Source organism: Oncorhynchus masou, chromosome 26 (assembly GCF_036934945.1).
Source record: "Oncorhynchus masou masou isolate Uvic2021 chromosome 26, UVic_Omas_1.1, whole genome shotgun sequence".
Classification (NCBI taxonomy): Eukaryota; Metazoa; Chordata; class Actinopteri; order Salmoniformes; family Salmonidae; genus Oncorhynchus; species Oncorhynchus masou.
In genome coordinates, this window is record NC_088237.1 from 6,507,879 (window position 1) to 6,579,967 (window position 72,089).

The 72,089-nt window shown below is 44.0% G+C and overlaps 3 protein-coding genes and 1 long non-coding RNA gene across 5 annotated transcripts; 2 read left to right on the forward strand and 2 right to left on the reverse strand.

The window, feature by feature from the left end:
- Positions 1-32,484: 32,484 nt before the first annotated feature.
- LOC135514699 (cysteine-rich with EGF-like domain protein 2) lies at positions 32,485-38,554 on the reverse strand. Of its 2 annotated transcripts, XM_064938223.1 has the most exons (11): positions 38,177-38,554; positions 37,686-37,768; positions 37,364-37,474; positions 37,048-37,139; positions 36,787-36,963; positions 36,527-36,625; positions 36,333-36,416; positions 36,064-36,159; positions 33,292-33,432; positions 32,992-33,063; positions 32,485-32,787 (listed from the first exon to the last, which is right to left on the reverse strand). In XM_064938223.1, exons 1-11 carry the CDS (start codon positions 38,306-38,308, stop codon positions 32,729-32,731), a joined length of 1,146 nt encoding a protein of 381 aa, XP_064794295.1. In that variant the 5' UTR covers positions 38,309-38,554; the 3' UTR covers positions 32,485-32,728. The 2 variants fall into 2 exon arrangements, with proteins under 2 accessions (XP_064794295.1, XP_064794296.1); XM_064938224.1 differs by lacking the exon at positions 32,992-33,063 and having other exon boundaries at positions 38,177-38,552.
- Positions 38,555-38,711: 157 nt separating this feature from the next.
- Positions 38,712-46,007, forward strand: alg12 (ALG12 alpha-1,6-mannosyltransferase). The gene is made up of 9 exons (XM_064938222.1): positions 38,712-38,880; positions 39,310-39,442; positions 39,635-39,808; positions 43,433-43,627; positions 43,860-43,962; positions 44,198-44,422; positions 44,631-44,800; positions 45,070-45,145; positions 45,237-46,007. Exons 1-9 carry the CDS (start codon positions 38,722-38,724, stop codon positions 45,475-45,477), a joined length of 1,476 nt encoding a protein of 491 aa, XP_064794294.1. The 5' UTR covers positions 38,712-38,721; the 3' UTR covers positions 45,478-46,007.
- Positions 46,008-46,244: 237 nt separating this feature from the next.
- On the reverse strand, positions 46,245-52,822 carry zbed4 (zinc finger, BED-type containing 4). The gene is made up of 2 exons (XM_064938226.1): positions 52,571-52,822; positions 46,245-50,987 (listed from the first exon to the last, which is right to left on the reverse strand). Exon 2 carries the CDS (start codon positions 50,795-50,797, stop codon positions 46,982-46,984), a length of 3,816 nt encoding a protein of 1,271 aa, XP_064794298.1. The 5' UTR covers positions 50,798-50,987; positions 52,571-52,822; the 3' UTR covers positions 46,245-46,981.
- Positions 52,823-65,343: 12,521 nt separating this feature from the next.
- On the forward strand, positions 65,344-65,955 carry LOC135514528 (uncharacterized). Its single transcript, XR_010451686.1, has 3 exons — positions 65,344-65,540; positions 65,632-65,693; positions 65,789-65,955. It is a non-coding gene; the product is annotated as an uncharacterized LOC135514528 (long non-coding RNA).
- Positions 65,956-72,089: the final 6,134 nt, after the last annotated feature.

Sequence of the window (72,089 nt, forward strand, 5' to 3'; positions counted from 1 at the left end):
GAACCAGCCTGACCCGGGTAACGGTCCTAGATAATGTTCTGTTTGTTCCCGATTGTGTTCGCTCTGTTCTTCAGTGGGGCCATTCTACCCACCTCACCTGTCACCCTGGTATGAACCGGTCCCTAGCCTTCCTGAGTCAGCGCTTTGGTGGCCCACCATGGAGAGAGATCTCCGGGAGTTTGTCTCAGCTAGTTCAGTTTGTGCCTGGAACAAAACCTCCACTAAACCTACTTCCGATCTTCTCCGCCCTCTTCCTATACCCAGTCGACCCTGGTCACACATAGCTCTGGACTTCGTCACTGGCCTTCCCCCATCTAACAGTAACTCTGTCATCCTCACCATTATTGACAGGTTTTCCAAAATGGCTCACTTCATTCCCCTCTACAAGCTCCCGTCCTCCAGGGAGACTGCGGACCTGTTAGTATCCCATGTGTTTCACCTGCATGGCATCCCCACTGACATCGTTTCCGACAGAGGACCCCAGTTTACCTCCCAGGTATGGAGATACTTCTGTTCAGCTCTTGGTCTCAATGTCAGTCTTCTGGATATCACCCCTAGACCAACGGCCAGACCGAACGGGCCAACCAAGAGATGGAGACTGCCCTACACTGCGTGACTTCTGCTAACCCATCCTCCTGGTGCACTCAGCTACCCTGGGTTGAATATGGCCACACCACCCTCACCAACACCTCGTCATGTATGTCACCCTTTGAGTGTGCTCTGGGTAACCAACCCCTCTTGTTCCCTGCCCCAAGAGGTTGCGGTTCCCTCTGTCCAGGACCATCTGCGCCAATGTCACCATACCTGGAGGAAGGCCCGGGCTGCCCACCTTCGTGCCTCCGACAGGACCAAGTGCCAAGCCAACCGTCACTGAGCCTCAGCTCCAGTCTACACCCCAGGTCAAAAGGTATGGCTCTCATCGAAGGACCTGCTATTGAAGGTGGCGTCTAAGAAACTTCCCCCTCATTCATTGGTCGCTTTGAAATTGACCATGTCATTAACCCCTCTGCGGTGCGCCTGAAACTGCCAATCTCTCAGGATTCATCCTACCTTCCATGTATCCCTCATTAAACCTGTCTGCTCCGGTCCCCTGTCTCCTCCTGCAGCAGCTCCTCCACCCCCTCGGCTCATGGATGACCATCCTGCCTATACCGTCCAGCGGCTTCTGGACGTGCACCATCGTGGCTGGCAGTACCTGGTGGACTGGGAGGGATACAGGCCTGAGGAGCGCTGCTGGGTGCCCTGCCATCACATTCTGGACCCCTCCCTCTTACGGGATTTCTATACCTGCCACCCAGAACTGGTGGTCTGGTGCCAAGTGGCGCCCATCGGGGGGGGGAGGGTTTACTGTCACATCTGCTCCCGCAATGCCCTATACTGCTTATCCTGTTTCTCCTTGACATGCCACCATTCCCCCAGTACTCTCTCCTTCTCCCCCTTTCTCTCTGTGTGGGCGGAGACAGGTGTGCTGGAGTCAGAGCAGATCCCCACGAGCTGCAACCTGTTCCATAATATAGACCTCTACAAATACTCAGCCCGGCCAGATCGTAATCTCTGCTCAGTCAGTCTACGCTTCTAGCTGTTTGCTACTATCCTGTTGTGCCCGTTTTCCTTGCCTGACGCTGTTTTCCCCTCCGCTACATTTCTGCCTGCTCTGACTCTGGTCCCTGTCTCCAGGCCTCATCATCCTGCTACTGTCTTGGATTCCCCTCTGGACCTGCTTCCCTTGTCTCAACCCCTCTCACTCCAGCCTCCGCACCTGGTTTCCAGCAACACACCCGAGCATCCGAGCACTCCATCTTCCCCCTGTGCTTCAATAAATACCTTGGTTACGTCATCCCAGTCTCCTCGTCTGAGTCTGCTCTTGTATTACACTCCGCATAACATGTAGACACTCGGCCCTCTGTGGAATGAGTTTGGCCATTGTCAAAAGCCTTGTTCACACTGCAGGCCTTATTGCTCAAATCAGTTTTGTTTTTCAAACAGATTTGGGACTACTGACTTTCCAAACAGCAAGTTACAAGTGACCAAATCGGATTTGTGTCCGTTCCGAAAGCAGTCATTTGATGACAGGGTTACGCTAATTGTTATGGTAATGACGGGTATGTATGCAGTGGTGTAGGCTGATTGCTGGCGCTTCCTATCACTCAGAAGTTATGTAGCAAGCCACGGTGACTACAAAGCCTGCCATTGACATTTCCAAGTTGCTTTGAATGTTAAAAATCTTAGGGTAACAACACTTTTAAAACCTCAAAGGACAGCATGATCCAACTTTCAAAAACATTCATTTTTGGCTAGCCACAGCAGTCAACTAGCTAACTAAGTAGTTTAGCTTTCTAGCACAGTCACTAATTTGTAAACAATTAACAAGCTAGTTAACTGCCATATGTTATTGTCAAACTGTAAACACAGTAGCAAGCAACAAGAGATTCCAAATAACAGTCTAAACTACTTCAGGGTAAATAAATCAGAATTGACTGTTCAGATACCAATCTGATTCCTGACTTGTATTTGAATTCAAACCACCTACGAAGGTGGTTTTGAAATATCCAATTCCATGTGACTTTTGGGTGTTCAGACTACTGGAAAAATGACACATTTGAATTGGATATATACATAGGATTTGAGTCAAAACTGCCAATTTAAACACGGCTTTAGAGACTTGCCCAAACATCTGTAATAGCTACCACAGGTGATTCAGCGCTACCCTCCTGTGGGGTTTTACTCCAACCCCAGTTGTAACTAATCTGATTCAGTTTATCAACCAGCTAATCATGTGCACTAGATTAGGGTTGGAGTGAACACCTACAGTACTGGACAGTAGCTCTCCAGGAACAGGGTTGGAGAACCTTGTTCTAATGTCTGACTCGAGGGGGAATACTTACTCTATAATCAAGATATATTAGTGTTTTATTTTTCAGAAAAATACATTCATTTTCTTCCACTTTAACATTACAGAGTACTATGTGTTTATCGTTTACATAATACATTTTTTATCCCACTTGATAAAAAATGTGTATAAAATAAGGGGTGTGACTACTTTCTGGAGGCACTGTATCACTTAAATTGGAACAACACTCTCATTAACCGGGTGCAACAAGTATAGCCTCCTATAACGAATGCCACAAAATGTGTTAATGAGCCACAACAATAACATATACCCACAAAAATATAGGTTCTCAAAATATAGTATGGTGCTGTATTCTGTGGGGTGATACTGAATTACAGTAAATTACTGGTTGTACAGTAGCCAGTAAGTTACTGTCAATTTACTGGACAAAAATATGGTACTGTATTCTGTGGGGTACAGCGTTCTCACTAATCGGTGTAAGAAATATAGCCTCATACAAGGCATGCCTCAAAATATGTTAATGAGAGATGCTTTCCCCTCACAACTCTAATTGACAGTATGCTGCTGTAAATATACAGCAAAACCAGCAATACAGTACTTTATTGTAAAATGGTTTTCATTTTACAGCAGTGTAGCTGAACGCCATTGAGCCCCCATAATGCATTGCTCTTTACAGTACTGTAATATTTAATTAGAGTAGCTAACAGTAAAAATTTTGCTGTGAATTTACAGCAATTTGTTAGTGTGTTTTCCACCCATTCTTCTTCTTACGTTTTCATGAGTCACGAACTCCCTGAGTGTTTTTCATATGACACTATAAATAAACCCAAATGTATCTGCTCTGTTCATGTGTGCATGTGAATGCTCGCTGAAGTGTACTACTAACAAAGTGCTTAATTATTCAAGATGTGGAAAAGGTTGTGTTTTCTTAGACGGGGGAGTGCCTGCGTCATCTCTGAGTGCGTGTCACTGTGTCATTCGTTCATACGTGCCTCTGCCCGGTGACAATAATAGAAAGGATCGTGGCATTTGCCGTTGTCACACAGCGTGTGTCATCTGAAAAAAGACCAGTGTGGCTCAGAGCTAGAAATCAGGGTGGTGGTCAGGATGTGACACAAACACACACACACTGCAAAATCCGCCTCACCGCCTCAATATGACTCCATGGGGCTGAATCGTTCATACACCAAATAGTCTCTGGACCTGGTTTCCAATAGCAATAGAAATGTTCTGTAGCCTAGTATGTTTGTAGGTCTATGTGATTTCTATTAGGCTATGTTTGCCATGCGTTGTCTATTCAGTTTTCTCATGATATTTTGTATGCAATGTGTGATTATGTAAATTCTGCATTTTTTTCAGTGTGTGTAAAGTGTGAGCAAAACGGAATGAATCCAAAATCAAAGTCGCTTGATCCCTTGTTTGCTACGGAAAATATCAAGGTGACCTAAAAACAAGATATGATGACAATTGTTTTCGTAATTGCTGAACAAATCATTGTAGTCTAATGGCAGGCAGGAATTGGGCTTCAAGTAAGCCTACAATCATCCTACAATTAAATCATTAAACAATTAAAATAATAAAAAATGATTAAGGAACAGATGGCAATTTACTGGGGGGAGGGATGGTCCAAAATGGGGTAGGGCTGTCCATTTTTTTGTTGTTGCTTTGGATAGGGTTGTGTGGTGTTTTATTGGGCACAGGAGGGTAATGCATTTTTTTTCCTGGTTAACATTCGCTGTTTTGTAGGTTTCAGTATATAATTTCTTCCATCCTGGCCAAATTTCCTCATCTGATTGCATATATCAAGGTGTTTTGGTAAAAATGTTAAGCACTATGCTTTCCATGTGGTAACTCTTACTATACCACAGGTCAGTATAGTCTACCAGGCTACGGTCTATCCTGCCCGCTATTGACCATTCATAGTGACAATAGTGGCAGGTGGATTGTTTGTCCAGCTCTGGAATAGGCTAACTAGCAATCATCCCACATTTAAAACCATTCAAAGCGAGATCAATTTTCAATATGAATTGACAAGAACAAATAGGAATAGCTGATAGGCAGTGGACAGGCCAGGTACATCATTGCACATGAAAGCACAGTGAAGAGATGAAATGCACATCCCAGAAACGTAGGGACAATACAAGTATCCTACCTAGACTATAATTGCCTACAACACCACAAGTAGGCTAGTGGCTAGAGCATTGGACTAGTAACTAATAGGTTGCAAGATCAAATCCCAGAGTTGACAAGGAAAATCTGTTATTCTGCCCCTTAACAACGCAGTTAACCCTCTGTTCCTATGCTGTCATTGAAAATAAGAATCTGTTCTTATTAAGTGACTTGCCAACTTAAATATAGGTTAAAAAAATGTGCCTCTTTAATTGCATTGTTGTTTTCAAGTGAGTACAACATTTAAGTGAATAACAATGCGAAAGCCCTGTGGCTTTGTTTCATTCGATTTGGATCCGTTGTGGGTCTACTCTCGAAAGTTCACAAGGGTTAGTAAGGCACACTATAAGGTAGCAGTCTGGCTGTATTTTTTACTTGTGATACTGAAAGCCCTGTCTGTTTCAGATCATCATTCTTCCAAGTCGTTCTATTATAATGTGCCACATTATGCTATCTCCTGGCAGGCCCAGTTATTCAGGAAACACGCCTCTGCCTCCTCTCCAGTCCCAGCAACTATTCCTCATGCACCTAGACCTTAACACTTCAATATAGCCAAAAATATATATCATTCAATTTTTAAAATGTATTACCTTTTATATGTGGCATAAAAAAAACAGTGTTTTCATCTGATTAGGCTACTTCAAAGGTGTGGGCAGAGTGGGCATATTGCTATACCTACACAACATGTTTTATGACAAACAATCGGTAGGCCTAGAGTTGAAAAGGTGATGGAAACTCTTTTAACTTGTATTTTTTATTCAGTACATGGGAATTAACCTCAAAGGGTATTTTTATGTACACTACATATTAATTCACAGACTTTTATCTGCAACAATTCAATTTGATGGTAACAACTCTGATGTGTTGTTTCCATCAAATACCTTAGCCGGTAATAGTAGCTTTTGGTCAAAAATGTTACAAAAAAAAGTCAATAAATAAAGTTGGAGCAGGCCAAATTGTCCAGGACAGACTATCAAAGCCTACACCTGAATTCACGCTTCAGCACCATTCTCTCATGCCTAGTACCAAAGTGAGCCTGCTCCCCATTCTCTCACACCTACAGCGTCATTGCCAAAATGGTACACAGCATCATCTGGATAAAGCGCAATTGGAAAGTAATCAGACACATTTAATTTTTACACAATTTGTAGCGTAAAAGCCTTATTCTAAAATCTATTAAATAATTTCCCCCTCAAATCTAAACCCCATACCCCATAACGACAAAGCAAAAACTGTTTTTTAGAAATGTTAACAAATTTTATGAAAAAAATGTTTTTATAAACCTTATTTACATTTTTTTTTAACTAGGCAAGTCAGTTAAGAAGAAATTCTTATTTTCAATGACGGCCTAGGAACAGTGGGTTAACTGCCTGTTCTGGGGCAGAACAACAGATTTGTACCTTGTCAGCTCGGGGGTTTGAACTTGCAACCATCCGGTTACAAGTCCAACACTCTAACCACTAGGCTACACTGACGACTACAGTTGAAGTTGGAAGTTTACATACACCTTAGCCAAATACATTTAAACTCACAATTCCTGACATTTAATCCGAGAAAAAAATCCTTGTATTATGTCAGTTAGGATCACCACTTTAAAAAATATGAAATGTCAGAATATTAGAAGAGGATGATTTATTTCATATTTTATTTCTTTAATCACATTCCCAGAGGGTCAGAAGTTAACATGCACTCAATTAGTATTTGGTAGCATTGTCTTTAAATTGTTTAACTTGGGTCAAACGTTTCTTGTAGCCTTCCACAAGCATCCCATTATAAGTGAATTTTGGCCAATTCCTCCTGACAGAGCTGGTGTAACTGAGACAGATTTGAAGGCCTCCTTGCTCGCACAGACTTTTTTGGTTCTGCCCACAAATTTTCTATAGGATTGAGGTCAGGGCTTTGTGATGGCCACTCCAATATCTTGACTTTGTTGTCATTTAGCCATTTTGCCACAACTTTGGAAGTATGTTTGTGGTCATTGTCCCTTTGGAAGACCCATTTGCGACCAAGCTTTACCTTCCTGACTGATGTCTTGAGATGTTGCTTCAATATATCCACTATGTTGTGAAGTGCACCAGTCCCTTCTGCGGCAAAGCACCCCCACAACATGATGCTGCCACCCCTGTGCTTCACGGTTGGGATGGTGTTCTTCGGCTTGCAAGCCTCACCCTTTTTCCTCCAAACCCAATGATGGTCATCATGGCCAAACAGTTATATTTTTGTTTCATCAAACCAGAGGACATTTCTCCAAAAGTACCATCTTTATCCCCAAGTGCAGTTGAAAACCGTAGTCTGGCTTTTGTATGGCGGTTTTGGAGCAGTGGCATCTTCCTTGCTGAGCGACCTTTCAGGTTATGTCGATATAGGATTTGTTTTACTGGATATAGATACGTTTGTACCTGTTTCCTGCAGCATTTTCACAAGGTCCTTTTCTGTTTTTCTGGGAATGATTGTGCTTTTCTCACCAAAGTAGTAGACAGTACGTGTCTCCTTCCTGAGCGGTATACGTGGTCCCAGCTGCATGGTCCCATGGTGTTTATACTTGCGGACTATTGTTTGTGCAGATGAATGTGGTACCTTCAGGCATTTGGAAATTGCTCCCAAGGATGAACCAGACTTGTGGAGGTCTGCAATTTTTTATCTCTGAGGTCTTGACTGATTTCTTTTGATTTTCCCATGATGTCAAGCAAAGAGGCACTGAGTTTGAAGATAGGCCATTAAATACACCCACAGGAATTGTGACACAGTGAATTATAAGTGAATTAATCTGTCTGTAAAAATATGTTGGAGAAATTACTTGGGTCATGCACAAAGTGCATGTCCTAACCGACTTGCTAAAACTATAGTTTGTTAACAAGAAATTTGTGGATGGGTTGAAAAACTCGTTTTAATGACTCCAAGTGTATGTAAACTACTGATTTCAACTGTAAGTATTCAGTGCCTTTGCTATGACACTCGAAATTGAGCTCAGGTGCATACTGTTTCCAATGATCATCCTTGAGATGTATCTACAACTTCATTGGAGTCCATCTGTGGTAAATTCAATTGATTGTACATGATTTGGAAAGATACACACTTGTTTATATAAGGTCCCACAGTTGACAGAGCATGTCAGAGCAAAAACCAAGCTGTGAGGTTGAAGGAATTGTCCTTAGAACTCTGAGACAGGATTGTGTCGAGGCACACATCTGGGGAGGAGTTCCAATAAATGTCTGCAGCATTGAATGTCCCCAAGAACACAGTGGCTTCCATTATTCCTAAATGGAAGAAGTTTATAACCCCCAAGACTCTTCCTAGAACTGGCCGCGCAGCCATACTGAGCAATCGGGGGGAAGGCCCTTGGTCAGGGAGCGGACCAAGAACCCAATGGTCCCTCTGACAGAGCTCTAGAGTTCCTCTGCGGAGATGAGATAACCTTCCAGAAGGACAACCATCTCTGCAGCACTACACCAATCGGGCCTTTATGGTAGAGTGGCCAGACGGAAGCCAAGCCTCAGTAAAAGGCACATGACAGTCTGCTTGGAGTTTGCCAAAAGGAACCTAAAGGACTTTCAGACCTTGAGAAGCAAGATTCTCTGGTCATTTGAAACCAACATTGAACACTTTGGCCTGAATGCCAAGCGTCACATCTGGAGGAAACCTTGCACCATCCCTACGGTGAAGCATGGCAGCATCATGATGTGGGGATGTCATCGGCAGGGACCCGGGAGACTAGTCAGGTTCGAGCGAAAGATTAACGTAGCAATGTACAGAGAGATCCTTGATGAAAACCTGCTCCAGAGTGATCAGGACCTCAGACTGGGGCGAAGGTTTCCTTTTCAACAGGACAATGATCCTAAGGACACAGCCAAGACATTGCAGGAGTGGCTTCGAGACAAGTCTCTGAATGTCATTGAGTGGCCCAGCCAGAGCCCGGACTTGAATCCGATTGAACATCTCTGGAGAGACCTGATAATATCTGCGCAGCGATGTTCCCCATCCAACCTGACAGCACTTTAGAGGATCTACACAGAAGTTGTGCCAAAATTGTAGCGTTACACTCAAGGAGACTTGAGGCTGTAATCACTGCGAAAGGTGCTTCTACAATGTACTGAGTAAAGGGTCTGAATACTGTAATGGTTTTCTTGTGGGGAAAGAGAGGCGGACCAAAATGCAGCGTGGTTAGTTTTGTGCATCTTTAATAAAGATGAAAGTACGACAATCTACAAAACAAGAAACGTGCAAAAACCAAAACAGTCCTATCTGGTGCCACAAACACAAAGACAGGAACAATCACCCACAAAACCCAACACAAAACAGGCTACCTAAATATGGTTCCCAATCAGAGACAATGACTAACACCTGCCTCTGATTGAGAACCATATCAGGCCTAACATAGAAATGGACAAACCAGACACACAACATAGAATGCCCACCCAGCTCACGTCCTGACCAACACTAAAACAAGGAAAACACACACGAACGATGGTCAGAACGTGACAGAACGCACAACCTAAACCTATAGGGGAGGGTCTGGGTGGGCATCTGTCCGCAGTGGCGGCTCTGGCGCTGGACGTGGACCCCACTCCATAATTGTCTTAGTCCCCCTCCTTAGCGTCCCTTGAGTGGCGACCCTCGCCGCTAACCTTGGCCTAGGAACCCTAACAACGGGCCACACTGGACTGAGGGGCAGCTCCGGACTGAGGGGCAGCTCGGGACTGAGGAAGCTCAGGACTGAGAAGAAGCTCAGGACTGAGAGGAAGCTCAGGACTGAGAGGAAGCTCAGGCAGGTTGATGAATCGAACAAATCCTGGCTGGCTGGTGGTTCCGGCAGATCCTGGCTGGCTGGCGGTTCCGTCAGATCCTGGCTGACTGGCGGTTCCGGCAGATCCTGGCTGACTGGCGGTTCCGGAACATCCTGGCTGAATGGCGGATCCTGGCTGAATGACAGATCCTGGCTGAATGGCGGATCCTGGCTGAATGGCGGATCCTGGCTGAATGACAGATCCTGGCTGAATGGCAGATCCTGGCTGACTGGCAGTTCTGGCAGATCCTGGCTGAATGGCGGATCTGGCGGCGCTGGGCAGACTGGCGGCACTGGGCAGACTGGCGGCACTGGCGGCGCTGGGCAGACTGGCGGCGCTAGGCAGACTGGCGGCACTGGGCAGACTGGCGGTACTGGTGGCGCTGGGCAGACTGGCGGCGCTAGGCAGACTGGCGGCACTGGGCAGACTGGCGGCACTGGGCAGACTGGCGGCACTGGGTAGACTGGCGGCACTGGCGGCGCTGGGCAGACTGGCGGCGCTGGGCAGACTGGCGGCACTGGGCAGACTGGCGGCACTGGGCAGACTGGCGGCACTGGGTAGACTGGCGGCACCGGCGGCGCTGGGCAGACTGGCGGCGCTGGGCAGACTGGCGGCACTGGGTAGACTGGCGGCACTGGCGGCGCTGGGCAGACTGGCGGCACCGGCGGCGCTGGGCAGACTGGCGGCACTGTCACGCTCTGACCTTATAGATCCTTATATATTCTCTATGTTTGGTTAGGTCAGGGTGTGACTCGGGTGGGAGAATCTATGTTTTTTATTACTTTGTTGTTTTTGCCTAGTGTGGTTCCCAATCAGAGGCAGCTATCTATCGTTGTCTCTGATTGGGGATCATATATAAATTGTGATTTTCCATTTGGGTTTTGTGGGGAGTTATTTTCTGTTTAGCTGTTTTGTTGCCTGACAGAATTGTGCACTTTAGTTTTTTCTACTTTGTTATTTTGTTGCGGTGTTCAGTTTATTAAAAATCATGAACGCCTACCACGCTGCACCTTGGTCTCCTTCTTCAACCCACGAGAGTCGTTACATACATTTTCAAAGTATATCAGGTATATAAATACTTTGTGATAAAATAAAGAAAATTATATGGCCTCATTTGCATACATACACTGAGTGTATTTGCAGACATTACTAAAATATATAAAAAGGGGAGGAAAGGCTGCAACCACCAAAATCTTGCTCTGTCTAGGCCTACCTGTGCTCGCCTGTGATGTCTCGACTGCTGCCTCATTAATTATTCATTACTGTTTTTGTCACATTCTGTTGCATAATTCAACAAGTGTATCAAGAGAAGGATACCCATGTGATTTAAAATCAAAATGCTTGCCTCTAGATTACACGTATCTACACATACTTTACATCGTTTGCGAGATCAGACATAATATCACTATAATCCAAGTTGTCCTTTTCGTATGTTACTATAATTTCAGCGCGTCTAATTTGTACAAATGTTAACTGTATCAAGTCCTTACTTTTTTCAAATGCACTGTGAGAAAGCTAACTCTGTGCTTCCTCACTTGTCCTATTTTACAGTATACACGGTGATATACTGTAATTGCTTGATCACCTCAACAAATATTCATTTTGGTTGAGTGTGTTAGCTGTGTTTGATCTATTTTAAATAAAGATTGGAAATAAATGACAGAAGACACGAGAAGAAAATCAGATACAGTTTATTAGTTATGTTGCTGGTCTCAAGCAGTACTTACACATGTTTGTTTGAGATCTGTCTTGTAGCATGTGGAGGGACGTGGCCACCAAGCACACAGTTGACCATGGTCTGCTCATTAAGAAGGGACACTCCATTACTAATTGGGGGGAAAAGAGTTTCTGCTCTAGTCCAGCTCTTTAAAAGTATTCTATATATTCCTGTATCGTACAGGTTATAGTATCTAACCTGTTATTGTAGAGTTGTTTACTTTGCTAAGTGTTTAATGGCTTAGTTTAACAAACGGCCTCCAATATCAAGTGTTTCCTGTCACCTGGTCTCTGCCACATTATAAATGCTCAGGCGTAGAGCTTTATGGGGGATTAAGATGGCAGCTTGTCTCTGCAGGGGGTATGTTAGAGTTGTTTTGAGCCCTAGGGGCTAGTCAGACTGGTCTTTATAGTCATTTGACTCGTTTTTTATCTGTTTATTATTTAGTTTGAGCCTGGTTCGGTATGGTGTTGGAGGATTTGTATGTATTGTACATACCTGCACCTGCTTCTTCAAGAGCCTTAAAATAAAAACCTTGCACTGCATCTTCTGCTCCCTGCCCCTCTTTGCTCACCAACACCAGCCAGACAGCTTGAACCATCCAGGGCAAGTAAGGGGTAAAGTAAGTAAAATCAACACCCATCAAAACAAAGTTCTCTTTCTTCTCTTTCTTGTGATGTAAGTGTTGAGGCGGTGCATTTAATCCTGACCAAGCGTTGTCGTTCTTTTACATGCATCCAAAAGCCAATGTGTTCCATTGAGCCTTTTCAGCCATTACTGGAGTGTGTCTGTCAGGTCTTTACAAACGTTTCCTCAGTCATTACGTCAACGGGGCGAAACAAACGGTACAAGCAAGAAAGAGTCGCCAGAGTAAGGTTAAATAAATCAATCAGCGAGATTTAAGTGACAAGTGGATTTTGCACCCATCAATCAGAGGGAAAAGACGTCTGAAAAGTTGATATCCTCATGTGGGAACTGATAGTTTACAGTAGCTACTGCATTTATGGATGGATGCTATGCTGAAAGAAAGTATTACAATGGCATGTATTATCAAATGGTTGAAAGGCCAATGCTGCCAAAGACAAATTCATTGGTGTAACTTTAGAAAGACTCAAATGAGCCGTTGTGTTTGAAATGCCAAGGCCGATTTCTGGTTCCAGTTCGCCCCTGAGAAAGACACAATGTCATAGACCTTGAAGAGGAGACATTGACGTTATATACTGTAAAGTGTTGACAATCTCTGTCACCCGTGCTCAAGTCGTTTTCAAGGTGAGATGCCATTGTCTGAGAGTCGGCTGTGTGTGTCTTTGTGTGTGTATGTGCCCGGGTGTCTGTCTGTCTGGGTGAGTGTGATTGTACACTCTTAGAACAAAAAGGGGTGATCTAGAACCTAAAAGGATTATTTGTCTCTTTTTCCAAGAGCTTATGTGCATACGCTCTCAGAGTGTATGACTGAGAGGGTGGTAAGTGCATCACGTCCTCCTCTACTGATGCGTCAGCGTGTCAGAGCCCTCACACTCCCATCAAACTCTCGTCTCTGTGACGAGGCTGAGTCACAGAGGCCATAGCCTGTGTCACATCTCTGTCTCTCTCCTATCACAACACAAGCTGCTTCAACATCAGGCCAGCTGCCAGCCAACGCTGCCACACAAGTCACTGTCAAAGACACAGAAACACATAGAAAGAAAGGCGGGTGGAACTCACACAAAGCATCTTAACTGGAAGTCTGTTTTCAAGAAATAAAAAGAATAGTTTGATCATTTACACATCAAAGAAAAATGTGTAGCCAAACAAAATTTTCTTTAAATGCATAAACATCTTGACAGCTTTACGAAATGAGATATTAAAGCCACACAATACAGGCTTTCAATCCACACCAAAGACCATAACTATACTGAACAAAAATATAAGCGCAAGATATAAAGTCTTGCTTTCATGAGCTGAAATAAAACATCCTACACATTTACATATGCACAAAAAGCCTATTTCTCAAAGATTTGGTGCACAAATTTGTTTTACATCCCTGTTAGTGAGCATTTCTCCTTTACTAAGATAATCCATCTGATTAAACAGAATGATCATTACACAGGTGCACCTTGTGATGGGAACAATAAAAGGCCACTCTTAAATCTGCAGTTTTGTCACAAATGCCTCAAGTTTGGAGGGAGCGTGCAATTGACATGCTGACTGCAGGAATGTCCACCAGCACTGTTGCCTGAGAATAGAATCTTAATTTATCGCACAATTGGCCCAGCGTCATCTGGGTTTGGCCGGAGTAGGCCGTCATTGTAAATAAGAATTTGTTCTTTTTTATTTATTTTTTATTTCACCTTTATTTAACCAGGTAGGCTAGTTGAGAACAAGTTCTCATTTGCAACTGCGACCTGGCCAAGATAAAGCTTAGCAGTGTGAACAGACAACACAGAGTTACACATGGAGTAAACAATTAACAAGTCAATAAGACAGTACAAAAAAGGGGAGTCTATATACATTGTGTGCAAAAGGCATGAGGAGGTAGGCGAATAATTACAATTTTGCAGATTAGCACTGGAGTGATAAATGATCAGATGGTCATGTACAGGTAGAGATACTGGTGTGCAAAAGAGCAGAAAAGTAAATAAATAAAAACAGTGTGGGGATGAGGTAGGTGAAAAAGGGTGGGCTATTTACCAATAGACTATGTACAGCTGCAGCGATCGGTTAGCTGCTCAGATAGCACGTTTGAAGTTGGTGAGGGAGATAAAAGTCTCCAACTTCAGGGATTTTTGCAATTCGTTCCAGTCATAGGCAGCAGAGTACTGGAACGAAAGGCGGCCAAATGAGGTGTTGGCTTTAGGGATGATCAATGAGATACACCTGCTGGAGCGCGTGCTACGGATGGGTGTTGCCATCGTGACCAGTGAACTGAGATAAGGCGGAGCTTTACCTAGCATGGACTTGTAGATGACCTGGAGCCAGTGGGTCTGGCGACAAATATCTAGCGAGGGCCAGCCGACTAGAGCATACAAGTCGCCGTGGTGGGTGGTATAAGGGGCTTTAGTGACAAAACGGATGGCACTGTGATAAACTACATCCAGTTTGCTGAGTAGAGTGTTGGAGGCAATTTTGTAGATGACATCGCTGAAGTCGAGGATCGGTAGGATAGTTAGTTTTACTAGGGTAAGTTTGGCGGCGTGAGTGAAGGAGGCTTTGTTGCGGAATAGAAAGCCGACTCTTGATTTGATTTTCGATTGGAGATGTTTGATATGAGTCTGGAAGGAGAGTTTACAGTCTAGCCAGACACCTAGGTACTTATAGGTGTCCACATATTCAAGGTCGGAACCATCCAGGGTGGTGATGCTCGTCAGGCATGCGGGTGCAGGCAGCGATCGGTTGAAAAGCATGCATTTGGTTTTACTAGCGTTTAAGAGCAGTTGGAGGCCACGGAAGGTGTGTTGTATGGCATTGAAGCTCGTTTGGAGGTTAGATAGCACAGTGTCCAAGGACGGGCCGGAAGTATATAGAATGGTGTCATCTGCGTAGAGGTGGATCAGGGAATCGCCCGCAGCAAGAGCAACATCATTGATATATACAGAGAAAAGAGTCGGCCCAAGAATTGAACCCTGTGGCACCCCCATAGAGACTGCCAGAGGACCGGACAGCATGCCCTCCGATTTGACACACTGAACTCTGTCTGCAAAGTAATTGGTGAACCAGGCGAGGCAGTCATCCAAAAAACCGAGGCTACTGAGTCTGCCGATAAGAATATGGTGATTGACAGAGTCGAAAGCCTTGGCAAGGTCGATGAAGACGGCTGCACAGTACTGTCTTTTATCGATGGCGGTTATGATATCGTTTAGTACCTTGAGTGTGGCTGAGGTGCACCCGTGACCGACTCGGAAACCAGATTGCACAGCGGAGAAGGTACGGTGGGATTCGAGATGGTCAGTGACCTGTTTGATGACTTGGCTTACGAAGACCTTAGATAGGCAGGGCAGGATGGATATAGGTCTGTAACAGTTTGGGTCCAGGGTGTCTCCCCCTTGGAAGAGGGGGATGACTGCGGCAGCTTTCCAATCCTTGGGGATCTCAGACGATATGAAAGAGAGGTTGAACAGGCTGGTAATAGGGGTTGCGACAATGGCGGCGGATAGTTTCAGAAATAGAGGGTCCAGATTGTCAAGCCCAGCTGATTTGTACGGGTCCAGGTTTTGCAGCTCTTTCAGAACATCTGCTATCTGGATTTGGGTAAAGGAGAACCTGGAAGGGCTTGGGCGAGAAGCTGCGGTGGGGGCGGAGCTGTTGGCTGAGGTTGGAGTAGCCAGGCGGAAGGCATGGCCAGCCGTTGAGAAATGCTTGTTGAAGTTTTCTATAATCATGGATTTATCGGTGGTGACCGTGTTACCTAGCCTCAGTGCAGTGGGCAGCTGGGAGGAGGTGTTCTTGTTCTCCATGGACTTCACAGTGTCCCAGAACTTTTTGGAGTTGGAGCTACAGGATGCAAACTTCTGCCTGAAGAAGCTGGCCTTAGCTTTCCTGACTGACTGCGTGTATTGGTTCCTGACTTCCCTGAACAGTTGCATATCGCGGGGACTATTCGATGCTATTGCAGTCCGCCACAGGATGTTTTTGTGCTGGTCGAGGGCAGTCAGGTCTGGAGTGAACCAAGGGCTGTATCTGTTCTTGGTTCTGCATTTTTTGAACGGAGCATGCTTATCTAAAATGGTGAGGAAGTTACTTTTAAAGAATGACCAGGCGTCCTCAACTGACGGGATGAGGTCAGTGTCCTTCCAGGATACCCGGGCCAGGTCGATTAGGAAGGCCTGCTCACAGAAGTGTTTTAGGGAGCGTTTGACAGTGATGAGGGGTGGTCGTTTGACTGCGGCTCCGTAGCGGATACAGGCAATGAGGCAGTGATCGCTGAGATCCTGGTTGAAGACAGCGGAGGTGTATCTGGAGGGCCAGTTGGTCAGGATGACGTCTATGAGGGTGCCCTTGTTTACAGAGTTAGGGTTGTACCTGGTGGGTTCCTTGATGATTTGTGTGAGATTGAGGGCATCTAGCTTAGATTGTAGGACTGCCGGGGTGTTAAGCATATCCCAGTTTAGGTCACCTAAAAGAACAAACTCTGAAGCTAGATGGGGGGCGATCAATTCACAAATGGTGTCCAGGGCACAGCTGGGAGCTGAGGGGGGTCGGTAGCAGGCGGCAACAGTGAGAGACTTATTTCTGGAGAGAGTAATTTTCAAAATTAGTAATTTGAACTGTTTGGGTATGGACCTGGAAAGTATGACATTACTTTGCAGGCTATCTCTGCAGTAGACTGCAACTCCTCCCCCTTTGGCAGTTCTATCTTGACAGAAGATGTTATAGTTGGGTATGGAAATCTCAGAATTTTTGGTGGCCTTCCTGAGCCAGGACTCAGACACGGCAAGGACATCAGGGTTAGCAGAGTGTGCTAAAGCAGTGAGTAAAACAAACTTAGGGAGGAGGCTTCTGATGTTGACATGCATGAAACCAAGGCTTTTTCGATCACAGAAGTCAACAAATGAGGGTGCCTGGGGACATGCAGGGCCTGGGTTTACCTCCACATCACCCGCGGAACAGAGAAGGAGTAGTATGAGGGTGCGGCTAAAGGCTATCAAAACTGGTCGCCTAGAGCATTGGGGACAAAGAATAAGAGGAGCAGGTTTCTGGGCATGGTAGAATATATTCAGGGCATAATGCGCAGACAGGGGTATGGTGGGGTGCGTGTACAGCGGAGGTAACCCCAGGCACTGGGTGATGATGAGAGAGGTTGTATCTCTGGACATGCTAGTTGTAATGGGTGAGGTCACTGCATGTGTGGGAGGTGGGACAAAGGAGGTATCAGGGGTATGAAGAGTGGAACTAGGCGCTCCATTGTGAACTAAAACAATGATAACTAACCTGAACAACAGTATACAAGGCATATTGACATTTGAGAGAGACATACAGCGAGGCATACAGTAATCACAGGTGTTGAATTGGGAAAGCTAGCTAAAACAGTAGGTGAGACAACAACAGCTAATCAGCTAGCACAACAACAGCAGGTAAAATGGCGTTGACTAGGCAACGGGGCCGACAGATAAAACATAAACAAGCAGAATGAGGTACCGTGATTAATGGACAGTCCAGCGTGCATCAGCTATGTAGCCAAGTGAAGAGTGTCCAGGGGGCAGGGAAGCTGGATTAGTGAGTGTTATTCAGGTAAAAAAAACTAACAATGACTAAATAGCTTGTAGCTAGTTAGCTAGTTAGCTTCTGGAGATTCTTGAGTGTGTTCTAAAAATTAAAAATAATAGCGATTCCGTATCACATTGGGTGAGGCAGGTTACCGGAAGGTATAAACAAATTAAAAATCGAAAAGAGATAAGAGAGTAAATACGGGACCAGTGAGTGTTTGGGACGAGGCGATTCAGACGGTTAGCAGGCCTGTGCTAACAAGCTAACAGTTAGTAGGCCGGGGCTAAACAAGGTAGCAGTTAGCGCACCGGGGCTAAACAAGCTGGCAGTTAGCAGGCCGAAATAGCAAGCAAGGAGATAGCAAGGGCTAGAGAGTTAGCCTTTGGGGGACGTCGCGATGGGGTGAGTCTGTTTATTCCTCTTCATGCGGTGACATCAATAGACCGGTCGTGGGTCCGGGTAATTGTAGCCCAGGAGTATGCTACGGTGGTAGGTATTGTATCCCAAGAGTATGCTACGGTGGTAGCACAGGTGCTCTGGCGGGGCTAGCTTCAGGCTAAGTGGGTGGAAGCGCTAGCCAGCAGTAATCGTCCGGGGTTGCGGTTTAGCTAAATAACTAGTTGTGAAGATCCAGCTGAAAGATGTTCCGTTTGCGGCGGGCATCCGGGGATAAAAAATAAATAGGTCCGTTATGCTCTGGTTAGAGTCGCGTTGTTCGAACTGGCGAGAGCTTTCCGAGCTAAAGGTTAGCTGATGACCGGTTAGCTGAAGACCGCTAGCATAGCTGGTAGTTAGCTGGCTAGCTTCAGTTGAGGGGTTCCGGTTCCGAAGTAAATATAAATACTAAATACTTTAGGGAAAAAAATAGCTACATTAGGTGAGGCGGGTTGAAGGAGAGTATTTGGAAGCTGAGGTTTAGCAAAATGTTTTAAAAGATATGCCAAGAAAAAATATGTAAAAACGAAAAAAGACGAAATATACACGGGACAAGGGACACGACACGTCTTACTGCTACGCCATCTTGGACTACTGACTTAACTGACCAGTTAAATAAAGGTAAAATTAAAAATAGAAACAATTTGGCAGTATGTCCAACCGACCTCACAACCGCAGACCACGTGTAACCATGCCAGCCCAGGACCTCCACATCCGGCTTCGTGAGGATTATTTCTGTCTGTAATAAAGCTCTTTTGTGGGGAAAAACTCATTCTGATTGGCTGGGCCTGGCTCCCCACTGGGTAAGCCTGGTTCCCAAGTGGTTGAGCCTATGTCCTCCCAGGCCAACCCAAGGCCGTACCCCTGCAATTCATGTGAAATCCATAGATCTGGGCCTAATTTATTTATTTCAATTGATTTCTTATTTCCTTATCCTGTCTGGGAACCTTGCCAACAGCCACTGAAATTGCAGGGTGCCAAATACAAATCAACAGAAATCTCATAAATCAAATCTTTCAAACATAAAAGTATTAGGCACCATTTTAAAGATTAAATTCTTGTTAATCCAGCCACTGGGTCTGATTTCAAAAATGCTTTACAGCGAAAGCTCCACAAACGATTATGTTCGGTCACCACTAAGTCACAGAAAAACCCGGCCATTTTTCCAGCCAAAGAGAGGAGTCACAAAAAGCACATATAGAGATAAATGAATCACTAACCTTTGATGATCTTCATCAGATGACACTCATAGGACTTCATGTTACACAATACAATGTATGTTTTGTTCGATAAAGTGCATATTTATATCCAAAAATCTCATTTTACATTGGCGTGTTAGGTTCAGTAGTTCCAAAACATGCAGTGATTTTGCAGAGAGCCACATCAATTCACAGAAATACTAATCATAAATGTTGATGAAAATACAATTGTTATACATGGAACTTTAGATAAACTTCTCCTTAATGCAGCCGCTGTGTCAGATTTCAAAAACATTTGACGGAAAAAGCATAATCTGAGTACGGTGCTCAGAGCCCAAAACAGCCAAAAGAAATATCCACCATGTTGCGCAGTCAACATTAGTCAGAATTAGCATTATAAATATTCACTTACCTTTGATGATCTTCATCAGAATGCACTCCCAGGAATCCCAGTTCCAAAATAAATGTTTGATTTGTTCGATAAAGTTCATAATTTATGTCCATACACGTTTGGTAAACAAATCGAAACGCGCGTGCAAGTCCAGCGGAAAGGTCCGACGAAAATTCCCAAAAGTGATATTACTGGTTGTAGAAACATATCAAACTATGTATAGAATCAATCTTTAGGATGTTTTTATCATAAGTCTTCAATAATGTTCCAACCGGAGAGTTCCATTGTCTGTAGAAAAGCAATGGAACGAGAGCTACCTCTCATGTGAAATGCGCGTGACCAGCGCGTGACTCCTCTGATTCATTCCCCTCTCATTCAGCCCCCCTTCATAGTAGAAGCGTCAAACAAGGTTCTAAAGGCGGTTGACATCTAATGGAAGCCTTAGGAAGGGCAACATAACCAATATCCCACTGTGTATTTGATAGGGGCTGAGTTCAAAAACTACAAACCTCAGATTTCCAACTTCATGTTTGGATTTTTTCTCAGGTTTTTGACTACCATATGAGTTGTGTTATACTCAAAGACATCATTCAAACAGTTTTAGAAACTTAAGAGTGTTTTCTATACAATACTAATAATTATATACATATATTAGCATCTGGGACTGAGTAGGAGGCAGTTTACTCTTGGCACGCTTTTCATCCAAAAGTGAAAATGCTCCCCCACAAAGAAGTTATATGAACTGTAACTCAGTAAAACTGTTCATTGTTGCATGTTGCGTTTATATTTTTGTTAAGTATATATTGACAAATTATACATACCCTAATTTTAAAACATGGGCAAGCATCCACTCTGGAGGAAAGTTTATTGTTCTACAGTAGGCCTGCATCTGTCAATCAACTGATGTCCCAAATCAGCTCATAAACTCAGCCAGGGAAACACAAACAGTAGCCTATTATCAATTTTTACACTTTCCATTATGTCACAATGGATTGGCTAACGGGTAGTCTATTCGAATATAATCAAATAAAGGGGCCAATGGCACTAGATTATCACCAGCTGATGTCTCGTTAAACCATCAATAGAGCTAAATTCACCCTCACAGGTGATCTCAATTGCAACCATTATTGGTCACCTCATTACCGCTCCCTAAAATATGATGTCGGTGTTAAAGCCGATTCATGGTCATTCTGGAATCTGCATTGGCAGTACAGCATTTACTGTGATGCGGCTTGTGCAAAAGTCAGGGCATTCATACGTCATGCTCTTCGAGGAGCAGAACTGTTGTGAAAGAAGTTGTCAAAGAAGTGAGTTTGTGTTTATACAGGATTTACTGCCCCCACCTACAGTCAACCAATCATATATGGAGCTATATGGAGCCCTCCACATTGTTACAAAATTTGTGAGGCGCACAGCGATGCGGTACAGAGCTTTCTTTGGCTTCTGGAGGCTCCGCAATGGTGTCACACCCTCCCTCCAGAGCCTGCGGTCCACATTTCCATATCAAGGATAAAACCAACGTTTGCCTTAATGTTAGTCCTGCTTACAACCAAAGTCTTTCAAGATATATTTGCCCTCTGCTTGGTATTGTAATTGGAACAACTTAGTGCATTTTGAACAGACTAAGGGTGATTTCTATTTGACAAGCACTCTGTACAATATTCCTTTATCTACCACGATAAATCTACTGTAGAAATTTACCCAAGACTTTGTATAAATGTTAACTAATGTTGGTGTAGCCAAGGTCCATGGTTGGTTATATTTGTCCCCAATGTTCTGAGCTCCCCGTTTAAAAAAACAACTTTTAGGGGGGGGTCAGAAACAGCAGGAAATCAGTTCCAAGTGATTTTAAATGTGGAAATCTGTTCCGAAGTATTCCCACGCATAATATAGAGACACGTGATCGTATGCAAATGTAAGCAAGGTTTGAAATTATTATGTTTTAGTCAAATATATATGTTTCGGCTTCTTTCAGTCACTTGCAGTCTACAAATGATTTGTAATTATGTTCCAGCCACCCGACCATCAACTCAAGAAAGAAATCGGCCAGTGGCTGAATCTAGTTGATGATCCCTGGTGTAGCCTATTGTTATTATTTTATTTGTTCCCTATTTATTTATCCAAAAGTGTCTGGTACAGTCATTTCTTATCAAGATCAGGGGTAAAATATCCCTGGACTGTCCATATTTTAAATGTATAAATAAATCAGCTCAATTGGGGTTTTTAATTATTAGTGCCAGAAGGACATAGACTGGTATTCAACCCATGCCAACCTGGTAGGCCACTGACCCTAACCACTAGACCACGATTTAACTGAATTCTTACCTTAGGATACACTTGACACTTTTCTGCTGTAACATAGTGGCTAAAAAAACGATTGTTGGTCATGTGTATGGCTGCATTTCAGATACATTTTTTGTGCATTTGAATTTTTGCGTAATAGCACCTAGGCCTAGCATTTGAGCGAGCGAGAGTGAAAATTATTTTGAATGGAGAACAAGCAATGATCCCAATGACTCGATAGAAAGAAAACTGCTCATTTTCAGGGACTCACCAGGGTCATTTGAATTTCCTATGCGGCAGGTAAATTCTCAGCATAAAAGAGTGATCAAGTTAAGATCCGTACTAAGCATAATCAACAAGTTAGCCAGCTAAACAACCAAAAATATTCAGGAACATTAAGAAAGCAATGTGTTTTTGGACTTTGAGTAAATTACAATGCTCATTTCAAGCTATCCTTTCTAAACGAAATAATAATAATAATAGTATTTCTGAATATTTAGGTAAGTTAGCTGGCTAACTCATCCATTCTGCTTTGTGGTATACCCCTCAGATGGTGCGCCTCTATATTTTTGTGTGACTGTTTTATTGTTGTTGTTATACCTGCCAGCTGACCAGGTGTAGAGTGGGGTGAGGGGAGGACGGAGAACCGACTTGGTGCCCTGTGGTGAGGAAGTTCATGGTCTATCATAGACTCTGTGTCAATCAGGGCACCAAAGGTTATTCCCTCTGTGTAACCTTGTTTTACCTCACCTGCTGTCTGCAGTCAAAGAGAAAATATACTGTAAGGCCCATGACAGAATGATATATAGGATTATAGTACCTAATAACCCAGAGCTTTTTCTGGTCAGGACAATGTCCAGTCCCTGATAATAAGAGGTGATATTTGGTGAGAGCTGGTTGTGAATAGAGACACAGTCCTTTTTCTACAAGGACAATATAAAGAGGCCTGGTGTAAAGAGGTCATTCAGGTCGTCTACTGTCACCCAGGGTGTCACACACAGAGCAGGCACTGTCCTGACTCCACTTCGGTAGGAATGCTAAGAATGGACATTTACATTCACAGTTGTGAATGGTGTTTTTTGTTCATTTGTTTGTTTTATCAATTGGACTCAGGCCAGGACCCGCAGAGGGTCTTTGTCATTGGTCAACACCAGTAGGCCTTTGTCATTGGTCAGAGCATGTTCTGTGAACTGTGAAAGAACCTATGAGCATCAGCAACATCATCAGCAGCTCTGCCATTATACTGGGCCAGGGCTACATTTCCTGCAACACGGCAGCTGCATTATCACACTTTACAATACCACAACACAGGGACATGAGCGGGTAAGCCTTCTCTTTCATACCATACAGTGCCATACCATACTAACCTACCTTCAATAGGTACACTACAGTCTTTCTGTTTCACTGAAAACCATGCTGTTCACCTTTGGTTCACCCGCCAACACCTGAGTATGTTTCCTGCTATATTGAAAACAGACAGTCCTTCTTGTGGGCAGATTTTGACATCAAACTTTGGCATTAAAGTCTGTCATTCTCTGGATTTATGGTGCTTTCAAGACAACTGTGGACTTGAAGGGGGAAAAAATAAGGTTGAATCATCAGGTCAGAGCTCTAGGAAGTTCCCGACTTAGAATTCTGAGTTGGATGACTGTTCAATATGGATTTTTCCAGTCAGAGCTTTTTTTTTAAGGTCCCAGATGTCTTGAACTCACTCAAGTCTGCAATTTCCCAGTTCTTTTTTTTAACTTGGCAAGTTGGTTAAGAACAAATTCTTATTTTCAATGACAGCCCAGGAACAGTGAGTTAACTGCCTTGTTCAGGGGTAGAACAACAGGTTTTTACCTGTTGATTTGAACTTACAACCTTTCAGTTACTAATCCTACACTCTAACCACTAGGCTACCCTGCCACCCCAGGGTAGTCTAACGCTGGATTGACAGCATGGCCAATGTATTCAAACTTTTTTTTGGCCCATTGGTGTTGAACGCTTATCCTTTTAAGATTGGAAAAGAGACCATTAAACCCAGACATGGAGCCACTCCAGTAAATAGCAGGCTAGTGATTGCTTTGCAACACTTGCAGTTAGCCACAGACTCCTTCCAAACCACTCATTGTTGAATTTGCGATTTCTGACTTGTTGTGTACTGTTTCTGTCCAATGGCCAATGAGCACCAATACGTTTAATCTATCATTTATCTTTATATGACAAAGATTGAAAATTATTTGCCAGTAGATTGTCAACGTGATTCATGATGATGACTGCTTGTCTAGCTTGCTAGCTAAGATTTTGAAAGTATGATGTTGACATGAGCAGTCCAGTCAAAGCTACAGTAGGTATAATGTGATTTGACATAATTTTATCTCTGGCCAATAACCTTGAGCCTTCTTGGATGGGCACTTCTAATGTAACTCTATGGCAGCATCCAAGGGACTTGAATTTTTGAGCTCTCGCCGTAGATATGGCGGTGACGTGGTGTCCCCATGAGTGACAGAACACTGAGCCAATCACAGTGCAACTAGAGAACATTACCAACCCCTATGCTACATATTTTCTGCTGGCTGCCCCACCACCACAGAAAACACTGAGCTAGGCTGAAACACCTGCATTTTGGTGCTGCCTTTTCTCAAGAAAGCAAAAAAGAAACCATGTTTGAATCCGGCTTCATTATTTTATATTTTTTACATTGATATGTGCCAAAATAACATGCAAAACAGGCAACAATCGCCCAAAAATAAATATATATATTATTATTTTTTATTTTTTTGCTAAACAGGTGGGGCTCAAAACAGGTGGGGCAGAGCGGGTCGCCACTGCCCCCTGGCTGCAAGCAGATGTGTGTGTGTTTTTGTGGGAGAGCCGCTCAGTTCTCTCTGGTCAAGGTCATCGGGTCTACTCCATGTCTCCACCAGGCATATATCTCTTTATTTATATTTGTGTACTGTATGTGTGAGAGAGTGTCCGTGACCGAGTGAAAGAGAAAATGTAGTATTTTAGGTTTGGGAGGTTTAACCTCAGCTCTTACACAGGCTCTCTCACTTGGCTCTGTGTGTTCAGGCCAGGCAGGCCAGGGGAACAGCCCAGGGAACAGGTCTGGGGCTCTGGGTTTGGAACCTGGGGCCTGGTGCAACAGAGCAAGGTGACACCAGACACTACAGAGAGCCTGTTAGGCACTGGGGATAGCAGGGTTATATCCCAAATGGTACCGTTTTCCCTATATAGTACACTACTTTTGCACAGGGCTTTTGTCAAAAGTACTGCACAACAGGGAACAGGGTTCAATTTGGGACACAGACCAGGGAGAGCTGGGGGCATAGCTGTGTGTAGTGGGAGCCACTATATCTGGTTCTAGTTAGGAACTCTTTCAGTGGACCTGGGTTGCATTTCATTGTTGTTATCTATGAATAGTCACTTCACCCCCACTTACATGTACAGACTACCTCAACCAGCCTGTACCCCTGCACACTGACTCGGTACCGGTGCCTTGTTATTCTTATTGTGTTACTTTTTATTATTACTTTTTATTTTAGTCTACTTGGTAAATGTTTTGTTCTTCTTGAACTGCACTGTTGGTTAAGGGCTTGTAAGTAAGCATGTCACGGTAAAGTCTACACTTTGTTGTTTTCGAACCATGTGGCAAATAAAGTCTGATTTGATAACAAGCGGCAGGCGTGAACGCAGCACACACACAGGTGCAGGGATTAATGACACATATAGGCACACACACATGCACAAGAACACTCTCTTTTCTCTCCCTCTCTCTACCATCTCCCCCCACTAACTGCATATATGGTCACATTCTGCGAGCAGTGTGAGCTACAGGGGAGGCAGAGAGGGGAGGCAGAAAGGGCAGGCAGGGGTAGGTGGGAAAGGGGCAGAAAGCTGGGTATTTGACTAACTTCCTCTCTCACAAAATTAATTTTGAAAGATACGTTTCTGTCGCCATGCAATTTGCATAAGAAAGTGTTCTCATCCATGCTTTGCCACCAAGTTTTACTCTAAGTTTGAAAATTGGCCTGAAATGTTAGTGCTGCTTTGTTACATAATGTCCATTCTGATTCCGAATGCATCCATCTGGGCTCCAGTGTGTGTGTGTGTGTGTGTGTGTGTATGTGTGTGTGTGTGTGTTGGTTCCTTTTGGCTTGGATGCAAGTGTGTGCGTGTGGGCAAGAGCCGGATGGAGAGAGTGGGAAGTAAAAGAAAGCACCATTCAGTTCCACATTCAGTAACACACAGACAGAGAGCCATAGTGTTCCACCAGCACCGGCCTCAATGACACACTCATTGTTGAATCAATGCAGAGCCAGAAACAAACCAAATCTTGGCCAAGCAAACAAGCACAAATGCCATACACAATGATATACATATCTATGATCAAGCTGACTGCTTATTGGCCACACAGACATTCCATTCAGGCATTTCTCCACAGATGATTAGAGGTAGTAAAAGTATTATGACCACCATGATGCATGTTGAGGTCAGAGTGCAGGAAAAGGCAAGAGGATGTTGTGAAAACACGCTGTCTCCCCAATATGCTCAACATCTTAGCTATTTCATTCACCGTCGACCAATCGCTGAGCCCTTTTCCAAGTTGTCAAACGGATCATTGAGAAGGGTTTAGAGTTTAGGCAATAACATGTAACCACACAAAGGAGAAGAGGGAATGGAGTAGGCATGTGGAAAGGAAAAGCACTTGTTGACTGGACTGGAGGGAGGGGAGAGAGGGAGGGATAGAGGGGGAAGCGGCTGGATGGCTTGTTCTTCTCCGACGAATTAGGCCTGTGTACACAGATAGCAGCGGTAGGTAAGTCTTGTCCTGTCTCTCCTCTGAGGATTGTAGACTCACAGGGCCCACCTCCTCCTCTTCTACCACTTTACTACTGGCTGGACACGATACACAGGCCAGGCACAGAACCGTCCTACTCAGTTAGAGGAGATGAGAGGATGAAAGGAGGAGAAGGGGAAACGAGAAGGTGATAGGGGAAGAGGGGGAAATATAGGCATAAAAGAAGAGCAAAGGGGAGAGGAGGATAAGGGGAAATTAAATTAGGAGGGAACAGGGAGGAGAGGAGAGGGTAAGAGGGTAAGAGGAGAGCGGTGGAGGGGAGAGAAGGACAGGAGGAGAGATGTGGGGAGGGAGAAAGAATGTTGGCCCTGGGGGCAAAGATATGGACTGATACAGGTGTCTGAATGGGAGCTCAGCAGGGAGAAAATGAAGGGGTGTTGGTGACACACATCTCCCATTCGATCCGAGACACTGGTCAGTTTAGCATTTTTTCTCTCTAATGGTTTTGGTTATTATCGGGGGAGGGTAAGCTGATCCTAGATGTTTGCCTAGAGGCAAATTCTACCTGGAGCGTTCCAAAAGGGAAGCTCCCTCGTCGCTTACGTAAGAGCAGCGAGATCAATGGCTATAAGCTGGGCCACAAACCAAAGTGTTTGGTCCTGAGGCAAAAATCCCAACATTAAAAAAAACTAGTCTGACTAGGAAATGGTCCTTAAAGCGGCAATCAGCAGTTGAAACAATAACAAAGACGTGTTTGATACCACTCGATTAACTTCATTCCAGCCATTATTATGAGTGGTCCTCCCCTCAGCAGCCTCCATTGGTATGTATCATTAATTTAGAAATAAATACAAAGTATGTAATGACTGCAAATTGCCCCTTTAAGACCACTGCGGTCTACAGCTGGTTTTAAATTGTTAATGTGCCCAGATTATATTAGTGACGCTGACGTTTATAACTCACTGGGTTACAGTATGTTTGTGTAAACAACTTTTCCACCTAGTGGAGAATAGGCACTTGAACAGGATCAATGCCCGTGTCAAATTAGTCCCTTCCACCAGCCAGATACTGTATCTCGCTGTCGAGAGTAATTAGCCTGGGCACAAGGTTAGGATCAAATAGCCTTGGAGAGAGAGAGAGAGAGAGAGAGAGAGAGAGAGAGTATAAGGATGATACTCAGATTAGCAATAGGATGACATGTTTAAACAAGTGTGCCCAAAAGAGCTGCTGATATATGCCCCAAATTGCTGACCTGTTAGAAGGCAGCTAGCTGACCCAGCACTGCTCCCTGCCTCCCTCTCTACCCGGGCAGGAATGGGACTGCAGAGTCATCACTGTCTTTCTCTCTCTCTCTGCCCCCCTATAACCCACCCAACCCCACTCTAGTACACACATGCGCATAAACACGTGTACAGTACATGCTCATAAAATCTGATTATTTCGTACATCCCTTTCATTACAGCTGCCGATTAATTTGCAATGACAATACACAAACATGCATGGTGACATAGCAGTATGAAAAGTACCTTGAACTCTTGAAGTACTCTTCTGAAGGGAGAGGTAAGGCACACATGACATGGTGGAGTGGCTATCCACTGTACTATGTGACTAACAGCAACACAATACAAACCTACATACTATTTTCACAGGATTTACATGACAGTGAGTTGTCATAAACACAGTCCTTTGAAATCTAATTTTGGGATTTCCATTTCATCTTCTTTAAAAATATGTAAACAAGTCAAACGGTATGTGACCAGAGCCCCAAGTAGTGCACTACTAATGACCAAAGTAAGCAGCTTCCTGTTACGTAACATCCAGTAGTACATCAAGTTGGTCAGAATGACGATTGTGTGTGAATTACTCCGCTAAACACTCGTATTCTCAATCTCACTCGGGGTCACCGTGGAGATAAAACCGAACCAGATGATATTGATACTGGTCAGGAAATGAAAGAGAAGGGATAACGCAGAAGCAAAAGGCTAAGTCCCAAAAGCCACCATATTCCCTATTGTAGTGCACCCACTTTTGACCAGAGCCTCAAGTAAATGCACTATATAGGGAATAGGATGCCATTTGGGACACATACACAAGAACTGGATCACTGTAAAGCCTGTAATAAGCAGCATAAGAACTGGTACCTGCTTTGAAACTGTTGTGGCAGTGGCTTTCTGTGATGTGGTGGTTGGGGTTATTACAAACAGGCTTTACACAAAAGTCAAGACTAATTTCCCTTCTTTTACAGTCTCAATATTACAAAGTGATGTAATAAAACATTTCTAAAATAAAAAGGCCTAACACAGTATGATTAAAGAATGTTGTCATGGCATAATTTAGATCATAACATGATAACGCTGATGACTCAATGTTATGATTTGATGGCTTGATGTTATGCTGACTAAACATTACAATTGCTTTTATATTGAAGGACTGTGCATCCGACACACCATTCCATAAAGTAGAGGTGAAATTTTGCCCAAAATGCTAAAACAGACTGATGGCCAGTCTCGAGAAAATACTTAAAACATTTTGTACAAATAAATGTCTGAAAGATACTGAAGGCCACCAAAAAGCTCATCAAACATCCTCCTATTCTCTCCTAGTGCCTCATGGACTGGACACATCATCTCATCTCACACAGCTTCCTTGTTCCTGCTCCTCCATGTTTGTTTACATCTCCCATCATCAGAAACATGGCCCAGACACCACACCAACACTTCGACCAACCAATGCAGTCGATGTTGACTGACTGCATTGAACTGAGGCTGGCGTGCAGCTCTCGTCTAGAGGTGGAAACCAGACAAAGCCTTCCTGAGAGATCAAAGTCAAAGTCCTTTAATTCCTGATGTGTGTGTGTGTTAGAGATCAGAGGTGACACACACACACACACACACACACACACACACACACACACACACACACACGCTCTGAGATCAGAGAGAGGGGCAACATCAATCCATCTGACCAGTCTGTCCACAGAGTCTCTCAGTAGCCTTGCGCAGTAGAAGTGTGTGTGCCAACGCCACTCCCTCCAGTCTCCTGAGTAAAATGCTGCTGTCTGCCTCTGACTCAGGTCTGGGCTCACATCTGCATCAGACTGCAGCAGACAGCACTGGTTACATTCAGACTCACTCCTAGGAGCAGAGCACAAGTCTCAAATCACTTTCTATTCCCTGCATAGCGCAATACTTTTCATCAGAGTAATACATCATATAGTGCACTACTAATGACCAAAGTAAGCAGCTGTGAATAAGTGAAAAGATTATGGATATTAATCATAGTTATCACCTTAATTTAGCTAGAAGGGAGGGTGAGTGACTCATAATGGGGTCATGATGGAAAGGCAGAAGGGTTGGTAGTCCACTGCAGGCTGTGCTCAGCTGCTCATGGGTGTATATCAGCAGCATTAAAATCATAACACAGAGCTCCTTGTATCTCAACACTAGGGGTCAGCCATGTTACAGAGCTAAGGACATTAATTCAGATCACACAATACAATTTCCCAGCAAGCAGCTCCCCTACTCTGCCTCAGGCCACAAAACAGGTCCCAGCTGGTTTCTCCTCTACTAAGACTCAGGGTCCGTCCCAAAGGCACCCTATTTCCTACGTAGTGCATTACTTTTGACCAGGGCCGATAGGGCAGTAGTGCACTATATAGGGCATAGGGCGCAATTTGGGACACTGACTTAGACACATCCAAGGCTTCTGACTGTATCCATTATCCAACTGTGTCTGCAGGGCTTTAAATTTGTCCGGGCTTTCTTGATGGACAGCGGTTTCCAGCTGTGTGTAGAAAAAGCAGACCTGACCACATCAGAAGAGTACAGAGGAAAAAAGCGAGCCACATCACAGGCAGTAGCCTGAGCGAAAGCACATGGTGCAACTGCTTCACTTCTCTGCAGTGATCCGAACCCCAAACCACAGCTGGAGGAGGGGTGAGAGGAGTGGGAAGGACAGGGTACAGGGTTTGATGCCAAAGAGAGAGAAAAGGGGGGAAACGAGTATCCTGCATTGCACTTCCGTGGCCCATCATTGACACTACATCGATGGACACACTGCCCTCAGAGAAGTGAGTTCAGAGTGAGTGACATTCATTAAGGTCTGCCCCATCCAAAACTCCACAGCCAAAGAGTCATCATCATGCCCAACCAGCTGGTCAGCCTACAGTCTCAGACAATTTAATAAGGGGTGATGACACCAGATGCATGTAAAGGTATCAATGGATGACACCTGTGTTACTTGAACTCATGAATGCATTTCTGAATGAAAATACAAACAGTTTCAGAATCTCCATCTCATTCTCCCAATTTCATCATACCTTGGGAAGTCAGTCTGTACTCCCTGTCCTTGTGGTCACTCTGAGTACAACCAGACCATGTGAACCACAGCTGGCCTTTACTGGCAGCACACAACCACAACAAAGAGGTGGAAGAGAGCCTAACAGCCCTTCAACCAACACACACACACAAACACACTTGTGGACTTCTGAGGCTATTTGACAGTTCAGGCAGGGATTTACTCCACAAAAGGGTTAGATTGCAGGCTAATAAAAACATCTGAATGGAGTGTACTAGTTCCTTTTGAAGTGCCTTGTTCTGGGAAAGACAGCTGCAAAGACATCCATGTCAATCTTCACAGTATTGTTTCTGTTTCCGATCTTGAGAGCGAGAGAGACAGAGAGAGAAATGCTGGAAGTGCAAAGTTGAAGGACTACTCATGGCATCACTAAGTATCCACAGCAACCTGTTGTGACACGAATGCATACTTTCCTCACTGACTGCAATACACTGTTGAGTCGGTGGTGTTGCAAGTGTTTCCTTGTATTTCCGAGCAATATTAGGGCATCATCTATATACCACTTAGCTATACAATCCTGAATTACATATAGCATATGTAGGGAGATCTTGGCCCATCTAAATTTACAATGCTGACATAACATCTTGCATCTGGGTGCAAAAAACAAAACCATTATGCATACAGATGGGGAATATCATTGACGTTTCTTGTAAACTCAAATCTCATCTCACTTTTGGCACACATTGTGGTTTTGAGCAGATGAAACACTGGAAAAGTACCACAGAGAGGAAATGTGGACAATAACAGTGTGTGAATGGGGGGGGGGGGGGTCTTTTTTTGTGGAAAGCACCAGCCAGGACAGGTTTCGACTGGCTCCTCATCCAGCTCTAAGGCTGCAAAAACAGTCATAACAATTTGTCATTCCTTAGAAGGGTGAGAAGCAGGTTAGTTGGATATGATATGCGGCCTTTGATCAGGAGCAGACAACAGTTGATTTGATGATTTAGGATCAGGTTCATACTAAAACATACACATTTCACTAGTTCAGCCACAAGACATGGTCGTCAATCTTTTCAATTGCCTAACCCTAAAATAATAACACATTTGATCCATTTCATCTCAAACAAAACAGTACGTTTCATTCTGCCGATTCATCCAACTAACAGCTGAGATTTATTCTATGTGGTTAGGGTGCCACTCTGAGTTCAATTTTGAAAACTACAACAGTTTTTGAATTGCATTGACTGCCCCCAAGAGGATGTTTTAGGCACTGCTAATCCAGAAAGATCCATAATCTGACCTATGCACCATCATTTCTGTTCTCAAAAACTTTATTTGAATTACGTTAAAATCCTGCATGAATATAAAAACAAGGCAAAAACAAGAACCAGAGTACTTGGGGGTTGAACCTTTATTTTGTCGGCTGTCCATCCATAATCCACAGGTATAAAAGTCTGTAAAGAGTGCAGTATGCATGTCAAGTGTTCAATAACTGCCATGTAGTTATTTAAAAGTAGTGGCCTCAGGATATTTTGATGCTGTGAGCTATAGTGGTGTAGTCTCACAGGTCACAACCACCTAATACATTTACTCCAAATGGTCTTCCTGGTTTGTTCCAATTGGTTCTTTTCCTGAGGTCAAAGGTCCACATGCTCTTCTGGACGTTTCACTGTGTCAGCCACCTCCTCATTCTCCTCTGAAGGTAAAAAAGACAAAACCACAAGCACTTGAAAATAACTGACCAGCGCTGGAAGTCCCACACCCCTCAACTCATATACTGTACAAGGCAACACAATATCCTTTCCTTGTGGTGTTTATTTTGTCTTTATGTATAGCGTACGCTGCAAAAGGAATGACCTCATTGTGGACATAGAATTTGAGAAAAACATCAAACACATACTTGCTTGATCATGCACTGATGTCAAATACAGTGTCAACCAAGAGAACCAAGAGTCATCTGATACAACTGCACCTGCAGTATTTCAGAGAGTATACTGTTACTGTAGTAGTAACTACAGTGTACTTAAACCTGATTTGGATTTAATTCATGGTTGTGGTCAACATGACTTATTATGCAGAATGCAGTTAGATGAAACAATAACACAAGATAACTAACGACACTCAATTAAAGTGTGTTGTCATGTAAAAAAAGCATTTTAAAATCATAAATCAACTGGTCAAGACCGTTATTATTGATTACCTGGCTCAGGCATTGTGACGCAGACTCCTTCCTTTTCCTCGTACCCACTGGCACAGATACAGATGTAGCTTCCTTTGTTGTTCACACACTCCTGGTTTGCCGCAGTACACACAGTGTCAGGCTGCTCACACTCGTTCACATCTAAACAGATCAACCATCAAATTGGGTTTCAGCACTGTCTAATGACTTTCTGACAATTATTTTAAAAATGTTACATTTATTAAAAGCATTAAATTCCCTCAGTGTACTAATTTCATGACTCTATAACCAAGAACATATTCAAAATAGCTCCTGAAGTTTGATAATTGTTTGTTCGGCAATGGGAAAATATGGTCATTTTTTTCAATTTCCAGAAAAATTTGTTTTGGGGATGAGGTTCAGACAGAGGTTTTATAAAGCCCTTTTACATCAGCAGTTGGAAAAGTATTTGTATAGTAAACATTTGTACAGCAATTTGTACAGCAACATCCTCAGTGAATTTCATAAAAAAGTGAAACATTAAAACAAGTTATCCTTTTTACATAAAACTATACAAAATATAATCACGTCACCAAATAATTGATTAAAACAGACTGTTTTGAAATGAAGGTCTACAGTAGCCCCAACAGCACTCTGTAGGGTAGCACAGTGGTGTTTCCGTCCTCCTCTGAGTACACAGACTTCAAGACAAAACTTAAGAGGCTCATGGTTCTCAACCCATTCCAAAGACTTACACAGTAATTAAGGCAACTTCCAGAGGACGTCCTCCAACCTATCTGAGCTCTTGCAGCATGAACTGACATGTCCATCCAATCAAAGGATCAGAGAATGAATCTAGTACTGAAAGCATACTCTACAGCTAGCTAGCACTGCAGTGCATAAAAAGTGGTGAGCAGGTGACTCAAAAATAGAATACAATAGAAGAACAGTTTTGAACAAATGAATATCTTGAAATATCTTGAAAAATTAAGGAGAAACAAGAGAGCTAGCTATATATGTATTTCTTTCATTTTCACTTTGCTGGTGAATGCAGCTAGCTAGTATATCTTACACTGAAACAGAGGAATGCTATGTTAATTAGCTAGCTATAGCTATCCAACACTGGAACTCTTCCAAGTCAAGGTAAGCTTTAAGTTTTAGTAATTTAATGCCACCAGGACCCGCCGGTGCAAATGCTGAACTGCATGATTGTAGCAGATTTACTAATGTGTTGGGATGTAGGCTGTGTGTAGCAGTTATGATATGAAGGTGCTGCTTGGAAAGTTTTTCTTCCGCCTGGTCACTAACAGCTGATGTGTTTGCACTGAAGTCCACAAGTGAAAAAGTGACGAGGAGAGTACGTAGATGCGATACAAAGCACAAAACTATCATGCTGTTCGTATGTGGCTGCTATGAAAGTGCTATGTGCTATGAATATATTCATTCCGGCAATTCTGTTGAAAAACATTTTAAACGGAAGCGAACGGAATGGGGATAAATATACCTGAAGTTGTCCAAAAGAAAGTCTTGTTTGCTAAATTTGAGTATTATGTAGTAGCCTAAACCTATCGTTGTTACATTGGGCTGGGTGAATAAATTACGAATGACAGTCATCCAATATGCTGTAATAGAAATAAGGCCATGCTCATAAAACAAATAATCGTCCTCCCTCATCTTAAATGTCACAGACCGCCAAGGAGTTACGAGCATGTCAATAAGCATTCAACAACATCCATGTCATTCATATGTCATTAAAAGATGCAATATGTTACTTTTTGGGTGACCCGACCAAATTCACATAGAAATGTGAGTTACAGATCTGTCATTCTCATTGGAAGCAAGTCTATGAAGCGGTAGATCTGTTCCATGGGTGTTATTTCTATGCTTCCTGTTTTTAAGTATTTTACTTTCGGTTTTGTACACCAGCTTCAAACAGCTGAAAATACAATATTTTTGGTTATGGAAAAGATATTTCACAGCAGTTTAGATGGTACAATGATTCTCTACACTATACTTGCCTGACATGTCACAAACTGAAATTAGGCAAACAAATAGAATTTCAGCAACCAGGCAATGGTGGAGCGATTTCAGCATAGTGCATCTTTAAAGCATAACAACTATATTTAAGCAAAGTATCTGTTAATTTTGCTTAATATTTGCTTAATATTTAAACAAAGTTAATTTAAAACATGGATCTAGATTGAGCATGTAGAAATAGCATTGTGAGTGGTAATGTACTGTATCGTCCTGCCTTTAAGGTAGTGTCCAGACTATGGACAAACCTCCATTGTGGACGAGTTACTCTATGTCCAAGACTATTGCCTCTCTGTTACTGGCCAACAGGGTACACAGGCTGGACAACTGAAGGTGGCAACATCAAGGAGGGAAAGAAGGAAGAAAGGATAAAATAATGAATAAAATGACAAAGAAGTGATGAAGGGAGGGAGAGAGGAAAGGAAGATACTTCGGGGCCATACTGTAAGGTGAGATGTCCTAGCTCCAAGTGTGGGTAACTGCATATGGAATGTGACAAAGTGGACATTGCGTGAAAAAAAGCGGGCAGATTGGTTGCCACTCAAGACTTTTGCGTGACTGCTTCCTTGTAGCATTTTAGCAAAGCCGGTTAGGTATGTCAGGAAAAGTAACGTGGCACGTTATGAGAATGAGGTTTAGGTTAGGCTTAGCTAAAATGCTACAAGGAAGCAGCAAGCAAGCGGTTACTTTTTCGATACACTTTGTGTTGATCCTCCCACTTGTTTTGCAAAGCCCACTTTCAGACACACTCCACAAGCGCAGTTAACCATGACTCCCTACCTGTGCAGGTCCCCTCTGTGTCCTGGTACCCAGGAGCACAGCTCTGGCACTTATCAGGCCCTGCCTCAGTACAGCCTGAACACACCTTGTCACAGCCTACCAGAGAGGAGAACACAGAGTTCAAATGTTAATACTTGTTTAAAGTTTATTACAAAAAGCTTAGTCAGTATACATATTTATATTTTCAGTCCCTAATACAATAGCTGTATGCATCCAACAATATAGTAAATATGGTCCTCTCACTAAGTAGTAAACCAGTTTTACAGTACCTTTACAGGAGAACGAGCCATCTGTGTTCAGACAGTACTGATCCTCTTTGCAGAGAGGAGGGTCGTTCAAGCACTCGTTCACATCTAGTGTCACACAATGAGAAGCAACAGGAAAAGTGAATTTGATCTTGATGTCAAATTCATGACAGGGAAAGTACTTATGCCACAGAAAAGTATAAAAATGTCTCTCTCACCAAGACAGGCCCCCTTGTCATCCTCCCCCCAGCCAGTCTTGCACTTCTCACAGTCCTCATTGGTTAGACCAGTGCAGGTCTTGCAGGAGGAGTGGCACTCTGTAGTGTATGGGATTGAGTGGGAAAGGTGGTCTGAGATGCATGCCCTGCTCCAAATACACCCCTAGCCTGTCCCCTAGGCACATTGCTTAGATCTGAAAGGAATGGATTTGTGTAGACCATTGTTAAAAAATAACATACAAACATAATAAACCAAATACCTGTGCATAGTGAAAACGTGTCGTTCCTAATTTCATTGAAGTATCCGTCGATGCAATCCAGACAGAACTCCCCCTTGTAACCATGGTCACAGTTGCACCTGCCATTACCCCCTCGTGTTCCATCACCGTCACACACACCGTTGCCATGGCAAGGCCTCTCGGAACCCCCCACGCAGGCTGTCAGAAGGAAACAGGTGATTCTCATTCACCCATGGCTGGTTGGTATTAGTCAAATGTGGTGTTGGAGGAGTACGTATTTACCATTGCAATCAGGGCCAAATGTTCCCTTCAAACAGCACACATTGATGGTATCAATGCAGAACCACTTATACAGATCAGGATGCTTATTTTGCCTGGATTGGAAGAGTGAAATGTCAAATCACAATACACCATTGACTTGTAGCCTGGAAGTTCAGATATTCTACAAGGACAAATATAGTGATAAGGGGTCATGAAATCTGATGTCAATGGCCTATGCTCCAGGAGAAGTAAAAGGCCTAAGTAAGTAAGGGGTTTTGCGCTCATGGGACATGTGCTGCCCTCGTGTTCTAGCTGATCACTCAGGTCAAGTACTCACCTCTTGAACCACCAGGTCTCAAAGTGGTCCTCATGCTCCTCTACCATGTGGTTACAGTCAAAGCTGCTGCTCTCACACAGATTCTCCAGAATCTCAACTAGGCGGATCTCACTGAGGAGAGGGGGAGGAGGGAAAGGGAAGAGGAGACAGAGAAATCAGCTTCTATTGTGCCACTGGGTCAACAGAAAATACGTGGTCTTGGTCAGCATGACAAATAGGTTTAGCAATCACTGATCAGAGCAAACAGATGTGTGATAAGCACAGCAACAGTCCAGCATTAGAAGGAATCATTTGTGTGATGAGTGGTGTATAGGAATCTTACCTCGTCTCATATTTGGAAAGTGCCCTCTCCTCCCAAGCGGTGTTTCCTCCACCAAAGTTCTGCTTTTTTGTTTGGTCCAATCCCTGTTGGTACAAGTAGTGTGAAGATGAAGACTAGCTAACCAGACACATATTATGGCAGTCATTTGATCAATGGTGAAAATGTACTACAGCACTGTGTCTGGTAACGTGGGTGTAAAGAGCACACATATGTTAGCTAGTTATTTGGTCTGACTCTAACGTTAATTGACTAACGTTAGTTGACTCACTAGTATACTGGTGTTATGATGTTCAGTCATATTGCATAGCCTACATCAAGGTCAGAACAGGAGGGCTTAGTTACATTAACGCATTTCAAGCACAATACTCCATCATTGGTTGCCCACTGGTAAATAAAAGCACATCAATTGATTGTGGTTTGAATCAGACCAATTGATAGTACTGCCAAGCTAGCCAAGGCAAATTATGCACAGAATAACATTGCAAACTTACCTTAATGAAGTTATCAGCTATCTGTTTGCAGGTATGACATGAGCTTTTTAAGTCTTTTGCATGGGTGCATTGTGATAGTAAAATAAAAGCTAGGTTAAAAAATAGCCACAATAATTGACGGAACGATAGCATTCTGGCTAACTACAGTAACGTTAGATGGATAGCAGTTGAATGACTCGAAGTTTCACATCATAGCTAACGTTATACCTTAGCCACTTGCCAGCAAACTTCCTATCCCTAAAAACATGCAGCACAGAGTCCAGCCACATATAAAACAATTCATTGGAAGTTAGCTAGCGTTATCTATGCAAAGCATTCGAAAGTATTATGTACATGCAGGTAGAAAAAATAGCTACTTTTTTCCGGGCAGGCTCTTGGTACGAGTGTGGCTTGTCGTGATTTGCCATTTTGCCCGTCAATCACTGTAAGTACCAATGATATTCTGCCACGCGCGGGACACCGGTCTTCACTCTTCCCACGTGGAAAAATAAATTAATATTTCCATATTCTTGCGCATGCGTCAACTTCCTATTTGCGTTCACGTCATGGCAGAGAAGAGGGCTGCGTCTGGGAAGTCACTGTTGTTTGTACTCATTTCGGTGGCTCTATTACATTTGTTTATTTGCCCTTTTACAAAAGTTGAAGAGAGTTTCAACTTACAAGCAGTGCATGATATTCTTTATCACAGACTTGATTTTGAAAAGGTAAGACAGACCTACGCATACAACAGCCAACTAACGTTAACGGTAGCTAGCTAAAAGTTGGCTAACATTAATCTCTCTTTACACATGCATGGTGCAAATGCTTGTTGACAGTGTTACACTATCTCTTGATAAAGCGTTCTACAACATTACCTGCCCGTAAGTCATTTTGTGCCCACCTAAACAATGACAAATAGTTTAGGCTCCCGGGTGGTCTAAGACACTGCAGTACCTGGTTCGAATCCAGGCTGCATCACATCCGGCAGTGGTTGGTAGTCTCATAGGGCAGCGCGCAATTGGCACGGCGTCGTCCGGGTTTGGCCGGGGTAGGCCATCATTGTAAATAAGAACTTGTAATTAACTGACTTGCCTAGTTAAAAAAAAAATGTAAATACCAGAACTCCATTGCTTATCTTCCCACTGTCTCACCAGTATGACCACCATGAATTCCCTGGTGTGGTGCCACGGACATGCCTTGGTGCTGTGTTCATATCAACGGTATGCTCCCCATTGTTCTACCTGCTGTCACTACTGGAGGCTTCTAAATTCTACACACAACTGCTGGGTAAGTCCTGCTACTATTATATGATATCCATAACAGCAGTGCAATAGAGAAGACCTAGGTTCAATAGATTTTTGGGACGACTCAATTGTTTCCATAGTGCCAGACAAACTACATCAAGTACAGCTGGACAGGTCTGGCACAAATCAGTCCACTTACTCAAATGTATTGATGTGTACCTTTTTTGCTATCCAGTGCGAGGTTGCCTGGGAGTGTGTGTGACATTAGCTCTATGGAGCATGCAGAGGGAGGTTCGGAGGCAGTTCGGGTCGACAGTTGCGGGACTGTTCTGTCTCACCTGCGCCTCACAGTTCCATCTCATGTTCTACAGCACGAGACCCCTCCCCAACGTATTTGCACTGCCAATAGGTAAGAGACACTGATATATATTAAAGACATGACTATAGTATACACATTTATTGGATGAAAATATTGATGAAAATACTGAACTCTTAATTTGTATTATAGATGTTGACCGATTAATCGGAATGGCCGATTTAATTAGGGCCGATCAAGTTTTCGTAACAATCGGAAACCAATAATTTCTTTTTTTTTTTACACCTTTATTTAACTAGGCAAGTCAGTTAAGAACACATTCTTATTTTCAATGACGGCCTAGGAACGGGGGGTTAACTGCCTTGTTCATGGGCCAAATGACAGATTTTTACCTTGTCAGCTCGGGGGATTCAATCTTGCAACCTTACAGTTAACTAGTCCAATGCTATAACCACCTGATTACATTGCACTCCACAAGAGACTGCCTGTTACACGAATGCAGTAAGCCAAGGTAAGTTGAAAGCTAGCATTAAACTTATCTTATAAAAAAACAATCAATCAATCATAATCACTACACATGACTAATATTACTAGTTTATCTAGCGTGTCCTGCGTTGTATATCATCGATGCGGTGCGTATCGTTGCTCCAATGTGTACCTAACCATAAACATCAATGCCTTTTTTAAAAATCAATACACAGAAGTATATCTTTTAAAACCTGCATATTTAGCTGAAAGATATCCGGGTTAGCAGGCAATATTAACCAGGTGAAATTGTGTCACTTCTCTTGCGTTCATTGCACGCAGAGTCAGTGTATATGCAACAGTTTGGGCCACCTAATTTACCAGAATTTTGCGTAAAAATGACATGGCATTGAAGGTTGCAATGTAACAGGAATATTTAGACTTATGGACGCCACCCGTAAGATAAAATAGGGAACGGTTCCGTATTTCACTGAAAGAATAAATGTCTTGTTTTCGAAATGATAGTTTCCGGATTTGACCATATTAATGACCTAAAGGCCCGTATTTCTGTGTGTTATTATGTTATAATTTAGTCTGATGATTTGATAGAGCAGTCTGACTGACTGAGCTGTGGTAGGCACCAGCAGGCTCGTAAGCATTCATTCAAACAGCACTTTTGTGTGTTTTGCCAGCAGCTCTGCTGTTTATGACTTCAACTCCTGAGATGAGGCTGGAGTAACCAATGTGAAATGGCTAGCTAGTTAGCGGGGAGCGCGCTAATAGCGTTTCAAACATCACTCTTTCTCTGAGACTAGGAGTAGTTATTCCCCTTGCTCTGCTGCTTCGAGGGTGGCTGTTGTCGTTGTGTTCCTTGTTCAAGCCCAGGAGCGAGGAGAGGGACGGAAGCTATACTGTTACACTGACAATACTAAAGTGCCTATAAGAACATAAATACAAATCGTATAGAGAAAAATAGTCCTATAATTCCTATAATAACTACAACCTTAAACGTTTTACCTGGGAATATTGAAGACTCATGTTAAAAGGAACCACCAGCTTTCATATGTTCTCATGTTCTGAGCAAGGAACTTAAACGTTAGCTTTTTTACATGGCACATGTTGCACTTTTACTTTCTTCTCCAACACTTTGTTTTTGCATTATTTAAACCAAATTGAACATGTTTCATTATTTATATGAGGCTAATTTGATTTTATTGATGTATTAAATTAAGTTAAAATAAGTGTTCATTCAGTATTGTTGTAATTGTCATTATTACAAATACATTTTTAAAAATCGCCCGATTAATCGGTATCGGCTTATTTTGGTCCTCCCAATAATCGGTTTCGGGGTTGAAAAATCATAATCGGTCAACCTCTAATAAAAATGTCCGCCAATGTGTTAAAGGTGCTACAGAAAGGATTTTTTCCCATTGTAATTTCAGATCATGTCCATAATATATCTGCAGTAATAGTGGAATGATGGTGTTTCACAGTATTACTTACCCACAGCGTTGTGATTGGCTGTGATATTCGCCTATTGCTTTCTCCTGCCGAGTGGCACCTGTTGTCAAAATGGGAGAGCTGTTTTGACTTTGGCTATGTTATATGTAGTGGATATTGGATCAAGTGCCAAATGTAAAAATTACTCTGCCGTTTCCTGGTTGCTACAATTCTACATTGTTTTCTCAATTTCAGTGAGGAAACAAGCATGGCATATTGTAGGGAATCATTGAACCATTTAAATCAATGTGAAATATATTTTTGATAACAAAAAATACAATTTGTACAGCTGTTTAAAGCTGGAGGACCAAAACTGAAAGTAAGGCTCAATTGCGAGTCTCCCATGTTACATGAAAATGGATTTGGGTGAGGGGGCAGATTTGTTTTGACTGGAGCCTAGTGCTGTTGCAATTAACCTAGCTTACACATGCTATTGGTGAACAATTCTAGGTGCAGCACCTTTTAAAATACACTATTTGACCAAAAGTATGTGGACAACTGCTCATTGAACACCTTTTTCCAAAATCATGGGTGTTAATAAGGAGTTGGTTCCCCCCTTTGCTGCTTTAATTAACAGCCTCCACTCTTCTGGGAAGGCTTTTCAGTTAATTTTGGGACATTGCTGCGGGGACATCTATTCAGCCATAAGAGCATTAGTGAAGTAGGGGACTGATGTTGTGCGACGAGGCCTGGCTCGCAGTTGGTGTTCCAATTCATCCCAAAGTGTTTGATAGGGTTGAGGTCAGGCGTCTGCAGGCCAGTCAAGTTCTTCCACACCAATCTCGACAAACCATTTCTGTATTGATCTCGCTTTGTGCACAGGGGCATTGTCATGCTGAAACAGAAAAGGACCTTCCCCAAACTGTTGGAAGCACAGAATCATCTAGAATGTCCTTGTATGCTGTAGTGTTAAGAACTCCCTACATGGAAACAAAGGGCCCAGCAAGTAACATGAATAAGAGCCCCAGTCCATTATTCCTCCTCCATCAAACTTTAGTTGGCACTATGCATTGGGGCAGGTGGCGTTCTCCTGGCATCCGCTAAACCCAGATTCGTCCGTTGGACTGCCAGATGGTGAAGTATGATTCATCACTCCGAAGATCACATTTCCACTGCTCCAGGGTCCAATGGCGGCAAGCTTTACACCACTCCAGCCGACGCTTGGCATTGCACATGGTGATCTTCGGCTTGTGTGCGGCTGCTCGGCCAGGGAAACCCATTTCATGAAGCTCCCGACAAAGTTATTGTGCAGACGTTGCCTCCAGAAGCAGTTTGGAACTCTTTAGTGAGGACAGGCAAAAAAATGTTTTACGTGCTTCAGCACTCGGCGGTCCCGTTCTGTGAGCTAGTGTGGCCTACCACTTCGCTGCTGACCTGTTTGTTGCTCCTAGACGTTTCCACTTCACAATAACAGCACTAACAGTTGACCAGAGCAGCTTTAGCAGGGCATAAGTTGATTAACTAAATTGTTCGAAGCTGGGTCTTGTGACGGTACCACGTTGAAAGTCAGTGAGCTCTTCAGTAAGGCAATTCTACTGCCAATGTTTGTCTATGGAAATTGCATGGCTGTGTGCTTGATTTTTTTTTTATACACCTTTCAGCAACGGGTGTGGCTGAAATGGCTGAATCCACTCATTTTAAAGGGGTGTCCACCTAATTTTGTGTATATAGTCTATCTTAAGTCCTTTCTTCCAGCAGTTTCACTGATGATTATCTTATGCAGTTAAATGGTCTGTTCTGTTTTCTTCCTAGTTCTGTTGGCGTTCACTGCATGGATGGGGCAGAGGTATGGGTCCTTCATCTGTCTCTCTGCGCTCGTCATCATCGTGTTTAGATCAGAACTGTGTCTCTACCTGGGTCTTATGCTGCTCATGTCACTACTGAGCAGGAGGCTGGGGATCCTTCAACTGTTCTACTATGCCATTCCTGCAGGTGCTCTGTCACTAGGTAAATCTGTTATCAGCAACACTAATTATGGTCCTGGATAACTACAGAGTGTGCAGGCTTTTGCTCCAGCCCAGCACTAACACAGCTGGCTAAGCTATAGTAGTTAGATGAGTCGGGTGTGCTGTAGCTTGCCTGGAACAAATGCATACATACCCTGTAGTTTTTCAGGATTAGAAATGTCATAAATATGTGCTCTTTAGATGAACGTCTAATTTTATCTTCTCTCTTTCAGCTTTGACTGTCTGCATTGACTCATTCTTCTGGAATAAGCTGCTTTGGCCCGAGGGCCAGGTACTCTGGTACAACACCATCCTGAACAAGAGCTCCAATTGGGGAATATCCTTCAATTCACTAAATGCTTGTTATAAACCCCTAACAATAATGCCCACAGTCAACTAATGAAATCATGCAATGCAGCTTGACACCTGCTTCTCCTTGATCGATTCTGAGTTAGTATCAACGTTTGTGATAATATTACGAAAGTAATGGGGTCATTTTCCACTCATCACAGAGAGCCCACTTTTGATCTGAAAACAAGTTGCTATCTTTCCTTGACTTTCTCCCCCAGTAAACCTCCCCCTTTCTGTGGTACTTCTATTCTGCTCTACCCCGTGCCCTGGGCTGCGCAGTTCTGTTCATCCCACTAGGCCTACTGGACAGACGGACGCGCACCCTGCTGCTGCCGACTGTAGGATTTATCCTGCTCTACTCTTTCCTGCCCCATAAGGAGCTACGCTTTATCCTCTACACCTTCCCTGTGCTGAATATAGTGGCTGCACGGGGCTGCTCCTTCATGTAAGGAGAGAGAGGCTGTTATTGGCATGAGTGTTGTCTGTTCAGGGAGGTTTAGTATAATGTTGAAACAACATGGTAGAAGCTTATTGACATTTTTGGCCTTCAGGATGGGGTCACAGTTCAATTGTCTGTCGGGGGGCATACTTTAAGTGTGGACAGATACCACATTAATTAATAATGTTGAACCTATTAATTCTCGGTCCTACAGTCTGAACAACTACCACAAATCTTGGATGTATAAACTTGGCTCCTTAATCGTGGTTGGCCAGTTGGTGACAAATGCTGCATACTCCAGCATATCTCTGTACGTGTCCCATCACAACTACCCTGGAGGCAGGGGGGTGCAGGTACTACATAAACTAGTACCATCTACATCAGGTAAGAGCAGTGATGTAGTGGAGGGTAAACAGTGTTTACACACCTTTTTTACTTTTAGTGAACTTTTCACCACCTTTTGCGGAAAAATGTATTATGTATATAGTAGGGAGCGTTAATTTACTCGCTGCTATCAGTGTTTACCCACTTTTTTTTACAACTATATCCCTTGATAAGAGGTTATACTTTTTTTTATATCAGACGGTAAGGGAAGTATCATGGTTGCAGAAACACTGATTAAAGGCTGTATGTAATCAATTGCTTCTCCTCAGATGTCTCTGTTCATATTGATGTATTTGCTGCCCAAACTGGAGTGTCACGTTTCTTAGAACTGAACAGAAACTGGAGGTTAGTTTGACTAGGTATTCTATTCTGGAATATAACTGTTTCCAACCTTCTAAAGGCATTCTAATGATTCAGCTTTGTGTTCTATTGTCAGGTATGACAAGAGAGAAGACGTTGGCCCTGGACACCCTGATATGAAAACCTACTCCCATGTTCTGATGGAGGCCAATGCCACTCGGATAGCACTACTCAAAGACTCCCACATGCCTTTGGCCTTCATCCAAGGTTACAGCAACATGTTGTTGAATGCCTTTCGGTTTCCTTTCTTCAGTATAAACCTGGGAGACAAACTGGTGTTGCTAGAAAGAGTACCCGACCCTGAGCGTCCCAGTTGAACTGACAGGGATGTCGTTTTTCAGGATTGATTTTTTTCCTATGACCAAATTGTAAATAACCAAAACTAAATTGCAGTGTATTGAAAACAGAACACTCAATCACTCTTTTGGGCTATAAGTTGTTTGGAGCCAGGTATTGGTAGGGTAAGCCGAAAGGATCACCTGCTTTATTTTTAATATGGAAATGACTAGAATGTGTCTGGCAAGGCCAACTTAACCATTCACATGCAGAGAAAGTGTGTGTATATAGGCCTTTTATTACTTCAACTGAAAATGATCCAATACAATATACTTATCCACTTTTACTCCACCAAACCAGGTTACTGGTTTACTGTTTAACACTTCCTTCAAACAAAGTGATCAGATAACCCCAGTTCAATAACTGCCATCCTTCAAAACTGCATTTATTTTTCTGAAATAAGTTCGAAGATCTCATTATGCTATTGATCTATTTTAATGTGTTTATGGTTTCCTATATGAACAAAACTGCTTGTCGTGATCTTTGGAATAAAACTGAAGAGGAAACTTGTCCTGTGTGTTGACTTACAAGGCAGTACTTGAGGCACTATTACATGTTTAGAGACCACTGTTTACAGAAAGGTTACATTTAAACATTCCCTGGTGACTGTTCCCCATGACAGTGGGATGTCTGGGTCATGTTTTGTAGGGAGAATACTAAGTGAAACTGGCAGGTGGTGCGTAAACATTTGCTACAATGTCCACTACCGAACAGGTCCAATTTTGTATACAAAACCACGAACAAAGGATCACATAAGAAACCTTTATTTACAAATGACAACAATTTGCATGGTTCCACGTTTATCAAATTAAGTTCAGAAATCATTATTTATACATATGTACATTACTTGACAACCCATAATTTAATCCCTTAAATAAGCTTAAAATTGTGCTATAGACATTTTCAAACAAATTGCTTCTGAAACGGCAATATCTTGCATAATATTAAATATTTCAGCAAGTTAAAGCAATTTCTAAATCAACAGTACCATGAGCCACAAATTCACAATGAAATAATTAAATAACAAAACTTAACATCTTTAAGTCACAGCATTTATTTTTGGGCCATGTGTTCATTAAGAAAAAAAAACCCAGCATTGTTTAAAATTAAGCCATTTAAATTGACAGACTTGATTTGCGCAAGTATTTACAGCATTTTGACCTGAATTAGTTTTGGATAAGGCACAAGGAGAGAGAAGACAACTGACATTGAAAAAAAGACACAGGAACAAATATTCACAACCCCTACTGCTAAATGCACCCCTCCCTCCCTGATACGTCACTGAGTTGCTGACTGATGCAAGTTCTAAAGTGTTTCAACAGTAGTACACGTTAATGCAATTAACAATTCCAAATGCACTCATGTTTTGAAAATGAACCTCGGTATATCTACGTATTCTCCTTTAGTTACCCCTGAATATAAAAGGGTCATTTCACAGTTCTATGAATTGGACCTTGATAAAGAGCTCATAAGCAATGGTTTTAATCAGTGCTGATAATAAATTAACGGTAGGTTGACCTTTAGAAAGAGCAGCCCCTCCATGTTTTCTAGTAATGGCATGGGCTGATTCAGAGTGCAGTTCACACTGGCTGTGCTGAACAGAATCTCTGCTGGGACAATGCTGGGAGGGCAGCCCACGTAGCGGACAGCGACTTTGGCAAGGTCAGGCCACAGTAACTTCTTCAGGTTCCAATAGTCCAGTGGATCACAGCTTTGATCAAGTATGTCCTCCTCCAAGTATTCCAGCACTGCCAGCTCTGATGATTTTGGCTTGTCCTCCTGTTTTATCTTGTGTCTGATGTCATCCATGAGTGCCCAGAGGTTGTCCTTGTTGTTTGAGGGAGAGCCATTTGATGACGCTGGGACCTCTCCACCACATCCGTTGGATAGTGAAGGCTTTGTCTCAATTGAGGTAGAAAGGGACACCTGAAGTTCACTGATGAGGTCTTGTTTGCATTGCTCCGCCTCTTCCTCCGTGAACAAGGAAGCCTTGTACCGCGGGTCCAACATTGTCGCCCAAGTGTACCTGGGGTTGCGTAGGGTTGATGACATCCTACTCACCATCGCTTCCTTCAGAGACTTGAGCATGTTGTCGATGCCCATCGTCTCGTCGAAGAGCATGTCTATCTTTCGGTTGAGGATGTGTATCAGTGGTATGACTTGACCCAGAGTGGCAGTGCGATTGCTCATCTCCCTGCAGGCCACTTCAAAGGGCTTCAACGCATTGCACACCGACTGCATCACTTCCCATTGGTCGCAACTGATCATTTCCCTGAAGTTGCACTCTATCGACATCTCGTCGACCGCTTTCTTTTGTTCCACCAGACGTTCAAGCATGAAGAAGGATGTCCTCCATTTTGAGGGAACATCCTGGATGAGGCAATTTTCAGGTAACTGGTAAACCTTCTGCAGTTCAGCCAACTTTTCCTTTGCTTTGTCTGAGCGATACACTCGCTCACAGATCTTCCGAGCGATGCTGAGAAGGTTCTGAACCATCCTCTGACTCTTTATGGCTTCGCTCACAATTAGGTCTATGGTGTGTCCAAAGCACTGCACGATGACATGGTCGTTGTCCTCCAGGACGTTTGCAATGGCATTGTTGTCGGTTACAGTAAATCCTTTCTTCAGCCCTAAGGAGCTGATCCAGGTGTCCCAGAAGTATTCGAGCTGCTTCTGTATATTGAGCATGTCATGGTCACAGTCTATCTGTGACACACTGAGGAGAGCAGAGCAGTGAAAGTCCTCACCCGGAGGTCTAACACATGATTCATATGAAACCCAGTGGGCAGTAAGAGTCAGAAATTCCCGAGTCTGGCTCGTGACCCAGATGCTTGTTGTGAAATGGACGATACCACTCTCAGCCTCTTTCAGGTGTGTGAGAACAACCTCCTTCACCCTCTCATACATGTCTGGTATGGCAATGCTGGTGAAATATGAAGAGGAGGGTAGAGAATATTGAGGTTGAAGGTACTCCAGTAGTCGGTTCAAACCAGTGTTCTCTACTAGGGCTGATGGCTGAAGATCCAGTGCAAGCATTTCAGCAACGAGTTTGGTGATTTTTTTGGCAACCGGATGGTAGTCATCAAATCTTTCACAGTTTTCGTCATACACAGAAGTGTCCATGAGTTCGTGTTTAACGTGAATTTCAGCAGACGGCACATCACCTGAGATAGTACTGTTACTTTCAAGAACATTTCCATGAAATCTCTGCATGTGCCTAAATAAACAACTAGTTCCGAGGTTTGTCGTCTTTTTGCCACGACTTATTGTGCGGCTACAGTGCAAACAAACCACCTTAGTGGGATCGGAAGGGGAAATAGAAAAATGATTCCACAACTTTGATGTCTTTTTACTGAACACAGAGTTATGTGGCTTTTTCTCTTTAGCAGGGCTGTTTGTCAGTTTGGCTGGAACAGCCTCAGTGGCAGAAAGAATAGCGTAGGGATGAGGTGAGGAGTCCTTATCATTTGTACTTTTTTGGTTTTTGAGGACATCAGGGTGCCTTCTCATTAGATGCCTCATCAAACAGCTGGTTCCGAAGTCGCCCCGTTTCCCCCGGCTGATGACACAGGGGCAGTATCGACAGAGGGCTTTAAGTTGATCCCCTGGAGAGACGATGAAATGGTGCCACACTTCGGATTTCACCCGTTTCATTATTTTTTTGTTTTGTTGGAAGATTGAACTTGTCGGATCCTCTTTCAGGCCTGAGCCCTCAAGGGACAGATCGCACGGTGAGGAAGGTAAAGGAACATCCTCATCTCGAAGTCCAAAGCAGAGATTGAGGGAGGAATCCTGTTCCAATTGGTTTATTGTGTTAGACTCCTTCACATCCATGCTTTCATCTTCGTTATGGGGCACTTCGTCAGATATTGTTTCTGGGGAGGATGGAGCGAAGAGGGATTCTTTTTTAATGTCCACTACTGAGTCCTGATGCAGCTGACAGCGAGACAATAGCGTTGGTGGGTTTGTATATGGTGGTGGGATGTTGGAGCCCTGTCCATTTTCTTCAATGACAATTTCTCTGTGGGCTCTCCACATATGGCGAATCAGACAGCTAGTGCCCAAGTCCTTTCCATTTTTACCCCTGCTAAATTCATTCATGCAGTGTATGCACACTGCTTTGGAACTGTCAGCAGGTGACAGGTAGAAATGCTTCCACACAGCTGATCTTCTACGAGAACTTGAGTTTTTAGGAGTTGCAGCGAGGCGCTCAGACCCACCTCCATCCATCGCTTCTTCATGGTTGTCGTTGGAATGTGAGGATGAGACTGTGCCAGTTTCGTTTTTGGCACCCTGTTCTAGTTTTGGTTCGAGTTTTGGTAACACTTCTTTGGATGATGATATGTCAGAGCCCTCTGCTGAAGAGGTGGACGGTGAGGAGTTCTTTCGTGTGGCGGGAGTAGTAATGCTAGCTGCCAGGCTTCCGTTATTTGAGGGGGATATTACCGATGAGGCAGCAGAAGCAGTCAGAGTATTTGAGGAGAGGTCGCCATCTTGTAAAAGCACAGTGGGGTGAGCCCTTCGTACGTGCCGCATTAAACAACTTGTACTGAGGTCCTTCTCGTTCTTACCTCGACTGAACTCTTTCATACAGTACATACAGATTGCTTTGGTACTATCACGTGGAGATATGCAGAAATGGTTCCAGGCAGGGGATTTCTTCCTGGGATTAGCATTAGCGGGACTTCTCATGGATGACAATAGGCTTTGAGTGACAGCATCCATCGCTACATCATAAAGAGTGCTTGTGTACCCACTAAGCATACTACTGTAATCATCTGTATTGTCTCTAGTAACAAAGGGGCCTACAGAACTATCATATGATAACCTTTCATCCTCTTGGGTCCCCTCCTCCATACTATTTGGATCCTCTTCCTCAATATGTTCAGATGTGTCATTTTCTATCTTGACCTCAGTGTTTAGATTTAGGCTTTTGTTTGAAATGGCTGGAGAAGTAGGCCTAAGAGAATTATGTTTGTCACATGCCTCACCTGTTTCATTGACAGACCCATTCATTTTAAATTGTCCATCAACCTGAGAAATAGATAAATTGTCTGGTTCCTCCTCGTGAATTGAAGCCACGGGGGAAGAGTCTTTAGCCAGTGTTTTAGATGGACAGGAGGTCTTTGCAGCTGCAGTGTCATGGGGGGCAATGCTGTATGATTTAAACACGTAGCCATCTTGCCCCTCAATTTTTAGACATGTTCCTTTCGCCTCTCTTTTCTTGTTTTCTATGCCATTAGTTTCTGAATCTACTACATCTTCTTCACTCTTAAGAGAGAGGTCTTCCTCTCCATCCATGATAGCTGACCAAAGTTCTGCGAAAAAAATCCAATTCTGATGCAGCTTGACAAAAGTTAATGAGTCATGGGTGTGAGAGCATTTCTCACACCAATGTTTCAGTCTGTTTGTCCAGTTCAGAAAGAGCAAGCTTGTAGTCCATTTTCTCCATTTACAAATGTGTCAAAGTTTCCACCTTTTCTAGTAGGATCTGGAATGAGAGAGAAATTCAATAAACATCAATATTTCAGCAAATAGCAGATAAACAGATTCTAGCCTGTCAACTTGTTTTTAACATGTCAGGCGGCAACACAACGGACCTCACATTACCCTTAACAGATGTGTTAGGTTATATTATATATTAGACATGCTTAGCAGTACGACAGTGTAGAGCAGGGGTATTCAACTCTTACTCTACGAGCTCCGAAGCCCACTGTTTCTGTTCTACCTGATAATTAATTGCACCCACCTGGTGTCCCAAGTCTAAAGCAGTCCCTGATTAGAGAGGGAAAACAAAAATGCAGTGGAATGGGCTTTGAGGTCCAGAGTTGAGTTTGAGGAATGTAGAGTGATACTAGCCTACCATTATTTAGGTGGTACCCCACCCCAAACTTTTTAATTTAAATGGGTTTCAATGTTGGTGTGCATTGCTTCCAGCAATGATTTTAACTTTGGGGTCCTTTAAGCCCCCTCTGTGACAAAATGTATAGTCTGACATTAATTTGTGACATTTTATTCATATTCAAAGTAGGTATGATGATAATTTAATGTAATTATTTCATGAGTATAATTTCCCAATGTATGATTGAAATATAGCCTAGATCACAATACATTGTTATTGGTTATCAAATTAATAATCAGTTTCATGGTTGCCACAGTAAGTAAACCTTATTTTATTAGCAACAATGCCTTTATAATTAGCCTACAAATAAAACTGCTTATTGCACATTGAGTGTTCATTAAAATTAACTAACCCAGAACAAGAAACAAATGGGGAATTAATCATTATTCATTCAGCCACCAGCAAACCACAACAAATGTTCCACCAATATTGTAGCAACTACAGACATAATTCGATTTTACAGGTGAGCGGACCATATTTATGTCTGGAATCTAGACAAAAAAAAAGCTACCGCAGTATCATACTCGTTTTCTAGCTTGAACGTTATCCAGTTGGATAGCTAACTAGCTGATTAGCGTGAAAGCTAGCTAGCTACAGTAGCCTTATTTCCTGATCCAACGTTAGCAAGCTGGCTACTACTTTTCCGGGTAGTTAGCTAACGAGCAACATCCAGGATTAAGGTGACACATTGATTTGCCTTAAAATAGTAGCTATTTCAAACTACTCATAATTTGGAGCCCATTTAGGTAATGCCAAATGCTAACCCTAACCTAGCTAGCCAGCCAAGTTAATAACAATGTCGGTGTCAAGAGGCTAACTAGGTATCACATTAAACCGAGCTACACAAAAACAAACATATATACCACACACACGGGTTTCTAAAACAGAAATCTGAAACCATAATTTCACAAACCGACTAGCCTTTCAACTACATACATGAAGCAGCCTAATTATTAATTGGGGTCAGTGTCCGATACAGTACAGACCCTGGTCGTGCCAGCTAGCTAAACCACACAGGGCATAACCTGCCTGGTGAGACAGAACCAGATCGTGCCCTGGTAATGGAACAGACGGACCAACCGAATCAGCTCAGAACATTACTCACGACGTTATTTGGAGAGAGAGAAAAATAGACACCTAGAAATCATATTAGACCAAGATAGCATACATACCTTGAAATCGTGGTTTATGTTTCAGTTACTAAACAGTTAAATACGACACAATTTGATTGATCCGGGGGGGATTACTTCATTGCTTTGTCTCCTAGCAGTTAACATTCAGTTGAATCAGGTCCACACAACATCGGACGGAAGGAACACGCTTTATGATGTCACTGGGTGGAAGGGTTTTCCAATATGGCGGCAGGGACAATAAAATACGAAACATTCGTCGGTAAAGCAACACTTCTTAATAGATCAAAACGTGAATATTACTTCTTGACAGACGTCATGGTGCATTATTAACATTGTCTACATATGCCGTCGCCAATACACAGACACTAATCAATTTTACCAACGGTGTTGTTTGTTTTCCTCCTGTTATCACTGCTCTTACATTTTAACCTTAACAACGGGGTTTCTTGACCTGAAGGGTCTCTCACAGGGGCACTGAAACCATCACGTTGGGCAAATGATTTACACAACAAACCTCGACACTTATGCATATGAACACATTTAACTTCTATAAGCACAGACAAAATACATTGTTATGAAAGGCTTGCTGTCTGAGAACAATGTGAAATCTAAATGTTACTATGTGTGGAGTGAGTCTAAATTTAGACACTTTCTCAGCCAGCATGAAACTCACATCAAATGTGAATTTTAACACAGACCAAACTTTGAACAAATTACTATGCTACATGTATGTAAATCCTCATGCATGCTTTGAGGCTTCACATGAAGGGGAAGATGGGCTAAAGGATGGTGGCTAGTTTACTAAACTTGATCTGCATAACAGTCCAATACCAAAAACATACCTTTGTATGCCTCCTCATCTGTATACCTACAGACACAAAGGTGAGCAGTTCAGTCATCTGCACTCAATACAGCTAGCCTTCAACATATTCTTATAGCCTACATATTCTTACCTCTGTTGATTGATATCCATTGAATTGTGTCCATTTTCTGTTTTTAGAAAGATTTGCACAAATATGAAAAGATAGAGGGTATCATCATAAAACAATAGGAATTTAGATACCAGGGACAAACCTTAAATTGAGGTGATCTTTACATTTTTCAGTTAAGTGCCTGCATCTGCTGTCCTTTCAAATCCAAATGTTTCAGTTGGGCAGTTAGGTTCCTGCGAGAACTAATGAGGTTCCTCAATGAACCCCAACAACAATGGGTTCTTGGAATAACTTTTTCCTATGGGTTCTTGGAAGAACCTTTTGGGGACAAATTTAAGTGCCAAGAACCCTAAGGTTCTGAAGAACCCTTGTTGAACCCCTCATTTTTAGTGTGGCCATTTGTTAACCATTGAACATTTTTTGAAAGGTTCCTGTCTGTGTAAGTGGGCATTCCCTCTCTCGCGTGAGCATGCTTTCCCACGTGAGCTCATGGTTCCTCCATAATATCTCACACAAGAGAGGCAACAGCTGGCTCAGAAGTATTTTTGTTTTTATTATGATCCCCATTAGCTGTTGCGAAGGCAGCAGCTACTTTTCCTGGGGTTCACACAAAACAATAAACATGACATATTACAGAACATTAATAGACAAAAACAGCTCAAGGACAGAACTACATACATTTAAAAACAAAACACAGCCTACATATTAATACGTACACACAAAATATCTAGGTAAAATAGGGAAGAGGCGTTGTGAGGTGTTGCCTCACTTTTTTTAAACCAGGTTTGCTGTTCATTTGAGCAATATGAGATGGAAGGGAGTTCCATGCAATAATGGCTCTATATAATACTTTACACTATCTTGAATTTGTTCTGGATTTACTTCTGGACTGTGAAAAGACCTCTGGTGGCATGTCTGGTGGGGTAAGTGTGTGCATCAGAGCTGTGTGTAAGTTGACTATGCAAACAATTTGGAATTTTCAATACATTAATGTTTCTTATAAAAATAAGAAGTGATGCAGTCAGTCTCTCAACAACTCTTAAAAACTTCTTATGGCTGCAATCCCGTTAACGGGATCGATATGACAACAGCCAGTGAAAGTGCAGGGCGCCAAATTCAAAACAGCAGAAATCTCATAATTAAAATTCCTCAAACATACATGTATCTTATACTGTTTTAAAGGTAATCTTGTTGTTAATCCCTCCACAGTGTCCGATTTCAAATCGGCGCTCAGAAAACATATAAAATTAACCACCATGTTGGAGTCAACAGAAATCAGAAATAACATTATAAATATTCCCTTACCTTTGATGATCTTCATCAGAATGCACTCCCAGGAATCCTAGTTCCACAATAAATGTTTGATTTGTCTGATAATGTCCATTATTTATATCCAAGTACCTACTTTTGTTAGGGCGTTAGGTACACAAATCCAAACGCTTGTGCAGGTCCAGCATAACGTCGGACAAAAACTTCAAAAAGTTATATTACAGGTCTTAGAAACATTTCAAACTACGTATAGAATCAATCATTAGGATGTTTTTATCATAAATCTTCAATAACGTTCCAACCGGAGAATTCCTTTGTCTGTAGAGAAGCCATGGAACGCAGGTCGCTATCATGTGAAATGCGCGTGACCCGGACCTGGCTCTCTGCCAGACACCTGACTCATTCAGCTCCCATTCAGCCCCACAACACAGTAGAAGCCTTATTCAAGTTTCTAAAGACGGTTGACATCTAGTGGAAGCCCTAGGAAGTGCAACTTGATCCATATCCCACTGTGTATTCAACAGGGGTTGGGTTGAAAATTGACCAACCTCAGATTTCCCACTTCCTGTTTGGATTTCTTCTCAGGTTTTTGCCTGCCATATGAGTTCTGTTATACTCACGGACATCATTCAAACAGTTTTAGAAACTTCAGAGTGTTTTCTATCCAATGCTATTAATAATATGCATGTATTAGCAACTGGGACTGAGGAGCAGGCAGTTTACTCTAGGCACCTTTCATCCAAGCTACTCAATACTGCCCCTGTAGCCATAGGAAGTTTTAAGAGAGACTGGCATGAATAGTTTTTATATTATCCCGCTGCGTAATGAAGGGCAAGCCTGGTGCTCTTGAGTGGGAGCAGGAGTGACAGTACCTGTGCGAGCCTGATGTGTGCGCTGGATAAGCTGGCTGAGGCATAGAAGTCAACGAGCCGGCAGAGGCATGGGAGGCTGGCGAGCTGGCTAAGGCGTGGGAGCCTGACGATCCGGCTGAAGCATGCCGTGCGGTGGGCGCCTGCCGAGCCAACTGATGCAAGAAGACCTCTCAAGCCAGCTAAGACATGGAAGCCCGAGGAGCTAGCTGTGCCATCCCCAGATCCATCAGCGATGGCACCTGGATCCGACGTCACCAACCAAAACAAAAATTCTCCGATGCTTCCTTTAGTGGTGTCAACATTCTGTAAGGATCACCGCTGGAGACGAGAAGCAGGTACAGGGAGTGAATATGTAATGAAACATGGACATGAAACAGAACAGGACCAGCGTATGGACAGAGTGTGTGATGTCAAAAAAGCAGAGCATCTTTTTAGTATGGACAGACCTCTCCCCATCTTTACAATAATTTAATCTACATTGCCCTCCGTAATTATTGGAACAGTGATGCATTTTTTCTTATTTTGGCTCTATACTCCAAAAGTTTGAATTTGAAATCAAACAATGACTATGAGGTTAAAGTGCAGACTGTCAGATTTCATTTGAGGGTATTTTCATAGCATGCAATGACTACATCAAGCTTGTGACTCTTGTGACAACAAAACAAATTTGTTGTATACAAATATCATACCCCAAAATGCTAACCTCCCCTGTTGTTGTAATGCTGAGAGGTTAGCATGTCTTGGGGGTATGATATTTGTGCATCTGTCTCACTCGTCATTATTCACAACTCATTCAGGATTATCCAGAATCATGGTAGCATCCACATTAATGTAGAAGTGTTAAGAAACATATTTGATTCTTATTTCAAATAAAAGTGTCTTGAAAATGACACAATACATTATTTACCATTAATTTCTATTGGGAACAAAATAATCGGAAACATAACCAAAACAAACAGCAAATGCATCCAACACGTGCAGAGTCACAAGCTTGATGTAGTCATTGCGTGCTATGAATATGGGTCCAAATACTTACATTTTTACTACTTGAATACACATATAAGTGAATTTGTCCCAATACTTTTGGTACCTTAAAATGGGGGAACTATGTACAAAAAGTGCAATAAATTCTTAATTAACAGTTTACCCGATACGGATGACAAATACCCACAAATCAAAGCTGACAGTCTGCACTTTTACCTCATAGTCATTGTTTGATTTCAAATCCAAACTTTTGGAGTATAGAGACAAAATAAAAAATAAAGGGTGCTGTATATCTTTTGACCATAACAGTTTACAATCTAAGGTAACACCAAGTCATTTAGTCTACTCAACATGTTTAACAGCCACACCATTCATTACCAGATTAAGCTGATATCTAGGGCTTAGGGAATTATTGTTCCAAATACAATGCTCTTAGTTTTAGAGATGACCAGGACCCGTTTATTACTGGCCACCCATTCCAAAACTGACTGCAACTCATTGTTAAGGGTTTCAGTGACTTCATTAGCTGTGGTTGCTGACACGTATATGGTTGAATCATCAGCAAACATGGGCACACAGGCTTTGTTTAACAATGCCAGTGGCAGGTCATTGTTAAAAATAGAAAAGAGTAGTGGGTCTATAGAGCTGCCCTGCGGTACACCACACCCTATATGTTTGACATTAGAGAAGCTTGCATTAAACAAAACCCTCTGAGTTCTATTAGATAGATAGCTCTGAATCCACAACATGGCAAGGGTTGAAAAACCATAACACATACGTTTTCTCAACAACAGGATATGATCAATAATATCGAAGGCTGCACTAAAATGTTATAGTACAGCTCCCATAATCTTCTCATTATTAATTTCTTTCAACCAATCATCAGCCATGTGTGTCAGTGCAGTACATGTTGAGTGCCCTTCTCTATTAGCATGCTGAGAGTCTGTTGTCAATTTGTTTAGAGAGAAATAGCATTATATTTTGTCAAACACAATGGTATCCAACAGTTTGCTTAGAGCTGCCAGCAAGCTGAAAGGTCTGCTGTTAGAACCAGTTAAGGCTGCTTTACCACTCTTGGGTAGTGGAATTACTTTGGCTTCCCTCCAGGTCTGAAGACAAACACCTTCCTCTAGACTCTGATTAAATACATGACAGATAGGAGTGGCAATACAGTCAGCTACCATCCTCAGTAGCTTTCAATATACAGTAAATTGTCTATGCCAGGACGTTTGTCACTATTGATGGATTACAATATTTTTTCCACCTCTTCCACACTAACACAATTCAAACTTACAATGCTTTTATTTCATTATTAGTTATTTTTATGCATGAACATGATGGCTCACTGTTCATTGTTGGCATTTCCTTCCTAAATTTGCCCACTTTGCCAGTGAAGTATTCATAAAAATAGTGAACCATCAAATGGTTTTGTGATGAATGAGCCCTCTGTTACACAATACATGTATGCTTTGTTCAATTAAGTTTATATATATATAAAAAAGTCTCAGTATACATTGGCGCGTTATGTTCAGTAGTTCCAAAACATCTGGTGATTTTGCAGAAAGCCACATCAATTTACATAAATACTCATAATAAACATTGCTAAAAGATACAACTGTTATGCATGGAACTTCAGATACACTTCTCCTTAATGCAAACTCTGTGTCAGATTTCAAAAAAGCTTTACCAAAAAAGCACACCATGCAATAATCTGAGTACAGCGCTCAGAGACCAAAATAACCCAAACAGATATCCGCCATGTCAACAAAAGTCAACAAAAGTCAGAAATAGCATCATGAATATTCACTTACCTTTGATGATCTTCATCAGAATGCACTCCCAGGAATCCCAGTTCCACAATAAATGTTTGTTTTGTTCGATAATGTCCATCATTTATGTCCAAATACCTCCTTTTTTTCGTGAGTTTAGCCCAGTAATCCAAATTCATGATGCACAAGCAGACGAAGTCAAAAAGTTCTGTTACAGTCCGTAGAAACATGTCAAACGATATATATAATCAATCTTTAGGATGTTTTTAACATAAATCTTCAATAATGTTCCCACCGTAGAATTCCTTTGTCTGTAGAAATGCAATGGAAAGCATGTGAACGTTTGACCTATTCTGTCACGTGAACGCGCATGGTCAGCTCATGCCTCTCTTGCAGACCTCTGACTCATTCACCACTCATTCACCCCCACTTCACAGGAGACGCATCAAACAAGGTTCTAAAGACTGTTGACATCTAGTGGAAGCCTTAGGAAGTGCAATATGACCCAATAGACACGGTGTATTCAATAGGCAATGAGTTGAAAAACTAAAAACCTCAGATTTCCCACTTCCTGGTTGGATTTTCTTCTCAGGTTTTTGCCTGCCATATCATTCAAACAGTTTTAGAAATTTCAGAATGTTTTCTATCCAAATATACTAATAACATGCATATCTTAGCTTCTGGGACTGTGTAGCAGGCAGTTTACTCTGGGCACCTTATTCATCCAAGCTACTCAATACTGCCCCCAGCCATAAGAAGTTAAGATACGGCTATATGATAGTTCAAATGCTACAAAATCAGTTAGTTCATATGTATTTTCCAAACCCTGCAAGGATGTGAACTATTTTTTGCCCGTCTTTAGCTTTAAGTGGGGAGATTATCATATATTCCTGGCCATGATGAAAAAGCTGGACAATCTTTTCCAAAATCATGAACAATTACGCCGCTGGGCGCATCTATCCTTAAGACATACCCAGGGTCTACAGGCACAACGTTTGATCTATCCATGGAATGAAAACTTACAGAACGTGGAATGTGCAGGACATCTAGCGAGCCAGAAAGCCTGTGTTGACGACGGTAAATAGGAAACAGATGGATGTAAGGACTAACCCTACAGCCGACCCCTTTATCTGTAAGAAAGGAATAGTAAAATTGTTTGTACTAATTATAGCATGTTTTAAAAAGATCTGTACTAAATATTAAGAATTAAATAAATGGTTACAGCGGACAGCCCCCCACAACAAGGATACCTGAAGCATTATGGACTCTAACTATGAACGACTTCGGTAACTAATATATTGTTAATATATTCATCTATCTGAAATGATTTTTTTTTAAATCGCACCTTTAACGCCTGGAATATCACGCTCCCTCTCTCCCTTTGTCTCAGAAAAAAGTATTTCAGGAAATACGGGTGTGTGTGCGTGTGCTTGTGCATTCGGGCGTGTATGTGTGTGTGTTTAAAAAACAATGGGTTTTTCGAGGGTGTGTGTCTGCATGGGGTGTTTGAAACCAGGTAGGCACTTTCGTGTCAAGCACATAAGCCTCTCAAATCTGAATTTATTTCCCCCCTAGAAGATGTGGGGGCTCAAAAGTCAAACCCCCACAGCCAGAATATAATCGGTCTAGACAACCCCTAAGGTTTAAAAACAATGCTATTTCTAATTAACACCGGTACTAACGGTTCATTATGCATACTGGGTGTCACCAAAAACAGTAGGTGTTATATCCTGTCACGAGTCCCTTCCCGGTTGGGTGGCGCTCGGCGGTCGTCGTCACCGGCCTATTAGCTTCCACTGATTGTCTTTCCTCCCCCTCCTTGTATGTTTATTGGTAGCACCTGTTTGTGATGATTAGTTGGGCTTCTTTAGACAGCCGGCCCGCCTGTTTGTTGTGCGGGATTAATTATTGTAACCTTCGGCTCTGTAGTAGAGGAACGTGTTTTTTCCTGGTCGTGTATTTTCAGTTGTACATTTTTCATTCCCCGTGTTTGGGGCCGTTATTATTGTGAGCACCCTGTGGTGCGTTGGTGCATTAAAGAGCACAGCATTGCACTCTCTTTCTCCTGCGTTTGACTCCACACCCACGACACCCGGAGCATTACAGAATCCCACACCAAAAGATTGAATGGAGTCTGCAGGAGCAGCAGCCAACCCTTTCCCATCGATGGAGGAACGGGTTCTCCACCACACCACCGTCCTCCATCGGATCGGATCTGCGATGGATCAAGTGATGGAGAGAATGGACCGATGGGAGAGGTCTCCTTTCTCCACCTTCGGCACCCCCGGCTCCGGACTCCCCATCTCCCGACTCCACCACCCTCCGTCTGACGCTACCGAGGGCTTATGATGGAGCGGCAGCGGGTTGCCAGGGATTTTTGCTTCAGCTGGAGCTATACCTGGCCACCGTCAGACCCACTCCCTCGGGAGCGGAAAGGGTGAGTGTCCTCATCTCCTGCCTCACGGGTCGTGCTCTGGAGTGGGCCAACGCAGTCTGGAATGGCCCAGACTCAGCGCGGGAGCACTACCCAGAGTTTTTCCGCCGCTTCCGTGCTGTGTTTGATCACCCTCCAGACGGCCGAGCGGTGGGAGAACGACTATTTCATCTCAGGCAGGAGAGGAGGAACGCCCAGGATTACACGCTGGAGTTCTGGACCTTGGCAGCAGGATCTGGGTGGAACGACAGGGCCCTTATTGACCACTACAGGTGTAGTCTCCGGGAGGACGTCCGCAGGGAGTTAGCATGTCGGGACACCGCTCTTTCACTGGACGAGCTGATTGACATGTCCATTCTACTGGACAATCTGCTGGCTGCCCGCGGGCGTTTGGAGAGTTTCCTGTGCGTTCCACCACCCAGCCCCTCCGCTCCCATTCCGATGGAGTTGGGAGGGGCTGTGCCGAGGGGTACCGGAGGAGGATGTCTTCCCTGCACCAACTGTGGTCTGAGAGGACACACGGCCGATCGGTGCTGGGGGGGTCCGTCTGGGAGTAGAGATGGCAGGCAGAACGCTTCTCGATCACCCCAGAACCCCTTGTTGGCCATTTGTTTGTCTTAACCTTTTTCCTTCACTTTTTTCCCTCTTCCCAGCATAGGGCGCTAGTCAATTCAGGCGCAGCTGGGAACTTTATGGATCGCGGACTTGCCCTTAAGTTAGGGGTTCCGCTGATACCGATAGATTCTCCTTTTCCCGTGCACTCCCTAGATAGCCGGCCATTAGGGTCAGGGATGGTCAGGGAGACCACGGTCCCACTGGACATGGTGACGCAGGGGAATCATAGGGAGCGTATCAGTCTTTTTATTATTGATTCGCCTGCGTTTCCAGTGGTGCTGGGGATCCCCTGGCTGGCCCGGCACAATCCTAAAATTTTGTGGAGACAGGGGTTTCTCCAGGGGTGGTCAGAGGAGTTTTCTGGAAGGTGTATGGGAGTTTCCCTCGGTGCCACGTCGGTGGAGAGTCCAGACCAGGGTTCCACAGTGTGCATTCCCCCCGAGTATGCCGATTTGGCAATCGCTTTCAGTAAAGTGAAAGCGACTAAATTACCACCTTATCGACCGGGAAGGGATTGTACGATAGATCTCCAGGTAAACGCTGCGCTTCCCAAGAGTCACGTGTACCGGTTGTCCCAGGAGGAGACGTTGGCGATGGAGTCATATGTCACGGAGTTGCTGGGACAGGGGTACATTCGGCCCTCCACTCACCCATCTCCTCGAGTTTCTTTTTTTGTGAGGAAAAAGGGAGGTTTGCGTCCCTGTATTGATTATAAGAGGTCGAAACGCCATCACAGTGGGGTATAGTTACCCTCTACCTCTCATCGCTACGGCGGTGGAATCATTTCACGGAGCGCAGTTCTTCACAAAACTGGATCTCAGGAGCGCGTATAGTCTGGTGCGTATTCGGAAGGGAGACAAGTGGAAAACCGCATTTAGTACCACATCAGGCCACTATGAGTACCTTGTCATGCCGTATGGGTTAAAGAATGCTCCAGCCGTCTTCCAATCCTTTGTAGACGAGATTCTCAGGGACCTGTGCGGACAGGGAGTGGTGGTTTATATCGATAACATTCTGATCTACTCGGCCACTCACACCGAGCATGTGTCTCTGGTACGTAAGGTGCTTGGTAGACTGCTGGAGCATACTCTATACGTAAAGGCTGAGAAATGCGTGTTATCTAAACGAGCCGTCTCCTTTCTGGGTTATCGCATTTCCACCTCGGGGGTGGTGATGGAGGGCGACCGCATTAGGGCCGTGCGTAATTGGCTGACTCCGACCACGGTAAAGGAGGTGCAGCGGTTTTTGGGTTTTGCCAACTACTACCGGAGGTTTATTCGGGGTTTTGGCCAGATAGCGGCTCCCATTACCTCACTGCTGAAGGGGGGCCCGGTGCGGTTGCAGTGGTCAGCAGAGGCGGAAGGAGCTTTCAACAAGTTGAAGGCGCTGTTCACTGATGCGCCCGTGTTGGCACATCCGAACCCCTCTCTAGCATTCATAGTGGAGGTGGACACGTCCGAGGCTGGGGTGGGTGCCGTGCTATCACAGCGCTCGGGTACGCCACCAAAACTCCGCCCCATGCGCTTTTTTCTCAAGGAAGCTCAGCCCAGCGGAGCGTAATTATGATGCGGGGGACCGGGAGTTGCTAGCGGTGGTTAGAGCTCTGAAGGTGTGGAGACACTGGCTTGAGGGGGCTAAGCACCCCTTTCTAATCTGGACCGACCACCAGAATCTGGAGTATATTCGGGCAGCGAGGAGACTTAACCCACGTCAGGCAAGGTGGGCCATATTCTTCACCCGGTTCCGGTTTACAGTGTCGTATAGACCGTGCTCCCAGAACGTAAAGGCTGACGCACTGTCCCGCCTTTACGACACGGAGGATGGGTCCACCGAACCTACTCCCATTCTTCCCGCCTCAAAACTGGTAGCACCAGTGGTATGGGAGGTGGAGTTGGACATCGAGCGGGCGTTACGGATGGAACCCGCACCTCCTCAGTGTCCGGCGGGGCGAAAGTACGTGCCGTTTGGTGTTCGGGACAAACTGATTTGGTGGGCTCACGTCCTACCCTCCTCGGGTCACCCTGGGGTGACGAGGACAGTAGGGAGCCTTCGGGGGAGGTATTGGTGGCCTACTTTGGCTAAGGACATTAAGGGTTATGTCTCCTCCTGTTCGGTGTGCGCCCAGAGTAAGGCTCCTAGGCACCTTCCTAGAGGGAAGTTACAACCCCTCCCCGTTCCACAATGGACATGGTCACATCTATCCGCAGATTTCCTGACCGATCTTCCGCCATCTCAGGGGAACACCACGGTTCTAGTGATTGTGGATCGGTTCTCTAAGTCCTGCCGTCTCCGCCCGTTGCCCAGTATCCCTACAGCCCTACAGACTGCGGAGGCATTATTCACCAATGTCTTTCAGCACTACGGGGTGCCGGAGGAAATCGTTTCTGATCGGGGCCCCCAATTCACGTCCCAGGTATGGAGGGCCTTCATGGAACGTTTGGGGGTCTCTGTCAGCCTGATCTCCGGTTATCACCCCGAGAGTAATGGGCAGGTGGAGAGAGTGAACCAGGAGGTGAGTAGGTTTCTGCGGTCATATTGCCAGGATCGGCCAGGGGGTGGGCACGATACATTCCCTGGGCTGAAATGGCCCAGAACTCACTACGCCACTCCTCTACTAACGTGTCCCCTTTTCAGTGTGTGTTGGGGTACCAGCCAGTCCTGGCACCATGGCATCCGAGCCAGACCGAAGCTCCTGTGGTGGAGGAATGGGTACAGTGCTCCAAGGAGACCTGGAGGGCCGTCGAGGAATCTCTACAACAAGCGAGTGGACGGCAGAAGAGGAATTGCTGATCGCCACCGCAGTGAGGCCCCCGTGTTTGTACCGAGGGACAGGGTCTGGCTCTCGACCCGAAACCTACCCTTCCGCTTGCCCTGCCGGAAGCTGGGTCCGCAGTGTGTAGGGCCCTTTAAAGTCCTGAGGAGAACAAATGAGGTCTGTTATTGATTACAACTCCCTTCCTACAATGCCTTGCGAAAGTATTCGGCCCCCTTGAACGTTGCGACCTTTTGCCACATTTCAGGCTTCAAACATAAAGATATAAAACTGTATTTTTTGTGAAGAATCAACAACAAGTGGGACACAATCATGAAATGGAAGACATTTATTGGATATTTCAAACTTTGACAAATCAAAAACTGAAGAATTGGGCGTGCAAAATTATTCAGCCCCCTTAAGTTAATACTTTGTAGTGCCACCTTTTGCTGCGATTACAGCTGTAAGTCGCTTGGGGTATGTCTCTATCGGTTTTGCACATCGAGAGACTGACATTTTTTCCCATTCCTCCTTGCAAAACAGCTCCAGCTCAGTGAGGTTGGATGGAGAGCATTTGTAAACAGCAGTTTTCAGTTCTTTCCACAGATTCTCGATTGGATTCAGGTCTGGACTTTGACTTGGCCATCATTCTAACACCTGGATATGTTTATTTTTGAACCATTCCATTGTAGATTTTGCTTTACGTTTTGGATCATTGTCTTGTTGGAAGACAAATCTCTGTCCCATTCTCAGGTCTTTTGCAGACTCCATCAGGTTTTCTTCCAGAATGGTCCTGTATTTGGCTCCATCCATCTTCCCATCAATTTTAACCATCTTCCCTGTCTCTGCTGAAGAAAAGCAGGCCCAAACCATGATGCTGCCACCACCATGTTTGACAGTGGGTATGGTGTGTTCAGGGTGATGAGCTGTGTTGCTTTTACGCCAAACATAATCTACCAAGACCTGGCCGCAAATCTACCAAGACCTGCAAATCTACCAAGACCTGGCCGTCCCTCTAAACTTTCAGCCTGAAATGTGGCAAAAGGTTGCAAAGTTCAAGGGGCGAATACTTTCGCAAGGCACTGTATTCTAAAACGGGTGGACAACAATTTTTCAGGTATGTATTTATGTCAATTGCACATATTTTTCTAAGTATAAATGTATATATTTCATATAATTATATGTTAATATTATCTAACGTCTATAGGATACACAGCTGCTACTGGGAATAAATTATTTGGATCATTCAAGACGTCTTTAGGATACACATCTGCTACCTGGAATAATTGATTTGGATCATCCAACATTAGATGAGAAATCCGAGGTTCAAACCGAGACCGCGTCTTCTTTACGAAGCCTGTCCCCATCACGCTATTTTTGACGTAAGTCCAAAAATAAAATCCATAATAATATTTATACATTAAAAACAAAAAGTGTGTACCCTATTTTAAAAAGCTTATCTTGTGTTTACAGTGGACAGCCCCCCACAAAAAGGATACCTGAAGCATTATGGACACTAACTATGAATGACTTCGGTAACTATATATACAGTGTATATATTGTTAATATATTCATATATCTGAAATGTATTTAAACATTTGTATATAATATATATTTTATATATATACAGACTCCTCCCGGCGTATACCGGCACAGAAGGCCCTACACATCAAGAGGGGGTTTTCGAGGTGGAATTTGGCGCCCAGGACATACCCAGTAAAACACTGAAACCGGATGATTTCAAAGGCAGACGATTTGTTGCTGAATGAAGCGACCAGAGAGCTTGATACAGCCAATTCTTAGGTAGAAACAATAATCCATCAGGATATTCTAAAACTGGAGGACACCACATTTTCCGATATGTCTCTATGTCAATTGTATGTATTTTGTATGATAAAATGTATATATTTTATTTAAATATAGTTGAATATTATTGTAGAAAAGGCCCATGGAGTTGGTGGAATCGTCCTTAACTTCATGGCCACTTACTCAGCTGGACCAGGGGGTGCTTTAATTAGGTCGGGTGGAAATGTCTGACAGATCTCATACCCATAAACCGATCTCGCTGCTTTCTCTTCCTTAACTCCGTCTAATCCAGAAGTTCTGTGCGTCCATGAATCCACGTAAATCCACCGAATCTGTTACATTTCAGCAGAACTATCTGTTGCGATCGGGAGAGTGGGCCATCAGTTATTGTTTATAGTTATTACCATGGAGTGCGGCTTGGAGTGCACGCTTCAAATCTATTGTGTAATGTGAATGGTCAATGATCACGGCCCTACGGATCATCACAGGCCAATTTGGCCAACGATATATGGTTAACATGAAATTGCATGTACACATGAAGACACTTCAAAGGGTGAAATATGAAACGTCATTGTTTGCTGAACTGATCGATTTTGATATCAAACTAATGGGGATTATAGATTGAAGATTAACAAATAAATATATCGATTTTTTAAACGTTTTTCATGTATAAATTGCAATATTTTCTCGAGATGTCCTTTAATTTTCTCTAATTTCAAGAACTACAGACAATTACACTAACTTTGGTAAATTACATGTAGTTTTACAATTCTAAAATAATCTAAATGTGTGTGTTGTGCAAAGTATTTTTATTCTCAGTCCACAGAATGGAGCACCTATCATTGGACCATGATAACGTGAGTTACCAATGATATACACTATTAGTTTCTGGGAAATACATCCTTGTTTCTATCACTTCTAGCATACGAGGCTTCTACTCTCCAAGCTGAGACCTTGAAGCTGAGATATCATTCGTTCTCAACACAAGGTTCTGGGCGTACTGCCAAATTGCAGATACTGATAGTGAGGATTCCTCCCAGGCACGATCAATCAGTCACTTACATTAACCCAGTCAAATTGGTTATTAGAAAAGCACAAAAATCCACATTTCCATCACCGGTATCCACTACATTTTGCCCAATCTAGCTTTAGAGGTTCCAGAACAACTGTTGCATCACTAGGAGGCATCCAAATAGAGCAAAACACTTCCAGAGCCATGCTAATAGTGACAGTATCAACACATCAACACACAGGTTAAATACGTCACAACTCACTGAATTTGATATTACCGGTAAAACGTGAGCCTATCACAATTAATACAACATGCCCAAAAAACTATAGGCTATGACACAATTATTTAACATTAATGCATGTCAGCCGCATGAAAAATATGAGAATTGACTGGAAACCAGGTAGTATATGCTCCAAATTGCATTGTGGTTTCAAGGAGAACAATTACATTTTGTCAGAGATGAGTGGCCATGATGCTCGTTGACAAGGCAGTGATTACGTGTGGACCACAGTGGGTGCATCAATTCAGGCTATAAGTCTAGGTGTAACAGGGTTTCCATGTTCGCGATTTTACTGGAAATTGGGCTACTTTGAAAACGATATTGAGGGTGAAAATGTATTGGTCGCGGGTTGCAGGTTTTTGAGCTACTTTTAAGTTGCACAACAGCCGACATGGCATTTCAACAAAAAAAATAGTATTTCACTCTGACCTGCTGCTGGTGACTATCAGGCAGTGAGGCAGGCTGTTGCCAAGTGAGTGGTTGGGAGGGCTGGAAGGGTGTGTTTGGGGGGTGATTCATGCCTGAATTAAGCCTTGTGAAACTACTGATACCTCTCAGCAAGTCACCTAACATCTTCCGAGAGCCATCAAATACCACCATGAATTAACATGGGCTGTGTCATGTCTAATCAAGGTGGGTGGAATCAGGCGCAGAGAGCAGATAGCGATATGAAAGTTTTATTCTCCGGTGAACAAGAAACACGGTCAACCCAATACATACAGGGTGAACAATCCAACACAGGATAAAAGACGAACCGGAGAATAAGAACACAAGATACACCAACAGACATAGATGACAAATAAACAATCCCGCACAAAACAAGGGCGGGACAACCTACATATTATACAGACACTAATTAACTAAACAACACACAGGTGAAACCAATCAGACAAAACCAACAGATACACGAAAAGGGATCGGTAGTGGCTAGTAGGACGGTGACGACGACCACAGAGCACCGCCTGAACGGGCAGGAGAGCCAACCTCGGCGGAAGTCGTGACAGTACCCCCCCCTGACGCACGGCTCCCGCAGCGCGCCGCCACCGTCCTCGAGGACGACCCGGAGGACGAGGTGCTGGGCGATCCGGGTGGAGGCGGTGGAATTCTATCAGGAGAGAAGGGTCCAAAATGTCCCTCACCGGAACCCAGCATCTCTCCTCTGGGCCGTACCCCTCCCAGTACACGAGGTACTGTAGGCCCCCCACCCGGCGTCTCGAATCCAGAATGCCTCGAACTGTATACGCCGGGGACCCCTCAATGTCCAGAGGGGGCGGAGGGACCTCAGGCACCTCACCTTCTTTCAGGGGACGAGCCACCACCGGCCTGAGAAGAGACACATGAAACGAGGTGTTAATACGGTAATACCTAGGAAGTTGTAACCTATAACACACCTCGTTTATTCTCCTCAGGACTTTGAACGGCCCCACACACTGCGGCCCCAGCTTCCGACCGGGCAGGCGGAGGGACAGGTTTCGGGTCGAGAGCCAGACCCTGTCCCCCGGTGCAAACACGGGGGTCTCACTGCGGTGCTGGTCAGCGCTCCTCTTCTGCCGTTCTCCCGCTAACCGTAATGAGTCCTGAACGGCTTTCCAGGTGTCCTTGGAGCGCTGTACCCATTCCTCCACTGCAGGAGCCTCGGTCTGACTCTGATGCCATGGAGCCAGGACCGGCTGGTATCCTAACACACACTCAAAAGGAGACAAGTCAGTAGAGGAGCGGCGTAAGGAGTTCTGGGCTAGTTCGGCCCATGGAACATACCTTGCCCACTCACCAGGCCGGTCCCGACAATAGGACCGCAGAAACCTTCCCACATCCTGGTTTACGCGCTCCACCTGCCCATTACTCTCGGGGTGAAAACCTGAGGTTAAGCTAACCGAGACCCCCAGTCTCTCCATAAACGCCCTCCACACTCTGGACGTGAATTGGGGACCCCGATCAGAGACGATGTCCTCAGGCACCCCATAGTGCCGGAAGACATGGGTTAACAAAGCCACAGCAGTCTGCAGGGCCGTAGGGAGACCGGGCAACGGAATGAGACGACAGGACTTAGAAAACCGATCCACAACGACCAGGATCGTAGTACTTCCCTGGGACGGGGGAAGGTCGGTAAGAAAGTCCACCGCCGTTGTGGAACGGGGAGGGGTTGGAATTTCCCTCTTGGCAGGTGCCGAGGAGCCTTGCTCTGAGCACACACTGAGCAGGAGGAGACAAAAAATCTCACGTCTTTAGCCAGTGTGGGCCACCAGTATCTCCCTCTCAGACTCTGCACTGTCCTCTTGATACCAGGATGACCCGAGGAGGGAAGAGTATGAGCCCACCGAATCAGCTTGTCCCGGACCACCCTCGGCACGTACTTGGCTCCTCCTAACTGTCCAGTAGGGACCGGCTCTGACCGTGAGGCCCTCTCTATCTCAGCGTCCACCTCCCATACCACCGGTGCCACGAGACATGACGGTGGAATGATGGTAGTTGGCTCAACTGACCGTTCCTCGGTATCATAGAGGCAAGACAGTGCGTCAGCTTTGGTGTTTTGGGAGCCTGGCCGATATGTGAGGGTAAACTGGAACCTGGTAAAAAACATGGCCCATCTAGCCTGACATGGATTTAGTCTCTTAGCTGCCCGGATGTACTCGAGATTACGATGGTCAGTCCAGATGAGAAAAGGGTATTTATCCCCCTCAAGCCAATGTCTCCACACCTTCAGAGCCTTGACTACAGCTAACAACTCCCGGTCCCCCACATCATAGTTTCTCTCCTCTGGGCTGAGCTTGCTCGAAAAGAAAGCACACGGGCGGAGCTTGGATGGCACGCCCGAGCATTGTGACAGCACGGATCCAACCCCAGCCTCGGACGCATCCACCTCCACTATGAACGCTAAAGAGGGGTCCGGATGCGCCAACACGGGCGCATTGTTGAACTGCTCCTTCAGACGACTGAAAGCTCTGCACGCCTCTGCTGACCAGCGCAAGCGCACCGGTCCTCCCTTCAGCAGTGAGGTGATGGGACCAGCCACCTGACCAAAACCCCGGATAAACCTCCGGTAGTAATTGGCAAACCCTAAAAACCGCTGCACTTCTTTCACCGTGGTCGGAGTCGGCCAATTACGCATGGCTGTAACGCGATCATCCTCCATCACCACCCCGGAGGTGGAAATACGATACCCCAGGAAGGAAACGGACTGTTTGAAAAACTCACATTTCTCCGCCTTGCAATACAGGTCATGCTCCAGTAGTCGCCCAAGTACCTTACGCACCAGAGACACATGCTCCGCGCGTGTGGCAGAATAGATCAAGATGTCATCAATGTACACTACCACTCCCTGCCCGAGCAGGTCTCGGAGAATCTCATCTACGAAGGATTGGAAAACGCCTGGAGCATTCTTCAACCTGTATGGCATGACGCAGTACTCATAATGACCAGAAGTAGTACTAAATGCGGTTTTCCACTCATCTCCTCCCCAGATACGTACCAGATTATACGCGCTCCTCAGGTCCAGTTTTGTGAAGAAGCGCACCCCGTGAAATGATTCCATTGCCGTAGCGATGAGAGGAAGTGGGTAACTAAACCCCACTGTGATGGAATTTAGACCTCTATAATCAATACACGGACACAGACCTCCATCCTTCTTCTTCACAAAAAAGAAGCTCGAGGAGACGGGTGATATGGAGAGCTGAATGTACCCCTGTCCCAGCGATTCAGAAACATATGTTTCCATCGCAACTGTCTCCTCCTGGGACAATGGATACATGTGACTCCTAGGAAGTGCAGCGTTTTCCAGAAGGTTTATCGCGCAGTCCTCTCGACGATGAGGTGGTAATTGGGTCGCCTTCCCTTTACTGAAGGCGATAGCCAAATCGGCATATTCAGAGGGAATGCACACGGTGGAAACTTGGTCTGGACTCTCCACCGTAGACGCACCAACGGCAACTCCTATACACCTACCTGAACACTCCTCTGACCACCCCTTAAGAGCCCCCTGTCGCCAGGAAATCACCGGGTTGTGTTGAGCTAACCAGGGAACTCCCAACACCACTAGAAACGCAGGTGAAACTATAAGGAACAGGCTCATCTGCTCCTTATGATCACCCTGCGTTACCATGTCCAGCGGCACCGTAGCCTCCCTAATTACTCCTGACCCTAATGGTCGGCTATCTAAGGAGTGCACGGGGAAAGGTCGATCTAACGACACCAGGGAAATCCCTAGCCTTAACGCAAGCCCACGATCCATAAAATTCCCAGCCGCGCCTGAATAGACTAGCGCCTTATGCTGTAGAGAGGGGGGAAAACCCAGGGAAAGAAATCAATACAAACACATGACCGACAGGAAGCTCTGAATGAGTTTGGTGCTTACTCACCTGGGGTGATCGAGCAGTGTTCCGCCTGTCCTCCCGACTCCTAGACGAGTTCCTCCAGCACCGGTCGGACGTGTGCCCTCGTCGAGCACAACTGGTGCAGGAGGACAATCCTCCTCCGGTCCCCCTCAAAGCCGTACCTCCTAATTCCATAGGGATAGGAACAGGGTGGCTGGGGATTGGAAACGACAGGACCTGATCCGAACGCACGCGAGCAGCCAGCAGGTTGTTGAGACGGATAGCCAGATCGATAAGTCCATCCAGTGTGAATGTGGTGTCCCGACATGCCAGCTCCCTGCGGACGTCCTCCCTGAGACTACATCTAAAATGATCAATCAAGGCCCTGTCGTTCCATCCTGCTCCTGCTGCCAAAGTCCTAAACTCTTGGGCAAATACCTGTACGCTCCTCGTCTCCTGACGCAGGTGGAACAGCCGTTCACCCGCCCCCCGACCCTCGGGTGGATGGTCAAAAACAGCTCGG

Excerpts from the sequence above, each read along its gene's own strand:
- LOC135514699 (XM_064938223.1), bottom strand. The coding sequence starts at position 38,308 with ATGCTATCGTTCCGTCAATTATTGTGGCTATTTTTTAACCTAGCTTTT. Across the intron at positions 37,140-37,363 it reads GAGACCTGGTGGTTCAAGAG|GCAAAATAAGCATCCTGATC; the intron begins GTGAGTACTTGA and ends CTTCCAATCCAG. Across the intron at positions 36,160-36,332 it reads TGGCTCGTTCTCCTGTAAAG|GCTGTGACAAGGTGTGTTCA; the intron begins GTACTGTAAAAC and ends CCTCTCTGGTAG.
- alg12 (XM_064938222.1), top strand. The coding sequence starts at position 38,722 with ATGGCAGAGAAGAGGGCTGCGTCTGGGAAGTCACTGTTGTTTGTACTC. Across the intron at positions 39,809-43,432 it reads CGTATTTGCACTGCCAATAG|TTCTGTTGGCGTTCACTGCA; the intron begins GTAAGAGACACT and ends TTTTCTTCCTAG. Across the intron at positions 44,423-44,630 it reads GCACGGGGCTGCTCCTTCAT|TCTGAACAACTACCACAAAT; the intron begins GTAAGGAGAGAG and ends TCGGTCCTACAG.
- zbed4 (XM_064938226.1), bottom strand. The coding sequence starts at position 50,797 with ATGGATGGAGAGGAAGACCTCTCTCTTAAGAGTGAAGAAGATGTAGTA.